This window comes from Chiloscyllium plagiosum, unplaced genomic scaffold (assembly GCF_037043375.1).
Source record: "Chiloscyllium plagiosum isolate Xiang-an unplaced genomic scaffold, Cpla_swu_hap1 HiC_scaffold_11, whole genome shotgun sequence".
NCBI classification, from domain to species: domain Eukaryota; kingdom Metazoa; phylum Chordata; class Chondrichthyes; order Orectolobiformes; family Hemiscylliidae; genus Chiloscyllium; species Chiloscyllium plagiosum.
In genome coordinates, this window is record NW_028270149.1 from 8,568,351 (window position 1) to 8,640,439 (window position 72,089).

A 72,089-nucleotide genomic window follows, 5' to 3' on the forward strand; every position below is an offset into this window, starting at 1 on the left:
TGCTTTCTATAATTCTATGACACCATAAAAAGTACAAAAAGGAACATCAAACTAAAAGAAGAAGAGAGCAACAAAATCAAATTGGAGAAAGTGGGGTCTGCAGATGTTGGAGATCAGAGTTGAGAGTGGGGTGCTGGAAAAGCACAGCAGGTCAGGCAGCATCTGAGGAGCAGGGGAATTGACATTTTGGCCCAATCCAAATGAAGAGCTTTTGCCTGAAATGTCAATTCGCTTGCTCCTCAGATGTTGCCTGAGCTGCTGTGCTTTTCCAGCAGCCCATGTTTAACAAAATCAAATATTCAAGTGAGTAAGATTGACAAATGAAATTATACAAGGGACATGATTGCACAATGTGGTCTGATAAAAGCAATAAATTTGGGACCCATTGGCAGAGAACGCAATATGTTTCTGGTAAGAAGGATGTGGCTTAGCCTAGGATGCAGTGAAGAAATAAGTATTTTTGGTTACAGTCTGAATTGCATGGATGGACTGATGAATCTATTCATCAAAGGTTCCATTTGTTCACTCAAGGTGCATTGGTCAATAATTGCCAGCATGGATTTATAAAAAACAAGTCATGTTTGATAAATGTATTCGAGTTCTTCTAGAATATATCAGAAGATGACAAACATGCAGTAAGTATTGTGCCAATAAATTCTTAAAATAAGCTGCCATGTAGCTGTCTTGTTCATAAATTTAAGTTTTATGAATTCCAAAGGAAAGTGGCAACATGTACAAGAAGTTATCAAAAGAATTGGAAGTAAAGATAGGTTAATTGATGGATATAAAAACATAACATTTTCCACACACCTTCTCACAACATTCTGTATTAGAGCCAACCACTTCATGATATACAGACATGTAAACCACAGATCTCTTTTATATGATTAGCACTAACATTCGCTCCTTGAAACTGTTGAGCATTGGATTGTGTGCTTCTCCATACCAGGCATCCTGCTCATCATCGATATCTATCCCACCACCATCGCTAGCTATACTTTCAGCTGCCAATATCCTAAGAGCTGGAACTTCCTTCCTAAATTAAAATTAACTTCTATATATTACAAACCTGTTTAGACAAAAAGATACTCTTACATGAATTCCCTTTGAATACAGTCAAAACTCTCAATTACTTAAACCTTTACAAAAATCAAATACTTATATTTATAATTCTGCTTAAGTACAACTAAGCCTTTACTAAACTCTTTCAATTTCTGTCAAACTGTGAACTCAATGTTCCAAACGATGCTAATAAAAGCTAAATCTGGAACAAGAATTGCTGGAAAGGTTCAGCAGGTCTGGCACATCCGTGGAGAGAAATCAGAATTAATGTTATGGACCAAGCGACCCTACCTCAGACCCTTTCTGATTTTCAGCATTGGCAGTTCTTTCAGCTTTTATAAAACTAGAACAATTGTACTGAGGGTCATGTCAACAAATAGCCATTGAAATTGCTCAACCATTTTTTTCTTTCAACTCAAAAAATTGGCAAGCTTTTTGTTTTCAATTTTTAAAGAAGAAAGTATCTGAAACAACTTGACAACTCAATCGTTCAATAGACTTTATAAACCATTACGCGTAGCTATGTCTACACTCATAAATCATAAACCACAGAACGGGGAGACCACATTCAAGCAAAAAAATAGATTTATTTAAACTCAGCACTGGGGGGAGAAATGACCCTGCTGAGTTCAGAATTCTCTTTGGTATGAGCAGCATCTACCCTGTTCCCCATTGGAGAAATAAGATTGGTCAGAAATAAGGATGGGAGTTTGACACCCAGGTCATGCCGACCATCTTTAAAGGTTCCTGAAGTATCCATAGCTCCTCAAAAATTGAGGTCAGAATTTCATATTTATTACAATCCTTGATTGGGAGACATTTATAATTCAGAAAGAGCTGTGTTTGTTTCCCACGTTTGTGACACGGGTGTTTGGGTATTGATAGATCAAGGTGTTCCCTCGTCATTCCACAGACCTCAATTGGAAGGTGTGGCACACTAGATACAAATTACAAGGGCATTTGAGTCAGATGCTGGGGCATTTCAAGTGTCAGCTGTGATTGTTGATAGCACTGTCACCTGCAGTACTGTTTGAAACCTTTAAGTTCAATTCCCTTTAGTGAACTTTAACACAAAAGTTGACACTCCATTGAAGGACTGTGAATTTCTTTTACTTCACTCACAGAATGCAGACATTGCTGGCTAGGCCAGAATTTATTGCTCACCACTAATTGTCCAGTTAAGAGTAAACCACGTTGCTGTGGGTCTGGAGTCACATGTAGACCAGACCAGATATGATTTCCTTCCCAAAAGGACATTAATGAGCTAAATGAGTTTGTCCTGACAGTTGGCAATGGCTTTGTGGTCATCAATAGACTCTTAATTCTAAACTTTTTATTGAATTCAAATTCCACCATCTATTGTGGCAAGATTTAAATCTGGGTCCCCGGATCTGGGTCTCTCTATGAATAGTCTAATGATAACATGACGAGGCCATCACCTCAGTTTATTAAATCAAGGTCATGTTGGCCCTTTTACGCAAATGTAAATGATCCCATGGTTTGATTTTGAAGAAAAGCAGGAGATTTACTATGGGCATCCTATCCTATACTTATCCATCAATCAGCCAATAAGAAAAAAGCTTACCTTTGACATTGCTGCTCATTGGTTTGAGTTGTGTGCAAATTGTACATTCAGCACCATGCTTTATCAACTCTGACTCTCCAGCGTATGCAGTCCTCACTTTCTCCTAGACATCTCACTTCCACAGCCTACATGTTCACAATCCTCTCCTCTTCCCAGTCTGAAATGATCCCTTTTCTTGATGCTCTTGGCTAGGAGGAAACGCCCCTCACCATTCTTTCCAGCCCTCTAAGAAGTTCATGCATTTCAAGGGACCCTCTCTCATCCGCCTCAACTTCAGTGTATACAGGTCCAGTCAATCCAACCTCTCCTCATAAGACAAACCTGTCAGTTCAGAAATCAATCTGGTGAAATCTCTCTGTCCTCCCTCCATGGTAAAAGTTGTGTAGGTAAAATCGAGGAATTATTTCCTGAAGATATTAGTCTGAAACCCAGGGTTTTTCAGGCAGTGGCCTTGGTGTTCACTAATGATTAAAACCTCTATGTTAACACTAGTCCTCACATCACTAAAGTCCTAGGTTCAATTCCAGCCTCGGGTGACCATCTGTGTGGAGTTTGCACGTTCTCTCTGTCTCTGTGTGGTTTTCCTCACAGAATCCAAAAGATGTGCAGATTAGATGGATTGGCCATGCTATATTGTCCAGTGACATGCAGGCTAGGTGGATTAGCCTGGGGAAAATGCAGGTTACGGGGATGGGGATGGGGTGGGCTGCTCTTCGGAGGGTTGGTATGAACTCAATGGGCTGCTGTAGGGATTCTACAATACCGGCGCAATGAGGGGTCAAAATGTCGTCTGGATTTAATTTGACCAAGCAAACCAAACTCACTGAGCATGAAATGCTACTTTTGAATTTTGAGAAGGTCAATTGAAAAGCCAGTGACATGAGAACATTACCAATAAGGTGGGGGAAATGGAATACCTTTAAATCCTAATGCAAGAAGGAACTTTGTAAATCCCCAGAGCCAATAGGAGGACAAAGTCAAATTAGCTAATGGATCAGGTGAAAGTACAAATCAGAGTCAAGCAAAAATACTTTCACACACTTAAAGGAAATGGCTCTCAGGAGAACAGGCAGAGTTATTGATTGCAGCTAAAAGAAATGGAAGTTATTATCACAACAGCTAAAAGGTCATCGAGTGGCATATTGGAACAACAGCAAAGTACTTCTTTTAACAGGAGTCAGAAAGCCATGAAAAATTACACATAAGAGTGTTCCTCCAGCTTAAAAAGGTGGATTTGTAAAATGTATCCCACGCTCTTACTCAGAAAAAGGATGGATGACAGGAAGTCAGTGAGGAAGAAAAGCTAATGATCGGAATAATAAGTAGAGTTAGCTAGGCTGAACGCAGCCCATGTGCTGACAGGTCCTGGGGTGTGAGGTGGGTAAAGGACATAGGAGAAGATATTTAGGCTCTAAAGTTATTGAGCTCAATATTGAATTCAGAAGACTGGAAAAATGAGGTACTACTTTCCTAGTTTGTGCTGAGCTTTACTGGAGCACTGCAACAGACCTGAGACAGTGACGTTGGCCTGGGAACACGGCAGTGGGGAGGCAGCAGGGAGCTCACAGTCATTTTAGGAGACAGAAGCAGTCACCCAATCTGCATTTTGTTTCCCCAGTGCAGAGTAGACCACATAGGGAGCGGAGAATTCAGTAGACCAAACTGAGAGACGAATACGTAAATCGTTGCTTCACCTGGAAGGTATGTCTGGGGCCTTGGAAAATGAAGAGGGAGGAGGGAAACTGGCAAGATTTGCATCTTCTTTGATTGCAGGGGAAGGTGTTGTTGGGGTTTGGGGAGACATTGAGACTGAAACAGGGTGACCTTTTTCAGGGTGCATCGCTGACAAGGGAGGCGAGGGGAATATATGTCTGGTGATGGCATCACACTGAAGGTGACAGAAATGGCAGCTTATGATTCAAGGTGATGATGTGGATATTTGGACAGCCGGTGCAGAGAGATGGGTGAACGAATTTGTTATGTAGTGTAACAATTCTGTGAATTCTGATATTGTGATATTCCGCCTTTGGCTTTTCGCATTCTCTCTCTCTCTCTCTCTCTCTCTCTCTCTCACACCCAGTTGGTGCTCCCCACAATCTTTTCCAATGCTTATGAGACCTGGTCTGAGGTTGTGTTGTCCTGCCAGTTAATAAGACTGGCTGTGGTTGGAAAACTGATTTACCAGTAGGTGGTCTGCAGTTTAGAAAAAAGTAAGACAGTTGGGAAAGCCTTATATAATCTGGGCTTCTTGACTCCAAAACAACTTCACAGTGCACATGGGAAGATAAAGACACCAACGATCCTGATTGGAAGATAATCTTGTTAGACAACCCTCAGTTATCTAATTCGTGCATGATGTGGTGAGTTTTGAAACTGCTGAATCATCCCTGAAACCCCTATCCTAATGCTTAGGACAATTCCTACCCTCAGTAAAATTTACTGCACAGAGATCCATCAGCCCACCTTGTCTACAATTGCTGAATATGAGATCTCCTGAACAATTCCACTTTTCAGCTCTTATCTTGGACCTTGTTGATTGCAACAACTCACGTTCATCTTATTATTTTCTCATATTCCCCATTATCTAGCCTCTCTTCTTCCTTGCCTGACTATGAACAATCCATTTGTCTACCTCCTTGTTCTTTCTCCCTCTCTCTGGGCTCCATCTCCAGCTCTATCTGTTCAATCCTTTCCCCCCTCCATTCTCCATCATTAGCGTAGTTATCATCTTTTCCTCAATGCTGTCAGTTCTGAAGAAGGATTGGACCCGAAATCTTAACTCTGTTTTCTCTTCAAAAGATGCTGCCCGACCTTCTGTGATTCTCCAGCTATCTCAGTTTTATGTTAATTATTTTTGAATTGTTATGTGTGTTTATGTGTATAAACTACACTTTTCAGCAGTGATTCTCAAATCCCAATGTTCTCTGATTGTAATGAATAGTCAACAACCTTTTATTTCTTCTGCAAATTAATTTAAATCTTTCCACTCTGAAGCTATTGACTTTTGGTTCTAATGGAAATGCATCCTCTCTATCTACTCTGTCAGGATCTCTTCATTTTATCCATCTCAAAAAAAAGATTCCTAAGGCTTCCTTTCTTTCTAAGAAACCATGTCTAGCATTTCCTCATCACAAAAATTCTTTATTTTTGGCAATCTCCACATAATTTTTTTATTCATACATGGGATATGAATTCTCCTGGCTGGCCAACCTTTATTGTCCATCTCTAGTTGCCCTCGGGAAGGTAGGGGTGAGCTACCTTCTTGAACCGCTGCAGTCCGTGTACTGTGGGTAGACCCACAATGCTCTTAGGCAGGAAATTCCAGGAATTTGGCCCAGACAACACTGAAGGAATGGCGATATATTTCCAAGTCAAGATGATGAGTGGCTTGAAGTGGAGCTTGCATAGAGTGGTGTTCACATGTATCTGCTGCCCCTGTTCTTTTAGATGGTAGTGATCATAGGTTTGAAAGGAACTATCTAAGGATCTTATCTGAATTTGTCTCTACCAGAACTGTGTAGTGTTCTTTCCTACTGATGTTGTCATGGACAGATGCAACTGTGGCAGGCAGATTCATGAGGACAAGGTTGATTATATTTTTCTCTATTATTGGTTCCCTCACCACCTGCCGCAGACCCAGTCTAGCAGCTATGTCCTGTTGGACCCGACCAGCTTGATCAGTAGTGCTGCTGCTGAGCTGGTCTTGGTGGTGGACATTGAAATCCCTCACCCAGAGTACATTCTATGCCTTTGCCATCCTCAATGCTTCCTTTCAAATGTTGTTCAACATAGAGGAGTACTGAGCCAGCCCAGGTGGATGGGTGGTGGAGGAGCATTAAGGAAAAGAATTTCTTGTTCCACTTTGATCTGATGATTAAGACTTCATGTGGTTGGTTCAACATCGAGGATTTCCAGTGCAACTTTCACCTTCATGTAGACCTCTGTGCTACCATCACTGCTGGGTGCTGGCACTCTTGTCTGGGGCATTATCTGCAGTGAGCAATGATTGTACCAGGCTGTTGCTTAACTAGACTGCGAGATTGCTTTACCAAGTTTTGCGCTGGCCTTCAGGACTAAATAAGGAGGACTCGGTAGAATTGAGTCTGGAGTTATATCTAGGTCAGATCAGGTAAGGTTGGCAGATTTCCTTCTATAAAGGGCATTAGTGAGCCAGATGGATTTTACAATTGTTAGTCCATGGTCACAATGAGACCAGCTTTAATTTCAGACTTATTCACTAAATTCAAATTCCACCAACTACCATGGTTTGATTTTAACTCAAATCCCCTCACAATTAGTCCAGAACTCTGAATTACTAAACTAGTGACATTCCCACAAAACCAACCCTGTCATGAAAGGTATAAAAAAAATGAGGTATTTTTGTCCTAGTAAAGCTAAGACATGGAGCAAACATAATTGTAGTCTTTAAAATAAAATATTAAAAGGATTACATTTGATTTGTGTGGACATGTTAATTGAGTTCAGTCAGCTCGGTACCAGGAAATAAGCTTAATAGGGAATAGGTCGGGAATTGGATGATGTATCAATTTGAATTTGTTTGAGTACCTTCAAGGTTCAGAAAAGGATCTCCCTCAAAATATTTCATAATACAAATGTGTAAACGTACAAATATACAAATATGGTCCCCCAAGCTAGCTCTGAGACTCAGTAAAATCATAGCTATCCGATGATATCACATTCCCAACTACTCCTGATAACCTTTTACTCCTTTGTGTATCAAGAACCCAACCACTTCTTAATTAAAAGCATCCAAAATTTTTGTGTCTACTTCCTTTGGAGGAAGAGTTCCAACGACCCAAGATTGTCTGTGAGAAAGTTTCTCATCATCTTTGTCTTAAATGGGTGACCATCATTTTTAAATCATGACGACCCCGCCATCCCATTTTAGCCTCTGCCACATTAAGAAATGACCCTTTCAATATCTCCCCTGTCAGGATCCTTCACGATGTTATGTTTCAGTCAAGGTTACTTCTTATTCTTCTGTGCTCTAGCAGATACAAGGCTGCACTTCCAACTTTTGTTGATGAGACAGCCTTCTCAGTAGAAAGTGAGGACTGCAGATGCTGGAGATCTGAGTTGAGAGTATGGTGCTGGAAAAGCACAGCAGGTCAGGCAGCATCCGAGGAGCAGGAAGACCGACTTTTCTGGATTCCTGGTGAAGGGCGTATGCGTGAAATGTCGAAGGACAACTTTCTCAGCTCAGATGTTAGTCAAATAACCTTGCCCTGAGCTACTTCTAATGTTTACCATCCCCCACTGAAAAAGACATGTATTGTCCTTGTTATTCTAGATGTGGCATATCTAGTGCCCTTTGAACTGAAGCATAACCTTCCCACTTTTGTATTCAATTTCCTTTGTCATTGATGTAACACTGTACGAGACTTCCTGGTTACTCACTATTTCTGTATACTAACTTCTTGCGATTCATACACCAGGGTTCCGAAAACCCACTGCATCTCAGAGCCCTGTCATCTCTCATCTTTAGATAACATGTTTCCATTTCAGTCTTCATTCTAAAATGGGCAATTTCACATTTTCTCATGTTACACTCCACCTGCTATGTCCATTCACCCATGTGTAACTTGTTGGAGAAGCTCAGCAGGTCTGGCAGCATCTGCGAAGGGAAAACAGAGAGAAAATCCCAAAAAGATGTCTCTCGATTAACACGGTTATGTCTTCACAGATGCTGCCAGACCTGCTGAGTTTCTCCAGAAATCACTGTTTTTGTTTGTTTCGATCTCTTGCACCCTCAGTTCACTGTTCTATTATATCTTTTTGTAATTTCCATATGTCTTCGAGAACTAGTGGGCATAGCCTCAAAGTAAGGAGGAGTAAATTCAAGACTGAGTTGAGGAGAAACTTCTTCATCCACAGAGTTGTGAATCTTCAGAGTTCCCTATCTAGGGAAGCAGTTGAGGCAATCTCGTTGAATATTTTTAAGGCAGAGATAGATAGATTTTTGAGCAGTAAACAAATTAAGGGTTAGGGTGAGCGGGTGGGTAAGTGGATCTGAGTCCATGAAATAATCAGCCATGATCCTATTGAATGGCAGAGCAGGCTCGATGGGCCAGATGGCCTACTCCTGGTCCTAGTTCTTATGTCCTTCTACACAACTTACTTTTGTCATCTATCATTGCATTGCCAGCAAATTTAGCAACCATTCTTTCCTTTCTTCAGCTGAGTCAATGATATGTTGAGTCATGCAAAATGTTGAGGTCTCCGAATTGATTCCTCTGACTCTCCGCTCATTATGTCTTGCCAACCAGCTAACTGACATTTTTATTTCTCTGTTCTCTTTAATCTCTCCGGACATTGAGTGGCTCCATAGTACAATAGAGATAGTGGCATTTAGAGTGATCTTAAATTACCATGGCAATATGGTATAGGTTTGCTGGGTTAGCTACATTTTATAAGTCTCTTGTTTCATATGTTTGTAACAGCCAAATGGAAAACTAATGCAACTTTAATAATTGTATAATTATTATAATTTAACAGCTGTAATTTGAGGTGGCTGTGGACATTGAATTTTCAGTTTAATTCATTTCAGATAATGATATCATCTGTGCAATAAATGACACCATTTTATCAAATTTTAGATTTTCAGTTAAGTTTGCTGTAGTATTCATTAATAGGTTTTAGAGAGTTTTGGTCACCTGTTAAATTGATGGACTGAATGTGTTGTATAATGAGCTGTGATGTTATTAAAGGTTATTTCAGTGTTTCTACAGCTGCATTTTTGAATTCCAGATAAATACCAATCGTCAGATTTAAAGTAGCTAGAATATGAACAAAAATGAAAATAAAATACCGCAGTTCCTAAAGATCTGAGGCCGAAACAGAAAACATTAGGAACGCTCAATGGATTGGGCAGGACCTGGGAATGTAGCGAGACTGAGTTATTAGAGTAAAGTTTCAGTTGAGTCACAGATGACATGGGGATCCTGAGCATGGCCATGTTAATTGGCCACCCATGGGTGCAATCTTCCAGGAGGCAGCCTCCTGAAAGTTTGACTGCGCATTCAGTGAGTCTCAGGTTCCTGAGGTGGGACATCCATCTAAAGCACTCTGAGCCCTAGCCAGATGGTCACTCCACCAAGAGAGATGAGCGCTGATGGGACTGGTTGATGAGTACAAGAGTGCTTTCAAATGAGCGTTCTCTTGGATGCTGTGTGTAGGTGAAAAGGTCACAGTTAGTAGATGTTAAGAGAGTGACGACTCAACTTCATCCTTTCATGCCAGCACCTCCTTTCATTGGAACATAGAGCCTTTGGCTTCCATGACCTCCATCCTGTCCCAGCGGTTGGAGGGTTAAGACCTTTACGGAGCTACCAAGCTCCTCTCTCACTGGGAGCCCACTCTGATGGTCAGACTGTGCTCACTGTTGGAAATAATATGTCCCACCCTGGGGTGAAGCCCTAATTGGCTGCTTACCTGCAAGGAGTGGGCTGTTGATCTATCTTCATCCCATGTTGAGAAAACACTCCACGGGGGGGAAAAGCCTGTTAAAAAAAACCCCGAAGATTCCATGGACAAGATGATCCAGAACATTCACTTGTAGGATGCAAGACAATTTTGAGGTGTATGAGTCATTCTTCAGTTTTGTTGGCTTACCTTCCCACCTGGGAACGTTTTTGGGATTCCTGTCACTTTTTTGGACAAAATGAGGTAAGTATTTACACTCAAGAACAAGCCCATCAACAGCCAGTTCAATGGTGTTCTCTCTATGTTGACTTCAAATGGATTTGGATTTACATTTCAGGCCACGAAGGGCATGAGGTTTTGTTCAAACATTTCTGGTGCAGGTATGAAGAGGAGGATTCGGCAGACTTTCTAGGCAAGTCCTTTTATGAAAATATACTTGTGAGATGTAAGTGTTGTCAATTTGCCCAGAATTTATTACCCATTCCTAATTGCTCCTTGATCTGAGTGATGTACTCGGGCTATTCCAGGGGGCAGTAAAGAGTCAACCACTTTCGAATTCTGACAGTGAGGAAGCAGGCCATTCAGCCCATTGAGTCCACACCAACCCTCTGAAGAACATCCCATCCAGACCCACCCCCAAAGCCCTGCATTTCCAAGAGCTAACCATCTGATCTGCACATCTCTAGACATTATGAGCAATTTAGCATGGTCAATCCACCTTACCTGTACATCTTTGGGCTGTGGGAGGAAACCGGAGAACCCGGAGGAAACCGACAGAGATACAAGGAGAATGTGCAGACTCCCAACAAATAGTCACCCGAGGATAGAATTGGACCCAGGTCCCTGGCACTGTTCTAACCACTGAACTACCATGCCATCACATTGCAATAAGTATGGAGTCGTACGTAGATGAGACCAGGGAAAGACAGCCAATTTCTATCCCAAGAGAAGCATTCGTGAAACAGATTGGTTTTTGTGACAACTGACAATGGTTATACACTTGCATTCACATATGAATTCAACTACAGATGCTTTGATCTGAACTGAATTCAACTAGAATTGACTATCTGCCATGGTGGGATTTAAACCTATTTTCCCAGCGGGTTCTGGATTACCAGTTCAGCGACATTACTACTCTGGCACTGCCTACTTCCTTTCATCCAGCTACAAATAAATCAAATTTGTCAAAAATACAGAAAACATCTACTGGGACTTCCCTATCCAGGATTAATGAAAGAGATCCTGCCCTAGGATCTGGGACAATAGACTCCAAAAATAAGTAAGCTGACATTAAAAACATGAACAAATTACAGTGTCAAAAGCCCACAGTTCATAACAAATAAAAAAGATACACTGCAATAAGTGCAGGAAATAAAACCAGTTTTATCTGGAAACAATAGTGACTGCAAAATTGTGGAAGTGACAAGGTTCATCACCCCAGCTGGATGACCAATTAAAGCTGGTTAACAAACCCTAAAGGGTAAAGCTATACAGGTAGCTTGTCATCCACAGCGGTAAAATGGCATCTACTGATCAATTAGTTAGGCAGGAGACTGGGGGAACACAGCAAGCCAGGCAGCATCAGGAGGGACAGGCAGGAGACTGGGGGAACACAGCAAGCCAGGCAGAATCAGGAGGGACAGGCAGGAGGCTGGGAGAACACAGCAAGCCAGGCAGCATCAGGAGGGACAGGCAGGAGGCTGGGGGAACACAGCAAGCCAGGCAGCATCAGGAGGGACAGGCAGGAGACTGGGGGAACACAGCAAGCCAGGCAGCATCAGGAGATGGAGAAGTCGACGTGTCGGGTGTAACCCTTGTTCAGGACTGGCAGTGGGTAGGGGAGGAGCTGCAGATAAACAGAGTGGCGGGGGGGGGGGGTGGGGCAGGGTGGTGAAATGGGGATAGGTGAAGACAGGCAGAGGGTTCGACCTGGTTGGTCAATGGAAGGAATGAATCCGGTTGATGGCAGGGAGCAATGGAGGGGGGGGGGGGGGGGGGAGGGGGGGGAGAGGGGCTGGGAAGTGGGTGGAAGCTTATTTGAAATTGGAGAACTCAATATTGAGTCCTCTGGGCTATATGCTGCCCAGGCGGAAGATAATGTGTTGTTCCTCCAATTGGAGCTGTGGTTTATTTTGGCAATGGAGGAGGCCAACAGTGGTCATGTCAGGAAGGAAGTGGTTGGGGGAATTGAAATGGGCTGTGACTGGGAGGTCTAGTCAGGCCCTGCAGGCCCGGTTGAGATGCTTAGCGAGCCGTTCTCTAAGTTTACGTTCAGTCTCGAATCAACTGATCAAGAGCATTCAGTCATAGACAAAGCTGTACAGCACAGAAACAGACCCTTTGGTCCAACTCATCCATACCGACCAGGTATCCAAAACTAATCTAGTCCCATTTGTCAACACTTGACCTATATCCCTCAAAACCCTTCCTATTCATGTACCCATCTAGATTGTATTTTAAATGCTATAATTGTACCAGCCACCTCAACCACTTCTTCTGGTAGCTCATTCCATACATGCACCGCTCTCTGTGTGAAAAAGTTGCCCCTTAGGTCCCTTTCCCCTCTCATCTAAAACCTATGCCATCTAGTTTTGGAATCCCCTACCCTGGGGGAAAAAAACTTGTGCATTTACCCTTTTCCATGCCCCTCATGATTTTATAATCCAGGGACTGGAAAATGTGGTGGTGCATTGAGTGCCACCAAACCTCATTTACAGTCACACCATTGCTGCCACTCTGCAGCTCTCACTGTAGTCCCCACCTATTGCCCCAATATGTCGCCATCGTCCGAGTTGTATTGGTAATACTCCCACTCTCCAGATGCACTTCTGATTGGATGTGTTGGCCCAGCTGGTAATTATTATCCATCCATAATCACTCTTCAGAAGGTGGTGGGCCATCTTGAATGGCTCTATCTGCCAAGGACTTGCTCACCACTTCAGCTGGCAATTTCAGTGCTCTGATCACACATAGGCCAGACTAGACTAAGACGGCAGATTTCTTTCCCTAAAGGGCATTAATGAACCAGATAGACTTCTCACAACAATGAATTATTTTCATCAGACTCAGAGTCATACAGCATGGAAACAGACCCTTCGGTCCAACCAGTCCATGCTGAGCATAATCCCAAACGAAACTAGTCCCAGTCAATAGATGTGGAGCTGGAAAAGCATAGCAGGTCAGACAGCATCAGAGTAGCAGGAAAGCCAACATTTCAAGCTGACACCCTTCATCAGGACTAAACTAGTCCTACCTGCCTTCCTGGCCCATATCCCTTCAAACCTTTCCTATTCCTGATGAAGGACTTTTGCCCAAAACGTCAACTCTCCTGCTCCTTGGATGCTGCCTGACCTGCTGTGCTTTTCCAGCACCACTCTTTCAATTCCTCAGAAAGTTCATTCCACACACAATCCACCCTCTGTGCAACATCCTGTACAACCTCAATATGACGCCCCAACTCCGATACTCAAAACACTGAGCAATAAAGGCAAGTGTGTTAATTGCCTTTTTAGTCACCCTGTCCATATGTGACACAAACTTCAAGGAATAATTACCTGCACCCCTAGGTCCCTCTGTTCTACAACACTACCCAAGGCCCTACCATTAATTGTATAAGCCCTACCAAAATGCAATACCTCACATTTATCCAGATTGAACTCCATCTGCTAATCCTCAGCACATTGACCCACTTAATCAAAATCCCTTTGTAATCTTACATAGCCTTCTTCACTTTCTACAATACCACCAATTTTGGTGTGACTATGCTCTCTATATTCCCATTCAAATCATTTATATGGGTGATAAACAAAACACGGCACAGAATCAATTCCTGTGGAACGCTGCTGGTCACAGGACTCCAGTACAAAAATCAACCCTCCACCTTTTTTTTTTTTTTAACCCCCACACTACCACCTAAGTGCGGTAGTGCTTATTTTATCCCCAGCACCCATGGTGTGTGTGTGCAGGTGTGAGACACAGTGAAAGACACAAAGTGCGCCAATCTTTATTCAATTTCCACCACCAGGAAGATAGGAAAACACCCGGGTGGCCAGTGACAAGCACTGCCCTTCACATCAAAGGACAGTGCTGTGTGATCAAACAGTGACGGGGAGGGTAGGGACTAAATCAAAATAGAGTTGGAGGGAGAAATGATGCACTCCACTCCCTGCGGCGCCCACCTCTCCCTGAACAACTCCAGGGTGTTGGTGGACACCGCGTGCTCCTTCTCCAAGGACACCCGGGCTCTAACATAACCGCGGAAGAGGGACAGGCAGTCGGCCCTAACGACCCCCTCCACGGCCCGCTGCCTGGACCTGTTGATGGCCAGTTTGGCCAGGCCCAGGAGCAGAACCACGAGGAGATCTTCAGACCTGCCCTCCTTCCTCCGTACCGGGTGCCCAAAGATCAGGAGCGTGGGACTGAAGTGCAGCCAGAAACAGAGGAGAAGGTTTTTCAGAAAATCAAAAAGGGAGTGCAAACGCCCACCCTCCACCTTTATTCTCTGTCTCCTGCCATTAAGCCAATTATATATCCAATTGGTAAGCTCATCCATTAATCCCATGTGACCTAACTTTACTGTTGCGAGGCCTGGAGTACAGCCCCAACATTGTTACCACACCCTTCCTATTTTTGAGCACTGCCTATATTGCCTCGTTGCTTGAGTCCTCCATAGTGCCTCCCTTCAACAAAGGATTCTGGGTAATCCAAGATGGAGGACCAGAAAAATTTCTGGCTGTAACAGCTGCTCCTTCTTTGAGGTATTTTAGGTGCTGGAGATGATTTCCTCGAATTCTAGGAGCAGAAATTACTGTTTTATATGCTGTTGGGTTGTTTTGAAACTTTGGGGAAAAAAAAGTCAAAACAGCAACAATTTTGAAAGGGAGAAGAACAGACAAAGGAAGCACATGGTGAGGTCAGTGCAGGAGAAGAGAGCTGTGATATCCTCTCACATCAGTAATGCAAATCCTCCACCCCTTTTACCTCCCTCTCTATCCCATCTGAAACATCTGTATACTGGGATATTTAATTGCCAATCTTGCCCCTTCCTCAACTAAGTCTCAGTAATCATACTTTTAGGTACTAATCCAAGCCTTATGTTCATCTTATCTTACCTACAACACTTCTCGCATAAAAACAAATGCACCTCAGACCACCTGTCCCTTTATGTTCCTCATCTGCTTCCTGCCTACTCTTTCCCTTAGTCACACTGACTTCATTATCTAGTTCCTTCCAGGCTTCATTTATTACCTCCTTATTGTCCACTAACTTCCTCATTTGATCCCATCCCCCCGCAACGTTAGTTTAAACCCTACCCAACAGCATTAGCAAAAGCACCCCCCCCCCAAGACATTGGTTCCAGTCCCACCCAGGTGGAGCCCATCCAAATTATAATAGTGCCACCTCCCCCAGAACCGGTCCCAACATACAAACATCTGAACCCCTCCCTCCTGCACCATCTGTCAAGCCACACATTCATCCTGCCTGTTCTTTCATTTCTACTCTGACTAGCGTGTGGGTCTGGTAGCAATCCTGAGATTACTACCTCTAAGGTCCTACTTTTCAACTTGGCTCCTAACTCACTAAATTCTGCTTGTAGGACCTCATCCCATTTATTCCCAATATCATTGGTGCGAATATGCACCACAACAACTGGCTGTTTACCGTCCACCTTCAGAATATCCTGCAGCCGGTCTGAGACATCCCTGACCCGTGCACCTGGGAGGCAACACACCATTCTGGAGTCTTGTTTTCTATCACAGAACCACCTATCTACTCCCTTATAGTTGAATCCCCTGTGACTATAGCCCTTCCACTCTTTTCCTGCCCTTCTGTACCTCAGGGCCAGCCACGGTGCCACAAACCTGGTTATTGCTGCCTCCCCCTGGTGAGCCATCTCCCACAACAGTATCCAAAACGATGTCCAAAAGGGGACACCTGCACTACCTCCCTGCACTTTCTCTGCCTTTCGGTCAAACATTCCCTTTCTCCCTCAGCAATCCTAATCTGTGGTATGAAAAATTCCCTAAACGTGCTATTCACGACCTCCCCAGCACCGTGAATGCTCCAAAGTGAGTCTATCCACAGCTCCAGAGCTGTCATGCGGTTTAATAAGAGCTGCAGCTGGACATACTTCCTGTATGTAAAGGAGTCAGGGACATCAGCTCCATCCATGAGCTGCCACATTGAGCAAGAGAAGCATAACATGGGTCTGAGATCTCCTGCCATTTTTAATTTTAAGCTTAACTTAGTCCAACTATAATATCAAATAATAGATAAATGAAATAAATTTGTTTCTAACCAATCACACTACTTACCTGCACATAATAAAAAAGGAAAAGCAAATCCTTTTTGTTTTGGTTAGAGGAGGAGGATGGGTGGGAGATACTACACGTGTACTGCCTCTGGTTCAGCCGCTGCCCAAATATGTCAGTTCACTGACCTTACCAGAGTGCAATTCAACCGCTCCCACTCAGCACCTCGCTCTCACTGCTCCCATTGCTGCTGCGAAATGGAGACTGCTAATTCTACAAGGTCAGTATTAAATAGCAAATTTACCTTCCCTGCAGCCATCTGCTCCTCCCTCTCAACACTCCCACAGCTGCTGCAAAATAATTACCATACCAGTGTACTCACCAAATGACAGCTTTAATTACTTCCATACATTCTGAGGTGCTTTACATCCGAAGAAATACTAGAATTAGTCACACAGTCTCACAGACAGCAATGAACTACATGGCATTGTAGTTGAAAAATGTGGTGCTGGAAAAACACAGCAGGCCAGGCAGCATCCGAGGAGCAGGAGAATCGACATTTCGGGCATAAGCCCTTCTTCAGGAATGAAGAAGGGCTTATGCCCGAAACGTCAATTCTCCTGCTCCTCGGATGCTGCCTGGCCTGCTGTGTTTTTCCAGCACCACATTTTTCAACTCTGGTCTCCAGCATCTGCAGTCCTCACTTTCTCCTACATGGTGTTGTATCAAGACTAAATCACTAACTCTGTCTCTGTACAATAAAGGGGGAGGACCTCAGATAAGTGTCATAATGTGGAATACAGAGCATGTTGGAAAGGTGAATCTTGCTACCTGCCCCAGTTGAATGACTAATTTGTATCTAATTGGTTCTGAGATTTATATTTTGTTGATGCTAATAACATTTCGATTAAATTTGAATTTGAATTAACTCCGACAACCTTACGTTAATCACCCCATTACTGGGAAGACTTATTTGAAATGAAAGCCTTGGGACTTAGTAACTGAATTTGCATGTGCTCAATGTGGCTGTTCAGCAGTAAACAGAAAGTTGTTGATCTATAAAATTGGGCAAGCCTTGTCTTCATTTGAAGAGCCTGAGGCAAACAAGAAGGTTCATTCGAACATACCAAAGCAAGTTATTATTTAGAAATCATCCACAGCAGAGGGAAATTAATCCCAGATGGTGGGCCAGACATCCACCTGCAACAACAACGCAAAATGGCACTTCTGTTATACAGTTAGAAACCACACAACACTAGGTTATAGTCCAATAGATTTATTTGGAAGTACAAGCTGTCAGAGCATTGCTCCGTTTTCAGGTAGCTAATGAAGAAGAACCATAGGATATAAATTCCGTGTCCTATGATTCTGCCCCACCAGCTACTTGATGAAGGAGCAGTGTTCCAAAAGCTTGTAATTCTAAATAAATCTATTGGACGATAGTCTGGTGCTGTGTGATTTTAACTTTGTCCACCCCAGTCCAACACCAGCACCTCCACATCATGACTTCTGCTGTAGGCATTGCTCATGGATATGTACAGCAAGACAGCGTGATCTCTGGTGAAATGGACATGGCATGGTCACCCTCTCACAATGCATCTTGTCCTGTCACACGAGGGAACTCCTGTTCATTTGCCAGGACCCATCTTCTGCAAGGAAAAGGGTTTTTTTCAGATGAAGTAGAATGGAGAGTGAGAGGGAGAGTCAATTGTTCCCTGCTACGTTCTCCGTGGCCATTTTCGACTGATCAGAGACAACTTGCCAACCAATCGGCGTTGTTTTTAATGCAGTATAAATTGCTGTTCCCATTGAAATATGGTATTCTTGCATCTGTCTTAATGAGTGCAAAATAAAAAGCTTAAGCACCTTATATCCATTTACAACAACATCCCAGAGGGGATATTAAATTACATTTGAATTCACCTTTCATTACAATAGGAACATTCAACCTTTTTGTAAGTTAATTGATGTGAAGTGATGTGGGTCAAAAGTGCTGGAAAAGCACAGTCAGTCAGGCACCATCTGAGGAGCAGGAGAATCGATGTTTCGGGTATAAGTTCTTCAGTGCTTTGGGACTTGCTGAGATTGTGAAAGGTGTTATAGGAATATAAATCTGTCCCTTTTGTTCCTTTAACACAGGTAGATGTATAATAATACTTCATAGTTTGTGGAAGTCTTCAACATTAAAGGAATCAAAATGCTACAATGAGTAATGATGGAAACTTTTTGCCAAAGCAGTGGATTTTAATAATGGCTTTAAAGGAGGAAATGGAGTCAGAGAAATAGAAGGATTTAGGAATAAAGTCACAGAATGTATGTGATGGCATGGACTTGGCTAACTAATAGAAGACAGAAAATTGGGTTAAAGAAGGTAATTTCAGGAAGGCATCCTGTAATCAGTGGCATGGCACAGGGATCGGTGCTGGGACTAAAATTACTTGCAATATATGTTGATGACTTGGATGACAGAAGTGAATGTACTATAACCAAAATAGTTGGGAAAGCAAGTGATGAGGATTACACAAAAGTTCTACAAAGAGGTATAAGCAGGTTAAATGAGTTGGCAGTTCAAATATCATGTGAGGGAGCTCTGAGATTATGCACTGTGGAAGTGCAGAAGGAAGAGTGCAGAATAAGGGGCTGCACATTTCAGACAAAAATGAAGAGTAATTTCTTCTTTCAGTGGTGATTCTGTGGAATTCTTTACCACAGAGTGCTGTTGATGCTGTGTCATTAAGTATGTTCAAATCTGAGATTGTTAATCAGAAAGGGAATAAAGAATTACAGGGAAAAGGCAGGAAAGTGGAGTTTGAGGATTATCAGATCAGACGTAATCTCATGGCACAATGGAACAGACTTGATTAACTGAATGGTATGCTTCTAAACTAAACTCAAATGTTCCTATGGCCAACAGTGAGGAGAAGGTAGAATACAATATGGCTGGATGAAAGTAGAGAGGCCAGGAGCTCTAAGGCCATCTATAGTTTGTGTGAACAGGATTATTTTTCTTTTATTCATTCATGTAATGTGGATGTTGATACCTGATAAACCTCACTGAAGTTTTGAAGAGGTGACTAAGATGGTGGACAGGTGGTGAAAATCTATAAGCTGACTAAGATAGTGGACAGATGAATGTCTATTGACGATGTTTCTGTGGATTTTGAGGCTTTTGATAAAATCCCATATAAGAAACTGTTAACTCAGATAGAAACTCATGGGATTGAAGGCAAATTACTCTCCTGGCTGGGAAATTGCTGAAGTATCAGACGACAGAAAGTAAGGGATTGGGTAAGTACTCAGATTGACAGAATGTGACTAGTGATGTTCCACAAGGATCTGTGTAAGGCCCTCAATTATTCATATTATTTATTAATGACTTAGATTATGGCACAGAAAGTCATATATCCAAATTTGCTGATGACACAAAGTCAGGTGGCCTTGTGTACAGTTAAATGATAGCATAAAATTACAAAGGGATTTTGATAGACTAAATGAATGGGCAAAACTGTGGCATGTGGAGTTCATGTAAGCAAGTGTGGATTATGCATCTTGGACTGAAAAAGGAAATACTAGGGTACTTTCCAGATGGTACAACATTAAGTGCCACGCATGCTTGAAGAGACTTAGGGTTCAGGTGCATAGATCTTTAACATGTCTCAAACAGGTGCAGAAAATAATCAAAAAAATGAATGGAATGCTGATCTTGAAATCTAGAGGACTGGAATACAAGGATGCAGAAGTTATGCTGTAATTATACAGAACTGAAAATGTGTTGCTGGAAAAGCGCAGCAGGTCAGGCAGCATCCAGGGAACAGGAGTTTCGACGTTTCGGGCATAAGCCCTTCTTCAGGAGAGGTTTGGAACTCCCTTCTACAAACAGGAGTGGATCCTGGATCCGTTGTTAAGTTTAAATCTGAGATGAATAAATGTTCAACAAATGTATTGAGGGATATGAGCAAAAGGCAGGTATATGAAGTTAGGTCACCAATCAGCCATGATCTCATTGAATGACAGCGGAACAGACTCAAGGAGCTGAATGACCGAATCCAGTTCCTATGTTGCCCTTGAGAAGGTGATAGTGAACTACCATCTTGAACCACTGCAGTTCCTGTGCTGTAGGTAGAGCCACAATACTGTTGGAGAGTGAGTTACAGAATTTTGGCTCCGCGGTAGTGAACGAACAGTGATATGTTTCCAGGGCAGGATGATGAGTGGCTTGGAGGGAACCTTTCATGTAGTCATGATCCAAAATATCTGCTGCCCTTGTCCTTCTACGTGGAAGTGGTTGTGAGTTTGGAGGGTGTTGTCTGAGGATCTTTGGTGAATTTCTGCAGTGCATCCTGTAAGGAGGACACACTGCTGCTACTGAGAACTGGTGCTGGAGGGAGTGGATGCTTGAGAATGTAATGTTTTGTCAAGGATCTAGTTGTTTCAGCTAGTTCACATGGACAAGGTGATATTGCCTCTGCCTTGATGCTTGTTACTGTGTCAGACAGTTGAAGGTTCAAGTCCTACTCCAGGATGTCAATGCAAAAATTAAGGGCAGTGCGGTACCGAGGGATACTGCCTTTTCAATGAGGCAGTTAAACTAAAGCTATGCCTGCCCTACTACACCAAGGAACATGAGAGCACTTATCCTTAGTATCTTGGCTCATGTATATCGTTCCATCAGCATCACAAGAAAGCCGATAATCTGATCATTACAGTAATAAGATGAAGTTTGAATTAATCAAAGGGAACATTAACATGTTTGTTAAACAAGGAACAGTAAGACAGGACATCTTCCACAGTGTGACAGGCTTTGTGTGATTGATGTCACTGGGATCTAGCTCCTTCTGCACATGCTCAGTCGCCATTCTAACAGAAAATGTATCATTAACCCTTTACTGCACAACTGCCATATTGTTGTCTGTGAAAGTCTGCTGTACACAAATTGGCTGCTAAGCTTCTGACATTACAACAAATGTCCACACTTCATTGGCACTCTATTGCCTGGAAAGTGGTCTGGATGGTCTGATGCCCTTGATAGGTACCAAATAAATGCAATTCTTACTTTCTGCTCACCATTTTCAAGAGGAGTTTGTTAATAATTAATGAGATTAAGTACGGAATTGGGCCATTTAAAAATTTAACAGGTACTTAACTCTGAAATTAAAAGCTCGACATAATGAGATTATGCCAATAGTGTTTAATAAGACTTCAGTAACTGTACAGTTACACCATAGAAACCATGTTGTAACAAGACTATTTATAAAATCTGCAGCAACCCATTTTCAATTCATTTAGTTTTACAAAATGTTCATTCCTCTTAGTTAACTTTAGAACAAATTTCCCAAAAGACAAATCCAAATCATTATCTAAATCACAAAACAATGCGACCACATTTTTCAGAAGTATGGTTTTTAAAGAAAAAATATGATAAAGTCAAAACTTGCAATCAAAACATTGCAAAAAAAAAAACAACCCTCTCTGTGATATTTGAGCTGCTGTTTCAGTCTCCTCAGATTCCAGTATTATACATACCTAGTGCCTTTAACACATGAGGAGCATTCTAAAGTGTTTCACAGAGAGGATTCTTAAACAAAATTTGACATTTGACCTTCCTTTGTTCACACCCTGAAAAGTTTTGAACTGAACTTTCAGAGCTTGGTCACAATCCCAATGTCACTCTTGATTCAGGGGCAGGCGCACGGAAGTCACTCACAACCTTCCCAGAGGTGGCCAATTTCAAAGCCCTTTCAGAGAACATCCAATTAAGGGCAAGACTGGCAAATAAGATTCCCAGTATCAGCAGCAGCAAGGACATCAATTTGACAGACTTACCCCCTGCAGCCTGGGAAAACAGGCACAGTTGAAACTAGCAAAGTGGATACGCTTACTAACAATTCCCAGTTTTGATTTGAAGCAGTCTGTGGTAAGCAGGGCTATCAGTGACAAGGAGAATTAACTCTGCAGGACTGGGATTCAAAACAGAGCTACAACTTTGGGATACAGAACCCTTGGTTCTGATGGCTCCTGAACCTGCCATCCTGGTGACACTGGCTCTGCAGAGCTGCTGGGCTCCACATATAGCGGGAGTACTGCTCTGATAGCAGGAAATCCCATCACCAGCAGGAAATGACCCCATATTAACATTAGCAGCATAATGAAGTTCCCTACCAAATTGCAGTGATATCCCAACTTTCATTCCATCTTCAGTTCGAATGCATTGGCAAGTCTGGTTTTATGTTCCAGGTTTCTGTCCTTTCTCTGCTGTTCACAGTTTAGCTTATTTAGTGTTGCATTATGTCTGCAAGGAACTTCAAGTCAAATTATCATGCACATTCAGACAGCTCTCTGCTGTGATGGTACTGTGATTTGATTTAATTTCTATTGTCACAGTGACTGAGACATAGTGTAAAGTATTGTTTTACATGCTAATCAGAGAAATCATACCTTAAATAAGTACATCAGGGTAATAGAACAGCATGCAGAATATAGTGTCACAGCGACAGAGAAGGTGCAGAGAAAGATCAATTCTAATATCTGAGAGGTCTGTTCATTAGTCTGATAACAGTGGGGAAGAAGCTGTTCTTGAATCTGTTGGTACATGTTTTCAAACTCGTACATCTACCGCCTGATGGAATAGGTGGAAGAGAGTATAATTGGGCTGGGAGGGGTCTTTGATTATTTTGACTACTGCCCCAAGGCAGCAGGAAGTGTAGATGGAGTAAATGGATGGGAGGCTGATTTGTGTGATGGACTGGACTGTGTTGATAACTCTCTGTAATATCTTGTGGTCTTGGGCAGAGCTGTTGCTATACCGAGCTGTGATTCATCTGGAAATTATGCTTTCTATGTTGCATCAATAAAAATTAGTAAGAGTCATTGTGGTCATGCTGAATTTCCTTAGCCTCCCGACGAAGTAGAGGTGTTGGTGTGCTTTCTTGACTGTAGCATCAACATGGATAGATAAGAACAGATTGTTGGTGATGTTTATTCCTAGGAACCTGAAGGTCTTGACCACCTCCACCTCCGCCTTAGTACCATTGATACAGAGAGAGGCATGTCCTCCACTCTGCTTTCTGAACTTGATGACCAGCTTCATCGTTTTGCTGACATTGAGGAAGAGATGGTTGTTTTTACAGCATGCTGCTGATCTCTATATCTCTGTCCTGTTCTCTGTGTTGTCGTCATTTGAGATCCAACCCACTACGGCAGTGTCATCAGCAGATTTGTAAATGGAGTTCGAGCTGAATTTGGCCACATGGTCATGAACATATCAAGAGTATAGTAAGGGACTGAGTAGACAGCCTTGTGGAGCACTGGTGTTGAGGATTATTCTGGTGGAGGTGTTGTTACCTATCCTTACGGATTGAAGTCTTCGGGTCAGGAAGTCAAAGATCTAGTTGCTGAACGGGGAGCAGGGTTCTAGGTCTGTGAGTTTGGAAATGGGATTAGTTGAAATGATGGTGTTGAAGATGGATCTGAGTGCACAATCAGGGAGTCCATCCAGGCCAGTTGCTTTCTGTGGCCTTTAAGAGAGATGTGTTCTGCGCTATTTCTCTTGCTGAGGGGTGATGCCACAGTGGTGCTGGAATGTCTCCTTCAGACAGGCAGTTGGGGAAACAGCTTTTAAGTTTTTCCTTGCTGCTTGTTTTAAAAATAAGACAAAAGAATCATGAGTGGACAGGATCAGGTCTCACACACGCCTAGGAACGTTTTTAGTTTTGCTTTTAGATAGTGGAAGATTTCAGTTGGCTGCGGAAGCTAAAAAGCTTGAGTTGTCTGTTGTTAGAACGTTAAACAGCAAGACTTCTTCTTAAAAATCAAAAGGAGCAGGTTGTTTCTTTCTTCTGGACTGGAGAGAGACAGCATGTGAGAACCAGAACCAATTTGCTAAATTGCTTTGGTAAGGGTGTGCTGCCTATATTGGAACAATTGATGGTTAGTGGTTAATTCCTATATTATTTTGTTAAATAAAATTAAAGTTGCGCCTGTTCTTCTTTTTGTTTGTACTCTAACTTTGTTGTGAGAATAAAATATGTTTTGCTAAAAGCCTAGTGGTGAATTAATTGAATTACATTTGGAACACAGTACCTTACCTTTGCCTTTAAATAAATACAAAAGTTAGGCTGTGGGCTATCTCCTCATAACACGAGAAAAGTCCAATACCTTCTTCACTAACGTTTGCTGGTGAAATACACAGTGGGAATTGACAAAAGCGGGGAAATCAGGACCATTTCTACAAAATGCAACAAAGCCAACATTTGCATGAAATATCGCTAGTGCTCATTCACTTGTGATGAACACTATTCTCTTGATTAGAATGTTCTTTTTAAATCTGAACACTTTATTTTTATTATTTCTGCTTTGTTTATTAAATCTTTGAATAAATCGTAAGTGGCCAGAGTGACTGCATCTTTAATTAGTTCATCATTATTTCTTCATGTTTTGCAGTGTGCTCCAAAATGCAGCATTGAAGATCACAAACACATTGTAAGTGAGTTGGAGATATCACATGAGGATGCAATGAGTCTGGTATCTGGTTGATCACAATGTCCATAGAATGGAGGATTAGGAGTGGGGTGTGGGCAATCCTTGCAAAATGCCCTGAGATATTCATATCAGCTGTCTCAGGTGGAGCCTAGAGTAGCAAACAGGTTGCCAGCTGACTTTCATGTTGTTGTGTAGTTTCTATGGGAAAAATTGGAAATGTCACAAAGCTAGTCCCTTTTTTTTCTAAAAGCTGTTCCTTGGCTCAAGGAGACTCTGTCCTTCATTCTTTTCTGAGGGGCAATAAACCAGGCTGGGCTCCGATCAGTCTGGTTTGGTACAGAGATGAAAAGGATTTTGAGAGGCCTTTTGTTTATATGTAAACAGATGAGACTTCAGGCCAAAGTGGTCAAGTTTTAGAAGTGACCTGCATAATGAAAATGGAGTGATCAGCTCTCTAGCTGAGCAGTTCAGTTCAGTCCTGAATGGACGAGGAGTTTAACAGTGAGCTGGGTGTAAACTCTCTCTCTCTCTTTCTGTTCTTCAACTTCAACCTGTAAGCATGTATTCCATTTACACTGGTTATTAAAATGAGCTTGCTTTTTGGGACTGTTATGTATATTCGGAACAGCATAATTAAGTCTCGTTGGATAGACTGAGTTTTGTAGGGGTTATTTATTCTGTTCTTTGTGTTTCATTGTGTAATTTTGTGAATAATTTTTTTGTCTGTTTTAAAATCTAGTAGTCAACCTCGCAAACTTACTGCGTAATTTTCACTGTACACTTACCAAAACAAATTGTGAAGTTAAGGTCTGGGGCTGCCTGTTTAGGAATGTTTTGAGTAGTCTGGCCTAGTCCATAACATAAACTGTTCTACAATGAGCTGAGATTCTGTAATAATGATATGCTAATGCATACTAATGATGCAATTAGCCCCTTGCTACTGACTGCTGAGATTCTTATCTCACAATTCAAAATTTAGTTAGAGAATCAGAGTTCTTTCTTCATGATGTCAAGAATCTCATTTCTGCTGATCTCACCCTATTTTCCCATTTGACTGTAAATGGACCCCTCAAAATATTTGACTTCTTCAAATATATTTTATTCATAAAGAAATTTCCTCTGTCTTTAGGATGACACATGTTAAATTACAGCATCCGAGGAGCAGGAAAATCAATGTTTCGGGCAAAAGGACAGAACCCCCCAGTCCTCACCTTCCACCCTACCAACCTTCGCATAAACTGCATCATCCGCCGACATTTCCGCCACCTCCAAACGGACCCCACCACCAGGGATATATTTCCCTTCCCACCCCTTTCCACAAAGACCGCTCCCTCTGTGACTATCTGGTCAGGTCCATGCCCCCCAACAAACCACCCTGCCCTCCTGGCACCTTCCCCTGCCACCGCAGGAATTGCAAAACCTGTGCCCATGCCTCCTCCCTCACCACCATCCCCAAGACCCCAAAGGAGCCTTCCACATCCATCAAGGTTTCACCTGCACATCCACCAATGTCATTTATTGTATCCGTTGCCCCTGATGTGGTCTCCTCTACATTGGGGAGACTGGACGTCTTCTCGCAGAGCGCTTTAGAGAACATCTCCGGGACACCTGCACCAATCAACCCCACCGCCCTGTGACCCAAGATTTCAACTCCCCCTTCCACTCTGCCAAGGAAATGCTGATCCTGGGCCTCCTCCACCACCACTCCTTCACCACCCGATGCCTAGAGGAAGAACGCCTCATCTTCCGCCTTGGAACACTTTAACCTCAAGGCATCAATGTGGACTTCACCAGTTTCCTCATTTCCCATCCCCCAACTTTACCCCAGTTCCAACCTTCCAGCTCAGCATTGTCCTCATGACCTGTCCTACCTGCCAATCTCCCTTCCCACCTATCTGCTTTACTCTCCTCTCTGACCTATCACCTTCATCCCCACCCCATCCACCTATTGTACTCTTTGCTACCTTCTCCCAGCCTCACCCCCTCCCATTTATCTCTCCACCCTAGATGCTCCCTGCCTTCATTCCTGATGAAGGGCTTTTGCCTGAAACATTGATTTTCCTGCTCCTCGGATGCTGCCTGATCTGCTGTGCTCTTCCAGCACCACTCTGATCTAAACTCTGGTTTCCAGCATCTGCAGTCCTTACTTTTGCCATGTTAAATTACAGCATGCCCATCTGCAAGTACAAAAGCTCTGTATTGTCTGAAATCTTCGATATAAAAGACTGTTGCCTAGTTGATCTTCAATTAGATTTCTGAATATTGACCATCAAGATGTTAAAGACTATTCATTTGAGACAGCTACGCTTCCAATGTCATCAACATGACGTTTACCAGATGAGGCAATGCATATGTCATTCCTTATAATAGAATAAACTAGATGTGGACAATATGGCATTGAAGGATCTAACAGATGTTTATTGAAGCTCACTGATAAATGCAAAAGTTACATTCACAAGCAGATCAGGGTCTGGGCTACCATTAAGGTATTCAGTTACAAAAAGTATCAGGCTTCCATCAGCTGTGCTTCAAATGGTCCAAGTGAGCTGGGATTTCTATACCCTCAGGTCACATGCTATGATGGAATGATGATATCATAACACCATAAGACCATAAGATATGGGAACAGGATTGGACCATTCAATAAATTGTGTCCACTCCACCATTCCATCGTGGCTGATATGTTTCTCAACCCTATTCACCTGCCTTCTTCTCATAACCCTTGATCCCCTTACTAATCCAGAACCTAGCCATAACCTATGCACTCAGTGACTTGGCCTCCACAGACTTCTGTGGCAACGGGTTCCATAGATTCACTACCCTCCGGCTGAAGAAATTCCGCATCTCAGTTCTAAAGGGATATCCCTTCAATCTGAGGCTGTGCCCTCAGGTCCTAGATTCATCTTTTAGTGGAAACGTCTTCTTTACTTCAACTCTGCCCCGGTCTCTCAGTCTTCCGTAAGTTTCAGTGAGATCTCCCTCATCCTTCTAAACTCGATTGAGTACAAACTCAGAGTCCTGAACCGCTTCTCATATGACAAGCCCCTCATCCCCGGGATCACTCTTGTTAACCTCTTTTGGACCCACTCCAATGTCAGAACATCCTTGTTTAGATACAGCGCCCAAAACTGTGTATTCCAAATGTAGTCTGATGAAAGCCTAATATAGCCTCAGCAGTACATCTCTGCTTTTGTATTCTTGCTCACTTGAAACAAATGCCAACATTGCATTTGCCTTCTTAACTGAACCTACATTTAATGGAAAATAAAGAGCATGAAAACATGGGAAGGGTTAAAGTATGAAGACCACTGGCGATCTGTTACAAGCGGTCTGTGGAAAGTTAAACTAGTCAAAAGGTCACTGTGGCGGAATGGGGCCACTGTGGCAGGATGGGATAAGAATTGTGGAATGCTGCTACACCGATTAGCAGAGTCAGACTGGGGCTGAATAGTTACTATGGCAGGCTGAGATAACAACAATTAGTAAAGTCAGCTTCGTCTGCTAAATACCATCGTGGCAGTTTGGGACAGGTCAGAACAATAAATATTTAGGACATGACAATAAATATCTAATCAATAGTTAGCAGGGTCAGCCTGGGAGAGAAAATCATTGTGGTAGATGGGGTACTAAAATATTTAAACATGACATTAGAATAATATTAAGTAGACCCTAGGACAGAAGGCCATTGTGGCAGACATGGTAGCAAAATATCTAATTGTGACATTAGAATACTATCAAGTAAAATGTTGGGGAAAAAAAACATAGTGGCAGAAGTAGATAGAAAACAGGAACTAACATTATTGGTTCATGATATATCTGGAGAGACATAGTTCTGACTAACACAGTTGGGTATGCGAACAAAAGCATGATTTAAAAAAAGGTAGAAAGAGCCACGGACTCTGAGGTTCGGGGGCAATCAAGAATTCGCCTTCTCGTCGTCACAGTTTTCTGTTTGCAAATAAAAGACCTACTTCTTGAAGAACTCTCCACATCTCCTGGTGATTCTCTACATTTTCTCCACGACAATGTTAACCTGAAGAACATTTCTTTAAAGGCATAATGCATACTGTCAATGAGACATAATACGTCTCTTTCATTTCATCCATAAATCTTGCCGTGATAATCAGATGTTTGGTCACTTGTCCTCATATATCATCAACAGGGCATGAATTATTATTCTGATTATTCACATCCCCCCCTCCCCCCCAGGATATTTTTTGCTGTGTTAAACATACTGAATAAATGAAAGTTGTTGCATTTCATGAAGTTATTATTAAACTGCAAATGTTTTGTTGCTCTGTTTAAGCTGATGACAGAATTAACCGAGGAGCTGCCTGAAACAAATTCAAAACTCATGGTTTAATCCACTTATCCCAGTGCGTTTCTGATTTTCAACACTGAATGACTGGAGGGGCCATTGCTGGAATGATAACAAAGCTGCCTGAATCTTTCAGCCATGAACTTTGTGTCTTGAGGCAAAAAAATAATAGCAGCATGCTTCTTCTCAAATAACACTGGAAAGTCACTTGTAAAATTAGTCTTCTGTATGTAATGGGTTTCAAAGACAGAGCAAGCAGTGTGTGCAACAGCATGGCAAGTTCTACTGTTTTGTGCATAATTGACACAACTGACAGCTAGAATTCAAAATTTCCACATTAACGCATCTGGCATTAAATGTGGTTACTTATTGCAGTTAAGCCACTTTTAAACTTCATGCTTCACCCATCTCTCACTTGAAATCCCAGACCTGTGTTCCTGACAATTCTGTATTGCTGTCCCATTGCTGTAATGGATTAAACGAAAACCCATCATCACCTTCTCAAGGGCAACTCATGAATGTCAGTATAAGTTCCCTTTTTGCAAACTCATGAATGAATTGGGGAACAGAATTTTTTTTAACCACTCATAGAGAGGTCAGCCTTTATTACAACATTTGTGTTAGCTTCAACAAAAATGAAATCCAAAACTTACTCAATGTATAATCCCTTATAATGCATGGATATGAATCAAAACAAGGGATATGGAGATAGTTCTGGAAAGCGGATTTGAGGAGATGATCAGCTCCAGTCTAAATGATTGGCAGAGCAGATTAGATGGGCTTCATGGTCCCTTCCTACTCAATATTGTAATTTCCAATTTCTTCGGTCAGATGCGATATGCCTCAATCATGATGCACAAGGCATCATCTTTGTGTGAGACAAGCTGAACGTAGCATCAGATTTCTTCAGTCTTGTTAGTTGATGGCACGGTGGTGCAATGGTTAGCGCTGTTGCCTCACAGCACCAGGGGCCTTGGTTTGATTCCAACCTTAGGCAAATGTCCATGTGGAGTTTGCACATTCTCCCTGTGTCTGTGTGGGTTTGCTCTGGGTTTCCCCCCACAGTCCAAAGATGTGCTGGTTAGGTGAATTGACCATGCTAAATTATCCACAGTGTTCAGGATGTGTAGGTTAGGTACATTAGTCAGGGGAGCAGGAAAATTGACGTTTCGGGCAAAAGCCCAAAACATCGATTTTCCTGCTCCTCGGATGCTGCCTGACCTGCTCTGCTTTTCCAGCACCACTCTGATCTAAACTCTGGTTTCCAGCATCTGCAGTCCTCACTTTTGCCTAGGGGTAAATATAGGGTAGGGGAATAGGTCTGGGTGGATTACTCTTTGGAAGGGTGAAGGGCCTGTTTCCACACTGTAGGGAATCTTAAAAAAAATGTTTTCCTAGCTTGGAACTTGTAGGTTTTTTCTACAATAACTAATCACTACATTACCACTTCAAATTTGATGACTAGTTCAGGATTGAGTGCAACTGTAGATTTAGATGGAAATCCTGCAGATGCTCTGTGACTGCACAAAATTAGTTTAATAATTTGAACAGAAATAGAAATTGCTGGACAAGCTCAGCAGATCTGGCAGCATCTCTGGAGCGAGATCAGAGTTAATGTTTCTGAGGAAGGCTTAACTCTGATTTCTCTCCACAGATGCTACCAGACCCATTGAACTTTTCCAGCAATTTCTGATTTTGTTTCGAATTTACAGCATCCGCAGGTTCGTTTAGTTTTTAATTTTGAAATTGGTTTCTATGAATTATCGTGCTACTTTAACTTCTACCTTGACTCCATGCGTGTACCTCAACATTTATTTGTCGCTGTATTTTTTTCAAAAATGTAAATTGATTTCAGCACTGCTTACTGCCTGTTTAGCTGTCGGTTAGAATTTTTAAATGTGATTGGTTGCTTGGGTTTGTGGGTGACATAACCGAAGCTCCACAATGGTAATCTTCAATAGATTTAACTCCAATTGACTGAGCAACGTGGGAGGTAAATCTCTCACCACAGATGTCAGTAGAACTCCCAAGTTTCTTCAAGGTCAGCTGGATGTCTGACAATTATATGGAGGATCATGTCTTTGCAAATAATAGAGTAGCTCTTGATCTTGTACAATAATGCAAGGTGGTATTACATATCGTAATATGTTTACAGCTCGGCCATTTAAAGTCAACAGAAATAACAATGAAATGTAAAAGGAATTGTTGATTTGCTGTCATCTGTTTTGGTCTGTCGTATGACATTGACATCAATAAAGTACAAATTATTTTCAGTGCAAATTTTGTGTTTTTAATCTTTTGGACTTCCATGGAAGCTAGCCCACCCACCTTGCTCCGGATTTAATGAATAATCATTGCAGGGTTTCACTGAGTCTGTTCCTTTGCTGATCTTTGAGAACATTTTATTCTAAAGTTCAATAGCACCATTTGGTTGTAATACAGGAACTGACAAACAAAACATGGAGTGTTTGTTTAACTTACGAAGAATCAGATTCCTCTTGCCCAGTGCAACTCATCAATGATTCTGAACAATTTGTAAAAAAAGTAATTTTTGATTAATTTAAACAGATTGACGAAGCAAATCCTGGATTCTTACAGGTAGCATTGGATAAACAATCAACATTTCTTACGACATTGAGAATTCCAATTAGGAGATTTTATTTCAACAGATTATCATTTGTGATTGGCTTGTTGGCAAGGATCTTTCAACAGACATAGTCTATTATTTAACAAGGTCTTCACTGAGTCACATGTAGAACACACATTGATTCATGGGGAAGCAATTAAAAAACACGATCACAAAGTGTATGCAACCCTAAAACAATCGCATACAGGAGGGTGCAGGTTTAAAAGTTCTTAAGGAATCTATTTGGTTCTTGGGACGCATTGTCAACAGTGAGAGTCTATTGATGGATCCTCACTCAAGCTATTACTAATGACTAAACCTTAGGAGATCTCTCCAGTCCAAATTCAGTTGAGGACACCTAAAGATTCTTAAGGGTATTTTAAACACGATGATTAGATTTTGGAGTGTGCACTAAAAAGGGGAGAAGATATAGCTTTAAACTAAAGAAACTGTGCAGTTTTCAAAAACAACCATCCAGAACTTTGTGAGTTAATTTACAGTGTGCTCCTGGGAATATGGCTACAACCCTGTATGTGAACAGTAATAGTGAAGCTTCCAGTCACACAAAGGGAAATCAAGTAAATCTCTTTCTCTCTCTCTCCTGTGGACAAATAACCACCCACTGTGGCTGTTCTTATTCAGCATTTTCCTGTAAACTTCTCTCTCTGCAAATCCTTTGGCCAAAAAAGGGGAGAAGCACTGTCAGAGACACTGAAAAAGCAATCAATCAAACAATGAAAGATTGAGAATCAGGGTATTCACCATTTCATATCATTAACAATGCACCGACAGAAAGCAAAAAGAAATCAACTCAAAGATATCTCTGAACTGGACTGGTGTCTGAACTGTGCCACTCTAATTCCAAATTTTCTTTCCTCACCGGTAATACCTGTGTCTTACCCTCGCCCCTTTGTGACTGGGAGTATGTGTAATGATGATGTTGCTTTCAAGAGGTTATTTTATCCTGTTTCGTTTTGAAGAAAGGTTGCAAGGGAGAGGTAATGAGCAGTCTCTGAGAAAGTAAACTATTTATAAGGCTTTGAGGTTTTTTAAAGTTGGAGCAACAGAAGCAGCCTGAGTGTGGTCAGCCCTCAGTGATTAGGCTTTCTAATGTTTTTATTAGTTTTAAGTTTAGCTTTAAGCAGAGTCTAGATTAGAGTGGTGCTGGAAAAGCACAGCAGTTCAGGCAGCATCCGAGGAGCAGTATATCTGAAGTATTCCTGATGAAGGGCTTTTGCCCGAAATGTCAATTTTACTGCTCCTCAGATGCTGCCTGAACTGCTGTGCTTTTCCAGCACCACTCTAATCTAGACTCTGGTTTCCAGCATCTGTAGTCATTGTTTTTACCTTTTATTCAGCTTTAAGCAGAAGATATTGGGCTCTCAAAAGAGTTGGAGCTTCAGTGAATGTCTCCTAGCTTCTACATTCCCTGAATTTTCTCTTGATGTTTTCTCCTCCTGTATTGGAGAACTGGATATGAGAATTTGTGTCTGAATTTACCTTTTTGCCAAGGGGTGTGTTAATAGGATGTTACTGTAATAGGTACTGTATCTATTATTTGGATAAGCTTTCTAATAGTTAAGTTATTCCAAAATCCTCTTTCTATTGTTTGTATTTTAAGAATAGTGTTTAAATAAATTGGGTTTTGCTTAACGTCATGTGGTTGGACCAGTTGCATCACATCTGCAACATGGCACTTTACATCTACCGTAAAATAAGGAAAGGTCAGGGTTCAGGCTTAACTTCTTAAAATATTTTGACAGGGTCTGCTCTGATCCATAACAATGTATATGGGAATTTTCAACAAGGGGTAAATTTTAACACATCAAGTTCTAAGCTAGCAGGTAAAAACAATGACTGCAGCTGCTGGAAACCAGATTCTAGATTAGAGTGGTGCTGGAAAAGCACAGCAGTTCAGGCAGCATCCGATAAGCAGCAAAATCGACGTTTCGGGCAAAAGCCCTTCATCAGGAATAAAGGTAGAGAGCCTGAAGCGTGGAGAGATAAATGAGAGGAGGGTGGGGGTGGGGAGAAAGTGGCATAGAGTACAATAGGTGAGTGGGGGAGGGGATGAAGGTGATAGGTCAGGGAGGAGGGTGGAGTGGATAGACGGAAAAGGAGATAGGCAGGTAGGACAAGTCATGGGAACAGTGCTGAGCTGGAAGTTTGGAACTGGGGTGAGGTGGGGGAAGGGGAAATGAGGAAACTGTTGAAGTCCACATTCATGCCCTGGGGTTGAAGTGTTCCAAGGCAGAAGATGAGGCGTTCTTCCTCCAGGCGTCGGGTGGTGAGGGAGCGGCAGTGAAGGAGACCCAGGACCTCCATGTCCTCGGCAGATTGTGAGGGGGAGTTGAAATGTTGGGCCACAGGGCGGTGTGGTTGATTGGTGCGGGTGTCCCAGAGATGTTCCCTAAAGCGATCTGCTAGGAGGCGCCCAGTCTCCCCAATGTAGAGGAGACCACATCGGGAGCAACGGATACAATAAATGGTATTAGTGGATGTGCAGGTAAAACTTTGATGGATGTGGAAGGCTCCTTTGGGGCCTTGGATGGAGGTGAGGGAGGAGGTGTGGGCGCAGGTTTTACAGTTCCTGCGGTGGCAGGGGAAGGTGCCAGGAAGGGAGGGTGAATTGTAGGGGGGTGTGGACCTGACCAGGTAGTCACGGAGGGAACGGTCTTTGCGGAAGGTGGAAAGGGGTGCGGAGAGAAATATATCCCTGGTGGTGGGACCTGTTTGGAGGTGGCGGAAATGTCGGCGGATGATTTGGTTTATGCGAAGGTTGTTAAGGTGGAAGGTGAGCATCAGGGGCGTTCTGTCCTTGTTACGTTTGGAGGGTGGGGTCTGAGGGCGGAGGTGCGGGATGTGGACGAGATGCGTTGGAGGGCATCTTTAACCACGTGGGAAGGGAAATTGCGGTCTCTAAAGAAGGAGGCCATCTGGTGTGTTCTGTGGTGGAACTTGTCCTCCTGGGAGCAGATACGGTGGAGGCGGAGGAATTGGGAATACGGAATGACATTTTTGCAGGAGGTAGGGTGGGAAGAGGTGTAATCCAGGTAGGTGTGGGAGTCGGTGGGTTTGTAATTCCATGGTGAAGATGAGGTGTTGGAGGCTAGGGCCATGTTTCTTTTCAGCCATCAGATAAAGTCATTTGCTTCCAGTAACAACTGATTTTCTTGTTCACAATAAAAACCTGGTGCACAAATTATTTTAACCAGAATCAGACAATTCCATAAAATTGAACAATTGGTAGTTTAACCAAATTTGCCAAGTTTGATTTCCCACAGACTGCTCCAATGGGTTGTGACAGTTATAAACCAATTGGTAAAAACTCTACATCACTTGACAAGTACTAGCAAACCCCTGAGAAAATTCTTCAAGAGGACACATGCATGGTGTTAGATCATGCATCAAGAGAGTGTTGTCCAAATGGTCAAGGTGTTGGCATCGACAGATTATTTGCAAACCACAATCTATCCTTTCCAACCATCAATGCAGTTGATGCTCCAGCTATAGCCATAGGAACAATCCTGTTTGACCATTTGGTGAAAGCATAAATTTTGTGTTTGCCACCTAATCTGTTGGCACATGCTGTCATTGTAACATTGACACAGTGAGGGGCAAACAGTCATACACCCATCTATTTGACATCCAGTGCTCTGAGATGTGACAAGATGAATTTTGTTCTCTCTGCGCGGAGCAGCAAATCAAACCAATGGGTCTGAAAACCTTCTCTGCACCAGGAAGTGAGTGGGTGCTCAGTAAGTAAAGCAAAAGCCAGAAGGCGCAAGAGATGTGTGCCTGACCATGTGTGTAATGTGAACCAGTACAAGTATGCAAAGCATAAATATGAAGTTCTGAAGGACTGGAGTGATATGTGACTTGATCTGAAAGGTGCTTTGGTGATGGCCACTTGCATCAATGAAGGGTGGAAGAGGACCATGTCCATGGAGCACGCAAGGCAATTTGATGAAGACAGAAATGTCTGAAGACCCTGAGAAGCAAGAAGCAAATTGCCTTTGGCAGCTTGGGTGTCAATACCAATTAGTTTCATCGAACATAGAGCATAGAAAAGTACAGCACAATACAGGCCTCTTGGCCCACAATGTTGTGCTGAGGATTAATCCTAATGTAAAATAAAATAACCTAAGCTACATGCCCCTCAATTCACTGATGTCCATGTGCATGTCTAGTAGTTGCTTAAATGTCCCCAATGTCTCTGCTTCCACCAGCACCGCTGGCAACGTATTCCATGTATTCACAACTCTCTGCGTAAAGAACCTTCCTCTGACGTTTCCTCTACACCTTCCTCCTTACGCCTTAAAACTATGACCCCTCATGGCAGTCAATCCTGCCCGAGAGAAAAGTCTCTAGCTATCAATTCTATCCATGTCTCTCATTACCTTGTACACCTCAATCAGGTCTCCTCTCTTCCTCCTTCTCTCCAGACAGAATAGTCTGAGTTTAGTCAACCTTTCTTCATAAGGCAAGCCCTCCAGTCCAGGCAGCATCCTGGTAAACCTTCTTTGCACCCTCTCCAAAGCCTCTATATCTTTCCTATAATAGAGCGACCAGAACTGGACACAATATGCCAAGTGTGGTCTCACCAGGGACTTGTACAGCTGTAGCAAAAAAAAATTCTTTCCAAAACCTTTTAAACTCGATCCCCGGTTAATGAAAGCCAAAACACCATATGCTTTCTTAACAACCCTATTCACTTGGGCTGCAACTTTGAGGGATCTATGCACTTGAACACCAAGATCCTGCTGTTCCTTCACATTGCCAAGAATCCTGTCTTTAATCCTATATTCACCATTTGAGTTCGACCTTCCAAAATGCATCACTTCACATTTATCCAGGTTGAACTCCATCTGCCATTTCTCGGCTCAACTCTGCATCCTGTTAGTGTCGCACTGTAGCCTGCAACAGCCCTCAATACTATCAGCAGCACATCCAACCTTGGTGCCATCAGCAAATTCACCAATCCACCCCTCAACCTCCACATAAGAATCATTTATAAAAATACAAAGAGCAGAGGCCCAAGTACAGAGTGGGACCCCACTCACCACTAACCTCCAGGCAGAATACTTTCCATCGACAAGCAATCTCTGCCTTCTGTCAGCCAACCAATTCTGAATCCAGATAGCCAAATCTCCCTGTATCCCATACTTCCTGACTTTATGAATGGGCCGACCATGGGGAACCTTATCAAATGCCTTGCTGAAGTCCATATACACCACATCCACTGCTCGACCTTCGTCGACCTGTCTTGACACCTCCTCAAAGAACTCAATAAGATTTGTGAGGCATGACCTGCCCCTCACAAAGCCATGCTGACTGCCTTTAATCATGTTATGCTTTTCCAAATAGTCATAAATCCTATCCCTGAGAATTCTTTCCAAAACCTTGCTGACCACAGATGTAAGACTGACTGGTCTGTAATTGCCAGGGATTTCCCTATTCCCCTTATTGAAAAGAGGAACATCATCGCCTCCCTCTAATCCACCAGTATGACTCCCATGGAGAATTAGGAAGCAAAGAAAGAGGGGGGAATTGGGGTCTGCACAGAGAAGAGGCAAAATTAGCTAATGATAAGATGCAAATGTATGGAAATAGGTGGTTCCCAATCATTAGTGAGATTCTGAACTTGCCGTTCAAATCCTACGGGGAAAACTAGAAATACTTTTTCTTGAGAATGAGAGCGTCCTTTTATTCCTCTTGCCTTATTTTCCCTTCATTTTCACCATTGGCCACTCCGTTGAAAGGTGCATAACATGTTGCCCAATGTCTATCGCATGTATGAGACCTGGAAGCAGTTGCTCACGTGCAATGAAGTTTTTGTCTTGTTGACCACATAAACCTCTTTCAATTAGGCCACCAAGTGGTTTTCTTTCACCATACTAAACCAAGCAGACCCTGTAGATTCTAACACTTACAGGTGATGGTGGCAACCGTCACCATGAGCAGCAGCTCACACAGTGTTGTGAGCTGGCCATTCGCACAGAACAATGTTGAGGCCGTCTTCATGCATTTTTTTTTTCTCATTTGTCAACCCGCTGCAGTTTGCATTTGACATTTATGGATTGGGTTCACAACCGGGACCATGTCCTTCTCGTTAATCGATATTGCGATGATGCTGCCCCTTTAACAAGGTCATGTTGCCCTTGGTTTTTTCTAAAGAGCGGTCGTAAAGACAGATGTTCTGATATGTCTGGAAATATCTACCTTAATCAATGGCAGGGGAGTGGCTAGTTCTCCCAGTTCATGGTTTTTTTCTCTAGATTGGTTTAGTTTTAGCAGGCAGTCAGAAAACTGCTGGGGACCTGGAGAAGCAGCTACAGTCAAAAGAGCTCCCATGTTTCAACAGAGGTCTTGCCTGGACTTTCTCTTTCAAATCTCTCCTGCCTGTAAGAACTTGCGTTTGAATTTACCTTTTGCCAAGAGGTGTGTTTATGGGATGTTGCAGGAATTGAAACTGCTTTGTCAAGTTGAAATAGAATCCATTGAGTGATCAAATAAGTTAATTTATTCTAAATTATATTTTCTTTTGTTCGTGTTTCATCTGCAATGTGTAAATAAATTCTGTTTTGTTTAAAACTGAGTGGTTAGACCAGCTGCTTCACTCCTGGAATATCCACTTCACATCTGTCTAAAAAAAGTGTTAGGGTCTGGGCCAACTTCTTAAAACATTTTGATGGGGTCTGGCCTGCTCCATGACAAAATGAAAAGATAAAGATAAATGGGCAAAATATTCTTCCTGCCATTGGAATTTGTTGGATTCCCTGGAAATTGAAATGTCATACATCATCTTTTGATAATGCTGCTCATTGAACTCACCACAATCTTCTCAAGGGCAACTGGGGATGTACAATAAATCCCAGCCTAGCCATCATAGGATCATAGGAACAGGAGTAGGCCATTCAGCCCTTCCAGTCCCTGCCAACATTTAATGACGTTGGCCAATCTGTAGCCTAACTCCATATACCTGCTCTTGGCTCATATTCCTTAATGTGTTTGCTGAATAATGTATTTGTCCCAGCTTTAAAACTAACACCAGCTGCAGCAATGCCTGCTGTTTGTGTGAGAGTTTCAGACATCTACCACCCTTTGAGTGTTGAAGTGCTTCCTAACACCAATCCTGAATGGACTGGCTCTAACTCTTAGACAATGCCCCTAGTTCAAGAATCCCCAACCAATGGAAATAGTTTGTTTTTATCTACCCTGACTGGTTCTGTTAACATCTTGAAGACATTTGATCAAATCACATCTTAACCTTCTAAATTCTATATCAGTTGAGATGCTGTTGGGTGACATGAATTCATTTGGATCATTAACACCTTCATATTCCATTTGTTGTGAATGGCCTGTTGCTGTATTGTAAATTCAATGTTTAATAGATACAGTTATTTCTTTTGCTGATTGACATTGAAAAGACCAAAAGAGTACAATGCTGACACCTCTACAGAATGCTTTCCTTGCATTGCTATAATATTAAAAAAGTAAAGTTGAATGCAAAATGAGCATGGAAGGGGAGATAACAGCAACAATTGATTCTCATGATATCAAGGATAATGATAAAGAAAAATACTTCAGTGATAAAAGACATTAAAAAAAAAGATTTGTTGAGATGCCTGAAGGCAAGGACTCGAGGGGAATGAATGTCTATTTCTGTAACCGAGGACAACTTCAATCATGTTTAGTGATTATTCATTCGATCACAGGCCAGAGGTCCCTCCATCAATGTGACACAGGAAGCTAACATCTTCATTTTCTCACTAAAGCATAATGAGCATCCATTAAAGGGTTTAATTATTGTAAACGTCTGAACTCACGACACGAGATAATCCAACAGATCACTAGGCTGAATGAACTTATTTAAGGTCAAAAAATTCAAGTTTAACGTCAATCATACGAGTTTTTCATAATGCGTTATGATGAGCTCTACATTAACAATGTGCTGTTTGTGACAAATGGAGGGAGCATTAAAAGGCTCCTTAGTACAGAGTAATGGAAATAAAATGTTTCCTATATTAGAACAAATCAAGCACTGTTTCCTTTTTGTACAGATGTCTTTTTGATCCACCTTAATTTCTAATCACAAATGAGGCTCTTCTTTGAGATATGTGAAAACTGAATCCTTAGCATCTTAATATTTCATCTTATTAACAAAGGATTGACAATCTGTACAGTCTGGTAATTTCATTCTTAATCCTTCTGTATCCCTTCAGTATCAAGCAAAAATAAAAGACAGCCTAGTATTTATAGAGCACATTTCACAGCCTCGTTTGATGGCCTGCAGCACTTTTTACTCAGTGAAATACTTTATGAATTGTAATCACAATTGTAAGGTATAAAATTCTTCAGAATATCAACAATACATACAAGGCACCTCATGTATGTGTGAAAATTAAGGGACCAATGCAAATACAGATAATCCTAACTTGAAGGTTAATTCTTTGAAAAATGTTCTTTATCTATTTCATGTCCTAAGGATATCCAAAGCTGCTTTGTAATGAATGGGTTACTTTGAGAATTAGCACTGAAATTGTGCACGTAGGTATGTCCATATGTTATCACCAGAAACATACGGGTGAATGAATGACTAGATAAGGTGCTTTGTTCTTGTTGGGTAAGGGGGAGCTATTGGTCCAAACTCCATGGGACATACCTACTCTCATAGAATCCCTACAGGGTGGAAGCAGGTCATTTGGCCCATTGAATCCACACCAATCCCACTGAAGAGCATCCCATTCAGAACCACCCTGTCCCTATAACCCTGCATTCCCCATGGCTAACCCACCTAGCCGGCACATCCCTGGACACCATGAGCAGTTTAGCATGGCCAATTCGCCTAATCTACATATTATTTGGACCAGAGCAAGCACTGAAAGGAAAATCATGCAGACACAGGAAGAACGTGCAAACTCTATACAGACAGAAGCCCAAAGGTGGAATTGAACCCAGGTCTCTGGTGCTATGAGGCAACAGTGCTAACCACTGAGCCACCAAATCAAGAAATCTTTCACATAAATCTGAGCATGTACGAAATGTTGTTTGGTTGGCATCTCTTCTGAAAACTGGAATGTTCATACAAGCAGATGAGTTAGAAGCAGGAGTAGGCAATTTGTGCAAACAAATCTGCTCAATAATTCAATATAATATCAATGAGATCTATTAATGCAGTCAATAAGATTGGGGCTCATCTGAATGAGTTTTGAATACCACATTCTCATCTAATGCTGAGAAACCTTGATTCTTTATTGCATAAGAATCTATTTCCTCTGCCTTAAAAACAGTCAATGGAACCTGATGGCCTGGAGGAAACCCGAGCAGGCATGGGGAGAATGTACAAACTTTGCACAGACAGTCACCTGTGGGTGGAATTAAGCCTGGATCCCTGGCACTGTGAGGCAGCAATGCTAACCACTGAGCCACGGTGCCACTCCAAGATTTTAAAATGTGGTATAACATGACAAAGGACTTATGCCCGAAACATCGACTCTGCTCCTCGAATGCTGCCTGACCTGCTGTGTTTTTCCAGCGTCACAGTTTTTGACTCTGACTCTCCAGCATCTGCAGTCCTCACTTTCTCCTGACTGAAATGTCAGTCTGACTTTAAAGCCCAGACACCATAACTTCCCAATGCAAGGGACATGGATGCTCCAATTGAGATGAGCTAACTGTTCAGAGGCTGAGAATAATTGTTTCACTTTTGTAAGCTCCTGCAAAAGTAGATACAAGATGGAGACTTGAGTATCAGTATCCTGTCTCAAGCAACATCCCTCATGTCAAAGATTGTGGTTAATCGACTATGTCGACTAGATCATGTCAAGTGCATGTCTAACTGAAGACTTCCAAAACAAACTAATCCAAATTCTGTCATGATAAGTGGTTACCAAGAGGACAGAGGAAATGTTTCAAGGATGTCCTTACAGCTTCCCTGAAGAAATGTGACATTATCACCAACTAATATGAATCGCTTGCCTATGACTGCCTGAACTAGAGAAGAGGCACTGCCATCCATTTTCAGCATCTCCATCAGGCTCAAGAAGGGACCAAGTATTAATAGCAGAAAGAACATGCAAAAATCCATGCTTTTCAAACCCCAGCTGTGGCAGGCTGTGCAAGTGAAGCATCAAACTGTTCAGTCACCTCAGGAACCATAACTGCAGAGAGGAAGTTAAAAATCACACATCACCAGGTTATAGTCTAATAGGTTTATTTGGAAGCACTAGCTTTCGGAGTGCTGCTCCTTCATCAGGTTGTGGAGAATAAGATTGTAAGACACAGAATTTAAAGCAACAGTTTTACAGTGTGATGCAACTGAAATTATATTTTGAAAAAGACCTGGATTGTTTGTCATCAAAGTCTGTCATCTTTTAGAATGAACATGTTGGTTTCAATTCTTTCATAAGTAAATCAAAAAACTCTTCTTTAAAAGTTGCATTTTCAAGTGAACTTTAACAATTGGTGCCATGCTGGTCCAGATAAGATTTTAAAGGTGTGAGCTTCCCTGTGAGGCTGTCTGTGCCACAATGGTCAGACTGATTCTAATCTAAAAAATTGAATTACAGAACCTTACATGGATTCATGCAGTTTTTGAGCAAAGTAAAATGTAATTCTGCAAGCACAAATTCACCTCACAAACTTCTATGTGTATGTGTGTGCCTGCGTGTGTGTGTGTGTGAGGGAGTCGGTTATAAGTACCTGTGAGCGAGTACATGTATGTGAGTGTAAAGGGGTATAAGTCTGCAAGAGAGTGTGTGTGTGAATATATGTGTGAGCGTATGAGAGAGGGCCTGCGTGAGTGTGTGTGTCTGCAGGAGAGTGTGTGTGTAGGCATGTTTGTGTGTGTGTGTCTGCGTGTATTGTGTGTGTGTCTGTATGTGTGTGTGTGTCTGTGTGTATGTGTCAGTGTGTTTGTGTCAGTCTGTCTGTGTGTGTATAGTGCAATGGCATCACCTGTAGTGTGACATGAACCCAAGGTCCCGGTTGAGGCCATCCCCATGAGTACCGAACTTAGCTATAGGCCTCTGCTTGGCCACTTTTCCTTGTAGATTGTCCCGAAGTCTGAATTGGAGGATGGTCACCTGCAGGTCCAAGGTCGAATGTCCCGGACTGCTGAAGTGTTCTCCCATGGGAACACTCCTGTCTGTTGATTGTTGTGTGGTGTCCATTCAACCATTGCGGTAGCCTCTGCTTGGCCTCGCCAACGTACTATACCTCAGGGCATCCTTGAATGCAGCGTATGAGGTAGACAACGTTGGCTGAGTTGCATGAGTATCTGCCAAGTACATGGTGGGAGGTGTCCCCTCGTGTAATAGTGGTATCCGTGTTGACACTCTGACACGTCTTGCAGTGTCCACCATGACAAGATTGTATGGTATTGTCCTAAACGCCGGGCAGTTTGCTACAAACAATGATTTTTTTGAGATTTGGTGGTTGTTTAAAGGTGAGCAGTGGAGGTGTGGGGAAGGTCTTGGTGAGGTGCTCATCCTCATTGATAATGTCTTGCAGGCTGTGAAGACCATGGCGTAGTTTCTCGGCTTCTGGCAAATACTGGACAACAAAGGGTATCCCGCACTCCGAAAGCTAGTGCTTCCAAATAAACCTGTTGAACTATAACCTGGTGTTGTGTGATTTTTAACTTTGTACACCCCAGTCCAACACCGGCATCTCCAAATTATGCAGAGAGGAAATGAGTCATCTCAGTCCTGAGGGGCTATGAAGACAGGAAAATAATTTTCCAATGCCATTGCTGATTCTGGAAAAACTTGGAGCCCAAGGCAGGGTTGACATAATCCACCGTTCCTTCATCTTCCTCCTTTCTTTTCCTTCACTCCTTTTCATTGACACATCCTCCTCTCTGTCCCTTCTAATTTTGCCCACTTCCTCTTATGCCTTAGCTCAACTAACTTCTTTGCCTTTTGTTGTCCCATCATTGTCCTCCCCTCTTGCTCCCAGTTATCCTCCTTGTCTTCCTTTCACTTCCTTTCCTATTTCTCCGCCTTTATCTTTCCATCGAAGTCTCTGCCCTTCCTCCGGGTCGTCCCTTTTCCTCCACATAACTCTGGATCTGCTGACTTCTCTTCCTCCTCTCCTCTTACCCTCACACTCTGCTCCTCCGTATTCCTTTTCCTCCTCCCCTTTTGCTCTTCTTTTCAATGTCTTTCCCATTGTCCATTGCACCATTGCAAACTTTATGTCGATCTTCATGACGGCTGGGTTGAAGTATGGGAGAAGGATGAGGTCTGAAGAAGGATCACTGGACTCAAAATGTTAACTCGGATTTCTCTCCACAAATGCTAACAGACCTGTTGAATTTTTCCAGCAAGTTCTGTTTTTGTTGCAATTGTCCAGGGCCTTGGTAAGACCAGCAGGTCAGGCAGCATCCAAGGAGCAGGAGAATCGAGGTTTCGGGCATAAGCCTTTCTTCAGCCCTTCCTGAAGAAGGGCTTATGTCCGAAACGTCGATTCTCCTGCTCCTTGGATGCTGCTTGACCTGCTGCGCTTTTCCAGCAACACATTTTCAGCTCTGATCTCCAACATCTGCAGTCCTTACTTTCTTCTTGGTAAGACCACCCTGTGTGTACTGTGTGCTGTTTTGATCTCCTTACCTAAGGAAGGATGCTCTAGTATGGAGGGAATGCAACAAATGTTTACTAGACTGATTAGAGTCATAGAGTCATAGAGATGCACAGCATAGAAACAGACTCTTCGGTCCAGCCCATCCATGCCAACCAGATATCCCAACCCAATCTAATCCCACCTGCCAGCACTCAGCACATATCCCTCCAAACCCTTCCTATTCATATACCCATCCAACTGCCTCTTAAATGTTGCAATTGTACCAGCCTCCACCACATCCTCTGGCAGCTCATTCCATACATGTACCACCCTCTGCATGAAAATGTTGACCTTTAAGTCTCTTTTATGTCGTTCCCCTCTCACCCTAAACCTTTGCCCGCTAGTTCTAGACTCCCCAACCCAGGGAAAAGACTTTGTCTATTTATCCTGTCCATGCCCCTCATAATTTTGTAAACCTCTATAAGGTCACCCCTCAGCCGTCAACATTCCAGGGAAAACAGCCCCAGCCTGTTCAGCCTCTCCCTATAGCTCAAATCCTCCAATGCTGGCAACATTCTTGTAAATCTTTTCTGAACCCTTTCAAGTTTCACAACATCTTTCCGATAGGATGGAGACCAGAACTGCACACAATATTCCAACAGTGGCCTAACCAATGCCCTGTACAGCCGCATCCTGATCTCCCAACTCCTGTACTCAATACTCTGACCAATAAAAGAAAGCAAACCAAATGCCTTCTTCACTATCCTATCTACTTGCGACTCCACTTTCAAAGAGCTATGAACCTGCACTCCAAGGTCTCTTTATTCTGCAACACTCCCTATAAGTGTATAAGTCCTGTTGAGATTTGCTTTCCCAAAATGCAGCACCTCCCATTTATTTGAAATAAACTCCATCTGCCACTTCTCAGCCCATTGGGCCATCTGATCAAGATCCCATTGTAATCTGAGGTAACCTTCTTCGCTGTCCACTACAGCTCCAATTTTGGTGTCATCTACAAACTTACTAACTGTACCTCTTATGCTTGCATCTAAATCATTTGTATAAATGACAAAAAGTAGAGGGCCCAGCACCGATCCTTGTGGCATTGCACTGGTCACAGGCCTCCAGTCTGAAAAACAACCCTCCACCATCAACCTCTGTCCTCTACCTTTGAGCCAGTTCTGTATCTAAATGGCTTGTTCTCCCTGTATTCCGTGAGATCTAACCTTGCTAATCAGTCTCCCATGGGGAACCTTGTTGAGCAATGTATGAGGAGAGGATGAATCAGTTAGGTTTACACGCCCTGGTGTTCAGAAGAATGAGGGGACAATCTCATAGAAACCTGTAAGATTCTAAGAAGGCTAGACAGGATAGATACAGGAAGGATATTCCTGATGGTGGGAAAAGACAAAACCAGGTGTCACAGTCAAACGATATGAGATAAAGCACTTAAGGACCGGGAAGAGGAAATATTTCTTTACTCAGACAGTGGTGAGCCTTTGGAAGTTGTTACCATTGAAAGTAGTCAAGGTCAAAATATTGTATGATTTCAACAAAGAGTTGGATATAGCACTTGGGTTTAGAGGGTTCAAAAGGTATGGGAGAAAAGCAGAACAATCTGTTAAGCTGGATAGTCAGGCATGATCATATTGACTGGTGGAGCAGGCTCAAAGGGCCAAAGGGCCTATTCCTACTCCCATTCTCTGTGTTTTGCTGTCCTCTTGTGCCAGGTTAAAATCTTCGAGGTGTCCTCTTGTGCCACCTACTCCTACTCATCCCATCCACCTCCAATTCTCTCACTTCCTGCTCTCCTCCTTACCCTCCCTTCCCAATCATTTTGCTGCTCTTCCTCTTTCCTTTACAATCACCACCCTCTCTCCTTTCCCATCGTCCTTTGCCAAACCATCATCAATGGGATCAACAGGCAGTCAGTTAGAAGGAAAGGTCATTTTTAAGTCTAACCATCTCCACCCTCAGTGAGGCCTATTAGTATGATGACTGGCTGTTGGGGAGACATAAATTACTTAACTACTCACAACTTGCTCACATTCAATGATCTGTATGAAACCCAGGTGTCCTCACAGAGTTAAATAAAGCAGACTACCACTCCATCATTGCATCAAATCTAATATTAACCCAAGTCTAAGCAGGGAAGCTGCTGAGGTTTAATATCTTTGTATGACTTTCATTTGTCCACCCGTCTAACATCAGCATTAATCGCTTTACTTCAATTGCCTCTCATAAAATATTATGCAGTGAAAAGCCATTCAGTGTTTATCTCATCATACTGCTCGATTTATATCTTTAATCTCTGATATGAGGGGTTTCAGACTGAATATCGAGTCAGACCTGCAATAGCCACACTCATGTTTTCCACTGCTTCCTTGATTAATCAAACTGACACATTAATCCCTGAGACTCACATCGCTCTGATTTCAGGTTATCCTTTTTGGGAGTTTCTCCTGGACGAAAGCAAAGGGTTTGATGACAATTTGTAAAGGGAGGCCTAAACACCCATTGTGATATGTCAGATCGAAACAATACTGTGCAGCATGCAATTGGATTGTGAATCCAGGTAAAGAGGACTGATGGGAGACCACTGTACACCAGTGTCATAACTGGCCCGAATTGTCCAGTCAGCAATGGCTCTGTGGGTCATACTTTCCATTCTCAATCTTAAATGTTATGAGTTCCAACCCCACTCCTGGGATATTAACCCAGAAGTCCTTTTGATATTCCTAGTGCTGTATGGAGGGTATGCTACACTATCAGAGGTACTTTTGTTGCATAACTGTGTTTGCTTTTCCTCCTGGCCAGTCAGTGCAGGGTAGAAACAGAGAAAATAGGACCAGGAAATAGACCATTCAGCCCTTCAATCCTGCTCCACCATTCATTCTGATAATGATTGATCATCCAACTCAATAGCCTGTTCCTGTTTCCCCCCCGCCCCCAGCCCCCCCTCCGCCCCCACTATCATTTGATCCCTTTCGCCCCAAGTGTAATGTCTAACTTCCTCTTGAAATCTTACAATGTTTTGGCCTCAGCCATTTTCTATGCCAGGGAATTCCAAAGGCTGACCACTCTCTGGGTGAAGAAATTTCTCTTCATCTCAGCCCTAAGTGGTTTACTCCAAATTCTTCAACTGTGATCTCTAGTATGGACTCCCCAGTAGTCAGGAACATCCTCCTGTATCTACCCCATCATGTCTGGTTAGAATTCCATAGGTTCTTAAGAAATCTCCCCTCATTCTCCTATGTGGACCTACAGGCCCCCTTCAGAAAAGCATAGTTTCATAATATAAACTCCAATCCACATTGGTCAGTCAGAATTTGTTGTTTTTTGAATAAAATTGATTATCTGCCAGACTTCAATGTTGTTAATGATAACTTGTTATCTGCAAATTGGTTTCTACATTTCCAATAATATCACAATGAGTGCACATCAAAAGGTTCCTCATTTACTGTGAAAATGTAGGACTGTTCTATATAATAGAATGGCTCTGTCCTTTTAAGACTCCTTTGGCCCCTTTGTATGGCATCATTGTAGCTGTATCACGAAAGGCCTCTGATACAATCTTGTAAGTAAAAAGTTAGCTGTAATGGCTGGATGGTTGGAGTGCGATCATAAAAGGCAACAACAGTGTGGGCTTAATCTGTCTGCCAGCTGAGGACTTGTCTGGTCACTGTGCTCCAGAGTGTAATCCTGTTGTAAGCCATGATTAACAATCTTCAGGTAATGAGGACACTGCACTAGAAGGGAGACAATAGAGGATTTCTGAATCTAAAACTCCATGACGGACAGCTGCTTTATTACATTGACTATGCAAACAATGTTTTCTTGAACTCATCCATGGCATAAGGGAAGCTTTTTTTGTGTGTGTTTAATGATGAAGACAGTGATGTTTGCCTGCTTCAAAAAAGGGACAAATCAAAAGCACTATTAGCAGAATCAAGGCTGGTTGCTCCTCCTTGTCTTCAGTCATCTTAAAGGAGAATGTTAAAAAGAGAATAATGTGAAAAGAAAAGCATGTCCAAGATTCTATCAGTGCATCTTCAGAAATGTGAATGAAGCCTAATAGAATCGCCTTCATTAAATAAAAACTGAAATTGCTGGAAAAGCTCAGCAGGTCTGGCAGCATCTGTGGAGAGAAATCAGAGTTAACGTTTCAGGTTGACTAACTCTTCCTCAGAACTCAATAACTGCCGTGGTGATTTTGTTTTTATTCACTGGATGTGAGCATCACTGGCTAGGCAAGCATTTATTGTCTGGGGGCAATAAAGATTCAAGCATATTGCAATGGGTCTGCAGTTACATGTAGGCCAAACCAAGTAAGGTTGGCAGGTTCCTTCCTTGAAGGACAAGATTGAACCAGGTGGATTTTTCCCTTGATGGTTTTGTGATTGAAATAACTTCATAGAGGCTAGTATCCCATCACCAAGTCACCATTTATTTATACCTGACACTGGTCCAGCTTCTTCAGAGTCAGATCTCAGAGTGAACAGAACCTCTAACACTCCTGTTTATGTCTGTCAGCCAGGGTTCTCTGATCGGACCAGGTTAATATTCTATGATGTCCACCTGACTGACCTTGTTTCAATCTCTACAGTGATCATCTCCAAAGATCCTCAGACAGCACCTTCTAAACCCATGACCAAGTCCACCAAGGAGGACAGGAACAACAGATACATGGGAACACCATCAACGACAAGTTGCCGTCCAAGCCACTCACCGTCTTTGGAAATATATCACTGTTCCTTCACTGTCGCTGGATCAAAATCCTTCCTAAGGACATTGTTGGACTACCTAGCGCAAATGAACAGCCGCGGTTCAAGATGGCAGCTCACCACCACCTTCTCAAGGACAACTAAGGGTAGGCAGTAAATGTTCTCTCAGCCAGTGACATCCACATTCCACAAGGAAACAAAAAAAAATTAGATTCTTAATTTCAAATTCGACCATACGCCATTGCAAGCTTTGATCCCAGATAGCATAAACATTCCCTGGGTCTGTAGAATAATAGTCCAACATTAATACCATTCAGTCATCACCTCGACCAACAGAAACATAATAATGTAGTGTAACTTGCGTTTCTTTATTTTCTCTATTTTTAGACCTAAGATTTGTACCTAGGCACTTTGCACCCAAGCTGTGGGTTGGTGACATTGTACATTTTTTACTGTACTCCTGTTCTTTTCTAACTTGAGTGCACATGATAATAAACCTCATTCTAATTTTAATTCTAAGAAACAAGCTGCTCAAGCTACTGCTTCCCGAGTCATAGCTGGCAGGAGATATGAGATTATGACCTCTTTCATTGTGAGCTTGGTAGAAAGGATCAGAGTGGAGTATTCAGCCCCTCAAACCCATTCTGTCATGCAATATGATCATTGGATTAGATTCCCTGCAGTGTGGAAACAGGCCCTTCGGCCCAACGAGTCCACACTGCCCCTCTGAAGAGCAACTCACCCAAACCCATTCCCTTACATTCACCCCTGACTGATGCATCTAACACTATGGGCAATTTAGCATGGCCAATTCACCTGACTGGCACATCTTTGGATGTGGGAGGAAACCGGAGCACCCAGAGGAAACCCACGCAGACACGGGGAGAATGTGCAAACTCCCACAGTTGCCCAAGGTGGGAACTGAACCCGGGTCCCTGGCGCTGTGAGGCAGCAGTGCTAACCACTGAGCCACCGTGCTGCCCCGCACAGTACAGTCATGACTTATTAGTATCTGTATCTCAACTCCATCTGCTTGCCTTCGCTCAGAGCCATTAATAAGCTGGTTTCACTGAAGTTGGTTCCTATAGTCTGTTTTCCTAATTGTTCTGGAGTTACTTGTAATTAAGCATGAACCTCCTGTGAACATCTGATTAAAGTAAAAGACACAGTGATATGTTTTGCTGGAATAGCAACCGACAACTAACAATGTAGCCTTGGGAAAAACCCGGAAGGCAGGAGACCCAGCATGACTGTATGCTGTGTTGAAAGCAACAGTAATGCCTTAGGTTTGTATATGCATGATCATCTTGCAGTTGATGGTTAGGAGACAGGCAGATTGATGTTCAACAGATGGATTCAGCAAAGGCATTAAGTGGTGCCCCTCTGTTGCTGCAGACAATATGCTGATTAAAATACATTCACACAGAGATGGTAGGGATGATCAGAACCCATCTGGAGGATTGAGTTTATTTCTGAACACCATTGCTGAGGAAGATACGTGTACTTTGCAGTGAATAATGGCTTCACAGGTATCACAGATTGGGCTTTTATGCCCTTCAGCACAGAAGATTAAGGGGCAATCTCACTAGGGTGATTGCAACGACTGAAGGAGTTGGGATGAATCAAATTAAACTACTTTGTCTGGTGATAGAGTTTAAAATAAGGGTGAGAAACATAGAATAAGTTCTGAAGAAGACGTATAACAGATATGAAAACACCAAAATAAAACAAAGTGTTGAAGATCTGAAACAAAAACAGCTAACTCTGCTTTCTCTCCACAAATGATGCCAGACCTGCTGAGTTTCACCAGCAATTTCTGTTTTTGATTCGAAATGTTACATCTGTTTCTCCCTGCACAGATGCTGCCAAACCCATTATGCTACTCCAGTACATTCTGCAAAATGTTAGTACCTCAAAATTGGAGCGGAGCCATTCGGGGTGATAGCGAAAAGTATTTCCTCACATGAAGGGTATTGAAAATCTTACCGTCTGCTCCCCGGACAAGGACATCAAAGAAGAGGCTTTTTTTAATTCTTCCGTGGGGCATGAGCATCAATGGGTAGGTCAGCTTTTATTGTCCATTGCTAATTGCCCAGAGGGTCATTAGGAATCAAAGAAAGAAAGTAACTAGGAATGGTGTAGGTCATTGGGCTGTTTGTTGACTGATTATCCAACTCGTACTCGAATCCCACTTTCTCCCCACACTCTCTGATATCTACAACCCAAAGATCTGTATCTGAAACCTTCTTGCAAACATTCGATGCTTTGGCCTCAGCCTCTTTCTGTGGCAACAAATTCCACAGAAAGACATCGACTGGATTGAGGCTCCAGCCTCTTCAGGGGTGTGTCAATGTTTTTCTCTGCACAACCTCCTTCTCTAGACAGGTACCTCTCAGAGAGTTCTGACTAGCAGTCTACATCTGTTGGTCTTTTGGCAGTTCAATTTTTCCCGGTCTTATACTCTCAAAGCATCGGATTGCATTATTGGCTTTTAATATTGTCAATGTATTAAATTCAAACTTGATTAGAGTTTGTTTTTTTGGGGGTATAATTTAAACTGATTGGCTTAATTCAAATTTATTTTTGTCTCCAGTCAACCAGCTATCCTAGGTGCTGAACCACATGTTACGTTGTATCTTATTCAGAACACATGATGCTGTCAGGTAATTCTGCAAGCTTTTAACTTTCTTAAAGGCACAGTACACCCACATCTTCATAACATTAGTGAGCCAGATGGGATTTTAAAACAATCAGCAATACTTATACAATCGCCATCAGAAGTTGCACAACGCCAGGTTATAGTCCAACAGGTTTATTTGAAATCACAAGCTTTTGGAGTGCTGCTCCTTCATTGGGTGAATTGATGAAGGAGCAGTGCTCTGAAAGCTTGTGATTTCAAATAAACCTGTTGGGCTCTAACCTGGTGTTGTGTGACTTCTGACTTAGTTCAGCCCAGTCCAACACCAGCACTTCCGCATTATGGCTACACAATCACCATGAAGGTAACTTTGTATTCCAGATTTTTAATGGATTAAAGCTCATGAAAGATCATGGTAGGATTCCTACTCATGTCCTAAGATTATGGGTAGGAATCCTGGACACTGGGAAGGTGTTTCCATTAGGCAACAAGACTAGGACCCGTGGGCACAGCCTTAAAATTAGAGGGAGTCAATTTAGAACTGAAATGAGGAGGTGGATCTGTGAAATTAATTGCCACGGGCACAGTGGAGGCTGGGGCATTAAATATCTTCAAGGCAGAGATTGATAAATTCTTGATCTCGCAAGAAATTAAGGGCTATGGGGAGAGTGCGGGTAAGTGGGTAAGTCCACTTAAATGGCTGAGTGGACTCGATGGGCTGAATGGCCTTACTTTCACTTCTATGTCTTATGGTCTTATAGTCTTATTATTAGCCTGTGGCTCCAGATTACTAGTTCCATGGCATGACAAAAATGTCATCACCAGACCTTGAATAGTTGAGCAGATTCCTGGAGCTGAGTGAATTTCCATTGTTAGAAGAAATGACAGAGAGTTTGAGGTTTATTATATCTTAGTTGCATGAGCTCCTTAAATGTCCCAGTTATAATGAGGTGGCCTCAGAATCTCTTGTCCTTCTCTTTTAGGATCAGTTGCCAAAATATCAGTCGGATTGGCTGCAGTACAGCCTCCTCCATCCAATAAAAAGAAGCAATTGTTTCATTCTGAGTGTGAAATAAATACTTTGTTCATTTTTCTGTCGCAATTGTAAATGGAGCAGATTCTTTTGTGGCTGCCTCATCGACATAATACTTTAGTGCAGAAAGAGATAATTAATGTTTGTGAAGCTGTACTTCTTTTAATTATGAAAACTATATTGCACAATGCAAATTAATTCTCAGCAGGAATATTTCCGTGTTCACGCGGTGACAGGCTTTCCAAGGAATTTAGAGAGAGCGCATCTTCGTTTACTTAAGCAAAGACATTAGTGCTTTTCAACAAGCACTCCGGGACATCAGGGCAACAAATTCTTGCAGCCATCATCCACAATTCATCCCTGTGGTATCTTAGGTTGCGACGTTGGGGTCTATAAAAGAGATCAGCAACTGGCATAAAATAGCAAGGAGTGGTCTTTCTGATGGTTATGTTATTGATTTGAATGCTGGTTTCCCATCACTGAGCTGACATGTCAGCATTCCAGCTCTGAATTAGTTTTAGCAGATTAATTACTTATATGTTCATGAATATAATTACAATGTAATAATGCTAAACATTCGACAAGAAATTAACACGCAGTACATCTCTTACTCTCATGGCAAGCAATCTTATAATTAGTCTGTTGTTTTCAAAACCTCACTTAGTCGTAAATAATTTCAGAGATGAAATAATTTAAAGTTACTGCTAAAATCTCTGAGTACAAAGCACCAATAACAACTAATTGTTTAATGAATAACTTGCACTTTCCTTACACCTTAATGTCACAAAATATTCCAATTTTTGAAAGGATTGTTACCCAACAAAAGCTGCTGTTGTACCATTTACACAGGTACATGAAACAAAAATCAGAAATTGTTGAAAAGGTTCAGCACGTCCGGCAATATCTGTGAAGAGAAATCAGGGAAACCTGAACAATATTTCCAGCAGTTTCTGTTTTTGTTTCTGATTTCCGGTAACAGCGGTTCTTTGATTTTTCTTTATTCAGACGTATTAGAGTTGCTATTGTTATATCTCAAGTCTATGGAAGTGGCATGTGTGAAATGTGATTGACAATGGAGTCAAAGATTACAGGGGACAGGTAGGACAGTGGAGTTAAGGCCACACTCAGGTCCATCATGACCTCATTGAATGGTGGAACAGGGTCAAGGGGCTGAATGGCCTCCTCCTGCTCCTACTATCTTATAATGGGATCTTATCCATTTCCAACTATGACAGATCTCGATGTGTGATGACCTCTGTTCATGATATAAGCCTGTCATCCCCACATGGGAGCCGTGGTATCCAGTATTTGTGACATCTAGCAGTTGTGATGATGCTGTCACTTTATATAGGTTATTTTGTCCTTGGCTTTTTTAAAGGCAGAGGCACTGAGGAGTCTAGGTTAGCAATGGAAAGAGAATGGCCAGTTTTCCCTGTTCTTGATTGTTTATCTGTAGCAGTCACAAGATGTGCGAGTCCACGAGAGTTGCAAGCTTCAGTAAAGGGTTCCTTTACATTCTCTGATTCTCTCTCTGAATGTTGTTCCCTTCTGCTTGTAAGAATCTGTATTTGAATGTACCTTTTTGCCAAGAGGTGTGTGTATAAGATGTTACTGGATTGGAACAATTAATTCATAATCGTCGCAGTATTGGTTTGGTTAAGTTTTCCAAAAGTTCAGTTATTCCAAATTATGCTTTCTTTTGTTTATGTTTCAACCGTGGTGTGTAAATAAATTCTGCTTTGCTAAAAGTTGAGTGGTTTGACCAGCTGCATCACAACTGGAACATCTAACTTTAAAATAGAGTCTCAGCTACCTTCTTAAAATATTTTGAGATGGTCTGGTCTGATCCATAACACAGTGACTACCTCATCCTTAGTGATGATGCAATATCACCTGGACACAAGGAATTCTGCTGCTCTCTTCCAGGAAAAAAAGGTGGCCATGGGACTTTCTCACGTCGACAAGCAGGACTTTCTATGCACACCTGAGAGAGAGGACATCTGAAAGGTCACAGAATCATAAAGCGTGTAAGAGACCTTTTGGCTCATCAAGGAGGAGAAAGTGAGGACTGCAGATGCTGGAGATCAGAGTTGAGAGTGTGGTGCTGGAAAAGCATAGCATTTCAGGCAGCATCCGAGGAGCAGGAGAATCGACCTTTCATTAAGATGAAGGGCATATGCCTGAAACATTGATTCTCCTGCTCCTTGGATGCTGCCTGACCTGCAGTGCTTTTCCAGCACCACACTCTCTACCCTTTGGCCCATCAAGTTGTACCGCCAAAAATACATTATTAGCTACACTTGTCCCAATTTCCCATAATTTGAATGTTATGACACTTCAAGTGCTCATCCAAGTATTTTTCAAAGGTTGTGAGGGTTTCCTGCCTCAACTACACCCCCAGTACATTCCAGACGCTGCCATTCTCTGGGTGAAAAAACTTTTCCTCAAATCCCTCTAATACTCCTGACTTTAATTTCAAAGGTATGCACCTTGTTCTTGACCCATTGACTACAGGGAATCAGCTGCTTCCTTTCTACCCTGTCCATGTCCCTTATAATCTTACCCACCTCTCTCAGATCTCCCTCAACCTTGTTTGCTCCAAAAAAAAAACAACCTGGGTTTATCCAGCCTCTCTTCATCACTGAGGTGCTCAGTCCCTGGCAATACGGTGAATCTCCTCTGAAACCCTTCCAGTGTTGTCACACCACTCCAATCGTGTGGGGAGCAGAACTGCACACAGTGTCATCACTGAGAATTCAGTAGTCATTCACTACTGCAGAGACAGTCCGTGTGGAGTTTTCATTTAAGTTCTAAAGTAGGAATTGACTGTGTTAACCTTTTTTGTCTCAGATTTACAAGAGCTACCTTTTGACTGCCGCTGTGATTAATACAAGGACTAACCCCTTTGCTAAATGAAATGATTGAGTAATATAGCATAAATGATTTCAGCTTTTACCACCAACGCATTCAATCGTCAATTCAAATTATTTCCTTCATGTGTTGAAGATAATGTAGCCTGGCGAGAGCTAATTGATGTGTTATAGACTGCAAATTGATCTGTACACTTAAAATAATAGAGGCCCAGCTATATCAACAAAGCAGTTAACTTCAAAACATTGAAAAGAGAGGGGACAAAAAAGAAAGCAACCATAGGAAAACAGCTCAGGCTTTTTTAAATAAAATGGACAAAGCGTTCAAATTCAATAGAGATGTAAGTCTAGTGAGATCAGATCAGCCGCTGTACTGTCCATCTGCTTTTCCCTTTTCTTTGACATTAAATCTCCCTGCATGGTTGAAGTTTCTTCCTGTCATGCCTGATGCAGTAGAGAAAGGGCAAGTTTTCAGAACCACGAGCACTTTACTGTATTCTGCTGTGGATTGCTGAGGAATGTTCTTCTGAGCCTTGTGATCCTCGCATGATCCCATTAATCTTCTTGTAACCCAACAGTGGACGCGTGCAAAAGCGCTTAAAGAAGAAACGTTGCTGTTGTAAACATGCAATATCCAAACTGTTGAAACAGGCTCAGTTAGTGGAAAATGAACCGAAAATAGAAATCAAACTGTGGTTTCGGGAGGAGCATTTGTGTGGGAGTGCAAGTTGCAGGGAGCTCAGGGATCACAGTTCAGCCTTCCCTAAGCTACGGTGTGAATAAGTCATAAGCCAGCCATGGATTTCTGTATTTCCCGAGTGAATGTCTGTATCTCTGTTCATGTGGTCAGAAGCATTATGATTGTTTCATGGCTTTGCTTCTCCTAGACCTTAATATAGAACTTGCTATTTACTCAGAGTTCTCGCTGAAAGAATAAAATATATGGGCACAATTATCGCTATGTTTTATTTAAAAAATCCAATCATGAAATATGAATGTTGGCCTTTCATTGTGATGCACAATGCTCAAAACTTGTGAAGTTTTTAAAATCTTTCATGGTTAACTCTTTCATCACTGAAATTCGTTTCAGACTTTTGGGTAGGATTGGAATGAAAAAATGATTAAAGTTAAACAAAACAAAGATGTTGCATTTACGTAGCAGCTTTTATGACTTCAAGGTGTATTTTACAGGCAATGAATTATTATTTTGAAGTGAAATGCGGGAAATGCTGCAGCCAACCTGCTCGGAGCAAATTGCCTAATACATCATCACACAATCTGTTTTACTGATGTTGGTTCAGAGGTAAATATTACATCAGCTTCTTACTGTCCAGCTTTCAATAGGTGATTAATATGACAAGACTGTGTGACTCTGATGAGGGCAGTTTGGTCCAATCCTGATTGACTATACTGATCCAGTAAGAGGATAGCTTGTACACTTTGCTCTCAACAAGAAATATCATCAAACTGCTGTTGATCATACAGTCCTCCCTCCATGTTAGTAACTTGGAGACTGCTGCGGAATCTTCTTCTTTAAATGCAACAGTTACTTGCGACCGACATCCTAACACAGGTGAAATCTTTTCACTCTCTCTCTCTTCTGTGCTTGCTGATCAATATACTCAATGTTAAAATTTTCATTTGCCATTTCCAAATCCATCCATGGCCTTACCTCACCGTACAGCACCTCCTTCAATCATAGCACCCTATGAGATCTCTGCTTTCTGGCCTATTATACATCCTCTTTACTGCAACTAGGACCTAAGTCTCTACTTAAACCTTTCTAACTTGATACTTTTCTGTCCTCCCTTGAAACCCTCCGAAACGCTGTGCGGCCAAGCTATTAACCACATCACTCAATATAAATCCTTATCTGGCCTTGTGTCAGTTTACTTTGTAATGTTCCCATGAAGCAGCTTGGGCTGTTAATTATATCAAAAACATTGCAACAATGGAAGCTGAGAGGCAGCAAAAGAACATGCAGTCATTTATTTAAAGTCACAGAGTCATACAGCACAGAAACAGACCCTTCAGTACAACTCATCCACACCGACCAGGTTTCACAAACTAAGCTAGTCCCATTTGCCAGCACTTGGCCCTTATCCCTCTAAACCTTTCCTACTCATGGATCTATCCAAATGTTTTGTCAATGCTGTGATTGTACCAGACTCTACTACTTCCTCTGGCAGCTTGTTCCATTCATGCACCACCCTCTGTGTGAAAAGGTTGCCCCTCAGGTCCCTTTTAAATTTTTCCCCTCTCACCTTAAACGTACGGCCTCTAGCTTTGGACTCCCCCTACCCTAGGGAAAAGACTTGGGTTATTTCCCTTTTCTCTGCCCCTCACAGAGTCATACAGTCAGAGAGTCATGCAGCACAGAAACGGACCTTTCGGTATAACCAGTCCATGCCAAACACAAACTAAACTAGTCCCAGCTGCCTGCTCCTAGCCCATATCCCTCCAAACCTTTCTTATTCATGTACATATCCAAATGTCTTTTAAAGGTTGTACTTGTACTCACATCTACCCTTTCCTCAGGAAGTTCATTTCACATTTGCACCACCCTCTGTGTAATCCACTTGCCCCTCATGTCTTTTTAAAATCTCTCTCCTCTCACCTTAAAAATGTGCTCCCTGGTCTTGAGATGCCCCCATCCTAAGGAAAAGACAACTGCCATCTATCAATATCCCTCATTACTGTATATACTCATGTAAAAGTCAACATTTATGGGGTCGACTATTACGTCAATATTTCTTTTGAGGGGCTGAAATTCAAGCTACAGTCCAAAATACTATATCATTAGCAGAAGCTCAATTGATCTCTAAATGAATTAAGAAATGTGAGAGGTAATTTCGGTTTAAGCTTTAAGATGTGCCTGGACCACAGACTGGTCTATAATAAAAGACAAAACTTTTGTTTCTTTTCTAGAACATTTTATATACTCAAAAGTAGAATAGTTTAAATTGTGCAGAATGCTGACAATTTGTGAGCAGAGTAAAAACAAACAGGCTAGTTTAAATTGTGCAGAATGCTGACAATTTGTGAGCAGAGTAAAAGCAAACAGGCCCTTGATTGATGAAACCATTGACACAGGCGGGAAGGATGAGTCCTTGACTGATAAGACTCCAGGATGGGGGAACGACTCGAGAGACATCTGTTTCAGATTAAAGCCTTTGACTGATAAGACTACAGGGTGAGAAAAACAACAACTTTGGAGACTCTGGAGCCTTTTGTTGCAGACTTTGTGATAAGAATAATGATGTTTTTAAGAATGTGAACCTCATGGCTTGTTGGAGCCAAGGAGAGGAGGGACTTGTGCTGTATATAATGGGAGACTTTGTAAGCCTCAGCGCGCCTTTTTCTTCAAGGGTGCCCGACTCTGCAGACTTGACTTGTTAATAAAACTTTGTTTTCCTGAATTTGTCTAGAGCGATTATTGAGAAGCGATTTTCGTTTCTAACAACTTGGGGGCTCGTCATCCGGGATCAACACTCCGGCCGCAAGGGGAGTTGAGGAAGGATATCGGAGAAGGTGCACCCTGCCGAGTTCGGCAGTCCCTGATTCCTTGCTTGTCGCCCCGCGCGGCTTGAGCGAGTGATATCCGGGAGGCTCAGGAAAACAAAGGAGCGGTGTACCCGAGGCAGTGGGGACGGTTAACGATCGAGTAATTTCGGTGCACCGAACCCAGGTAAGAAAAAACTTGCGGGGACCGTGTTTCCGGAGGACTGGGGACCTACGGGGTGCCTGTGGATTTTTTTTCTACAGAGACGTGGGACTCAGGAATCTAGAGACCGGGGCTCGCCTGTGAGGGATTTTGCAGAGACCGTGTTTGAGGAGGAACGTGTACCTACGGGGTGCCTGTGATTTGTGTCACAGAGACGTAGGACACAGGAATCCAAAGACCGGGGGTGCCTGCAAAGGAACCTGGGCGATCACGGGACTGAAGGTCCGGGAATTGGCTACATTGTGATAGATTATCACGGGAAAAATACGAAGTCCTCGGAAATGGGAAATAAGGGATCTAAGGCGATTAAGGGAAAGGTAGGCTTAAACAGGGACAATGACACATACCCCGGGGTACCTGACGAAAGTCCGTTAGGGAGAATGCTAAATAATTGGGATCAGGGTGGAAGAAAGGGAAAATCTAAAAGGAAGATGGTAAAATACTGTCAAAAGTGGTCCCAGAAACCTATTCAGGGCGACTCAGTGTGGTGGCCTAGATTCGGTACTGACGAAGACTGGGTCCGGCAAGCCCTCATTTTATATGTCAATTCAAAACCTGATGTTAATCTGGAAGAAAGTGATTATGCCCTTTGTTGGCTGCCGGTTACGATATCTTGCCAAATGCAGGTGACTAATAAAGACTCGAAAGGGCAGAAAGAATGGGACCCTTTAGATCACTTACCGCCACCCTACGTGACCCCGTCTGCCCCACAAAATGTTCCTTCGGGTGACGACGATTCAGGGGAAGGGGAAGAAAATGGGGAGGAATCACAAACTACCTCAGGGGTACAGACCAGATCTCAAGCTGAAAAGGGTCACAGACAAAACCCTGTCTCGATTGCAAGAATGAATCCACTCCGGGAAGTGCCCATGGGGGGCGAGGAAGGAAGAACGGGATATGTGAACGTTCCCTTGACGAGTACTGAAGTACGGAATTTCAGGGGGGAGATGAAGGGTCTACTAGAGGACCCCATGGGACTTGCTGAACAATTGGATCAGTTCCTGGGTCCGAATACTTACACGTGGGAAGAGATGTGTTCCATCATGAAAACATTGTTCTCTAGCCAGGAGCGTCAGATGATACGACAAGCTGCGTTCTTGGTCTGGGAGAGAGAGGGGGGAGAAGGAGGGGAACAGAAGTTTCCCCTCACCGACCCCGAGTGGGATAAGAACACGGAGGGAGGACAGCGCAACATGAGAGACATGCGGGAATATTGGATAAAAGGAATAAGACACGTAGCCCCGAAGGGGCACAATTTTACCAAGGCCTTTGGTAATCATCAAAACCCGGAGGAAACCCCTACGAACTTCCTAGACAGGATTAGGAAGAATTTGCAGCAGTTTGCTGGGGTGGACCCTGAGACGGACGTGGGGCAACAACTCATACGGGTAGAGTTTGTATCAAAAGCCTGGCCGGACATACGAAAGAAGTTAGAGAAAATGGATGATTGGGATAGTAAATCTTTAAGTGAACTACTACGGGAGGCGCAAAAGGTGTTTGTGAGAAGGGACGATGAGAAGCAAAGGAAGGCGACAAAGATAATGATGCAAACGGTGCAACAAATGACAGCTGGAAGAAAGGAAAAGGGAGAGCCGTGGCAGAAACAGGAAAGGGGAGAGTCGTGGCAAGAGCAGAGGAAAAGAGAACCATGGCCGGAACAAAGGAAGGGTGGAGGAACGCGAGACCGCGACAGGGAAACGAAGAGGACACTCAGATGTTACTATTGTAATGAAGAGGGACATTTTAAACGGGAGTGCTCCCGCTACAAGCGGGAGGTGAGGTCGTACGCCCTGATGGAGGAAGATTAGGGAGGTCGGGGGTTCCTACCCTTGGGGCAAAAGGACTATCGACAGGAACCGTTGAGGGAAGGGCTCGCTAAACAACCCGTCTTCACCCAGGGGGAGATTGATAAAATGGATCAATTGGGTGCCCGGCTAGATACTAACGGGAAGTGGACGGTTCCTGATGGGAGACAAGTACTGAACAAACAGATCACCGGGGGTATTCTGCACCGATTACACCATCAGACCCACTGGGGGGTGCAAGCCATGTGTGATACAATCCTGAGAGACTATGTATGCAGGGGGATGTACACATTAGCCCAACAAGAGGTAGTCGGATGCCCCACTTGCCGGCGTATTAATCGGAAGGCCATGCGTTCTATGCCAGCCGGTGGTCAGCCCCTAGCGATTAGGCCATTTCAGAGGATCCAAGTCGACTTTACAGAATTACCCCCAGTACAGAGATGGAAATATCTGCTAGTAATAGTAGACCATTTCACTCACTGGGTAGAGGCTTTCCCAACTGCCAAAGACGATGCACCAACCGTGGCCCGACTGTTGTTAGAGAACATAATCCCGAGATATGGCATAATGGAATCTATCGACTCCGACTGCGGGACGCATTTTATTTCTAAGCTACACCATTTGATCTGTACTACCCTGGGTATCCAATGGAAATTCCACACACCCTGGCATCCTCAGAGTTCGGGTCGAGTTGAGAGAATGAATGGCACACTCAAGACCCAATTGACTAAGCTGATGTTAGAAACTAAGTTACCCTGGCCAAAGTGCCTGCCCATTGCCCTATTGAGGATACGTACGGCACCTCGCCGAGATGTCGGGGTTTCCCCCTATGAAATGCTGTTCGGATTACCGTATTGGAGTAAGTTTGATGGATGTCCCACTCTACAAGGGGGGGATGTATTTATCCGAACCTATTTACTGGCCTTATCCCGTTCTTTTGCAGAACTCCGGAGGAAAGGTCTCCTGGCTCAGACTCCGCCGCTTGACTTCCTCCTGCATAAGGTGGAGCCCGGAGATTGGATACTTGTTAAGACCTGGAAGGCCGAAAAGCTCCAGCCGCGGTGGGAAGGACCGTTCCTGGTTCTGTTAACAACTGAAGCAGCTGTTCGGACGAAAGAAAAAGGGTGGGTCCACGCATCAAGGATAAAGGGGCCTGTTCCGCCTGAAGAAGAAAGCACCTGGACATGCGAGCAAGGGGACAAGCCGTTGTCGGTAAAACTGAAAAGACAGCAATAATGAACTCTACTTGGACTGTATTGGTGGGGATATTGATCAGTTTACTCCTGTATGTGGGGGAGGGTGAGGGGAGATGTGACAAATGTCGAACTACAGTAAGACTTGGGATTCGAATCTATTCGGGATCATTTGTGTCCCATTCCTATGTGGACGATAGGTGTTACGATGTGAGTGCACGCCATGAATGTTGGGAGGATGGGAGACCCTATTATCAGGTATATAATAAAGGATACGGTGGCAAAATCCATGGATGCCCTATAAATGATCGCTGGGTGTGTATTAGCAAAACTGGGAGGTGGGACCTATCCTCCGTGTTGCTCAGGGAGCAGGTTGACAGAGTCAAGGAGACCAAGATACAGATCACTGATCGGGGGTTGGAGAAAGAGCAAGACCGTCAGGGAACGGTCGTGCTCCCTAAAGTGCCATCTGTATACGAAGAGGTAGAAGGAAAGATTGAACTCCCTGATGTTACACAAAACCTGTTTATTGATCTCACCTCTAGAATAGCCACTGTTTTAAATGTTAGCAATTGCTGGGTCTGTGGGGGGCCGCATATGCCGGAACAATGGTCGTGGACTGGTCAAAGCTTAGACATAGGGGAATTGCTGCAAACCACTTGGACTCATGACAACGACAGAAAAAGCCAGGGGTGGAGACTGTCAAACAGCCCTGAGGGCCAGTTCTGTATTGAAGGCAAGGGGACCGTGAAGGTAGGGATTAGCCCCTGTCAGAATATATTGGATGCAACCACGCAAGTATGGTGGCCTGAGAATATTGCTTGGTACATTGCACACCGAGATCATCAAAATTGCATTCGGTTCCGTTCTGATTCCTCCTCTTACGAGCTAAGTGCTGACCCTTCCGATGGCATGAAAAGAGTGTGGAGCGGTGGTTGTCAGGGGAATCAATGCTGGAATAATCCTGTCCAGACTCTGCCACGGGGTCAACAATCCGAATACTGGAATTGCAGTGGTCCTGGTCCTTATGAGGGCGTCCCTGGGGTAAAGGAGTTGTGGGATGACGTTGTGAGGCAGGGAGGGCCTGCTCCAGATGGCCTATTTTGGATATGCGGTAATCAGGCATATTCCAAACTGCCCATGGGATGGGCTGGAGTATGCTTCCTGGGTCTAATAAGACCTGAATTCTTCCTATTACCCCGAGAGGAAGGCGATGATTTGGGAGTTAAACTCTTTGACTCCCTGCGTAGGTCGCCAAGGGATATCCAAGTCGGTGATTGGGGGGATGATTGGCCACCGGCCCGGATTATTGAATACTACGGGCCGGCTACGTGGGCACAGGACGGATCATGGGGATATCGTACTCCTATCTATATGCTAAATCGAATTATCAGGCTCCAAGCAGTCGTAGAGGTCATTACTAACCGGACTGCCCTGGCCCTAGAGTTGTTGGCTCAGCAGCAGGATCAGATGAGGGCTGCTATATATCAAAACCGACTTGCCTTGGATTATCTGTTGGCCTCGGAGGGGGGGGTGTGCGGGAAATTTAACCTGACAAACTGCTGTCTAGAAATTGACGATAATGGTAAAGTGGTTTTGAAAATTTCCGATGAAATTCGGAGATTGGCCCATGTGCCAGTACAATCTTGGCATCCTCTTAGTGGCATCGGATGGTGGGATGGTCTCCTAGGTGGTAGCTGGTGGCGCACGGCGTTGCTGGTGGTTGGGGGAGGCATGATTCTTCTTCTCGTATTACCCTGCCTAACTCCCTGTATTCAGTTTTTAATTCAGAAAAATATTTCCCGACTCCAGGCAGTGGTGGTTCCACAACATGGGACGCGGGAACTTAAAGTGATGTTGCTGCGAAAGACCAAGGATTTCCCGGGCCCTTGAGGGAGGGGGGGCTTATCTTGGTCAGGCACATCTTAAAGAAAGAAAAGGGTGGAATTGTGAGAGGTAATTTCGGTTTAAACTTTAAGATGTGCCTGGACCACAGACTGGTCTATAATAAAAGACAAAACTTTTGTTTCTTTTCTAGAACATTTTATATACTCAAAAGTAGAATAGTTTAAATTGTGCAGAATGCTGACAATTTGTGAGCAGAGTAAAAACAAACAGGCTAGTTTAAATTGTGCAGAATGCTGACAATTTGTGAGCAGAGTAAAAGCAAACAGGCCCTTGATTGATGAAACCATTGACACAGGCGGGAAGGATGAGTCCTTGACTGATAAGACTCCAGGATGGGGGAACGACTCGAGAGACATCTGTTTCAGATTAAAGCCTTTGACTGATAAGACTACAGGGTGAGAAAAACAACAACTTTGGAGACTCTGGAGCCTTTTGTTGCAGACTTTGTGATAAGAATAATGATGTTTTTAAGAATGTGAACCTCATGGCTTGTTGGAGCCAAGGAGAGGAGGGACTTGTGCTGTATATAATGGGAGACTTTGTAAGCCTCAGCGCGCCTTTTTCTTCAAGGGTGCCCGACTCTGCAGACTTGACTTGTTAATAAAACTTTGTTTTCCTGAATTTGTCTAGAGCGATTATTGAGAAGCGATTTTCATTTCTAACAAGAAAGAAATGCTATTCTGATATATGTGAAGAACTAGGGTTGAATTCTACACAAGATATATAGAAAATTCCAGATGTATTGGCCAAAACTAGGGGTTTGACTTTTGCATTAGATCGACTTTTACTCAGTACTTCTATCAGGTCACCTCACAACCTCCCATGCTCCAGTGAAAAAAGTTCCAGCCTATCCAGCCTCTCTTTATAACTTGGTGTTCCACAGGGAACAGTGTTGGGTCCAATGTTGCTTGTCAATTTTATGCAAACGATTTGGTTGAGAATTTGGAAGGCATGGTGAGTCAGTTTGCGAATGATACCAAAATTGGACAGTGAAGAAGGCTATCAATGATTGCAAAGGGACCTTGATCAATTGAGCCAATGGCCTGAGGATTGGCAGATGGAGTTTAACTTTGATAAATGCAAGGTATTGCAGTTTACAATAACAAACAAGGGCAGGATTTATTTGGTTAATGGTAGAGCTCTGAGTAGTGTTGTCAAACAGAGAGACCTAGGGGTTCAGGCACATAGTTCTCTGAAAGTTGTGTCACAGGGTGGTTAAGAAAGCATTGGTATGCTTGCCTTCATTGTTCAGACTACTAAGTATAGGAGTTGGGCCATCGTGTTGAAGTTGTACAGGATGTGGGTGAGGCCACTTTTGGAGTACCGTGTTCTTCTCTGGTCGCCCTGCTATAGGAAGGATATTACTAAATTGGAGAGGGTGAAGGAAAGATTAACCAGGATATTGCCAGGAGTGGAGGGTTTGAATTATAAGGAGAGGCTGGACAGGCTGGGACTTTATTCCACTGGAGCATAGGAGGCTGAGGGGTGACCACATGAAGGTTTATAAAATCATGAGGGACATAGATAAGGTGAATACCAAAGGTCTCTTCTCTGGGGTGGGGGAATGCAAAACTAGGGGGCATATTTCTAAGGTGAGAGGAAAAAGGTCTAAAAGGGACCTGAAGGGCAACATTTTCACATGGAGGTTGGCTCATCTGCAGAATGAACTGCCAGAGGAAGTGGTAGATGCAGATACAGTTACAACATTTAAAATACATTTGGACAGATATGAAAATAGAAAAGTTTTGGATGGATATGGGCCAAATGCAGGCAAATGGAACTAGTTTAGTTTGGAAAACTTGGTCAGCATGGATGAGTTTGACCGAAGGGTCTGATTCCTTGCTGTATTATGACTTGATGACTCAAACCCACTAGTCCCAGTGACATCCTTCTAAATCTTTTTCTTTTCATTTCTTTTCTTAGCAGCATATCATCAAGCATCAAACCATGACCTCAATGTACATTTTAATAATTCAAGTATTGATGGGGATGAGTTTTCAACAATGGGATAGCACTCCCACCTCTAAGTTAGAAAGACCCAGGCTCAAGTCAAAATTGTATTGGAATCAGAGGTTCAGCTGGAAATCCTGGATTTATATTCGAAGGGATTCCAGCATCCGGTAGCTGTGGGATTTGGGGATACAGGTTCCTTAATCCCGCTAAACAACACCCACCCTATCAGGGTGAAAAAAAGAGCATTAACATTTCAGCCTGGCAGACTTGTTCATCAACATGAGAACCTAGCCCCCACCATTTCACACTAGTCTCCAAGGCAAGACCAAGATAAATTAAGTCGAAAACAAAGTATAGAGAATTAATAAATGGGAAATAAATCAGCGTGATGCATTAATAATTCTCAAACATTTCACCAAAATAGTAAAACACAAAGCCATAAAGTGATTAGTTTCTGTGCACACATCTTGTTTTCTTTAAGTGGGAGAAATAATTATTTTCATTGCAAAATACTGACAACATTCCAGCAATAGTACTGAAGACTTGTGCTCCAGTACTTGCCGCTCCCCTAGCCAAGCTGTTCCAGTGCAACTAAAACACTGGCATCATCTCAACAATGTGGAAAATTGTTCATGCACGTCCTCTACATAAAAAAGCAGGACAACTCCAGTCCCAGCCAATTACTGCCCCACCAGTCTACTCTCGATCATCAGTAAAGCGATGGAAGGTGTCATCAATGGTGCTATCAAGCAGTTCCTGCTCAGTGATGCTCAGCTTGGGTTCTGCCAGGGTCACTCAGCTCCTGACCTCATTACAGCCTTGGTTTAAACATGGACAAAAGAGCTCAATGCCAGAGGTGGGGTGAGAATGACAGTCCTTGATATCAATTTTACATTAAACTGAGTGTGGTATTTAGGACCCCTAGCAAAACTGGAATCAATGGGTAGCGGGGGCAAACTCTCCAATAGTTTGAGACATACCTGACACATGGGAAGATGGTTGTGATTGTTGGAGGTCCGTCATCTCAGCTCCAGGAGTTCATCAGCGTAGTGTCCTCAGCCCAACCATCTTCTGCTGCATCATCAATGAGCATTTCTCCATTACAAGGTCAAAAGTGGGATGGTCACTGAGGATTGTACAATGTTCAGCACCATGTGACTCCTCAGATACTGAAGCATTCCATGTTCAAATGCAACAAGATCTGGACAATATCCAGGCTTGGGCTGACAAGTGGCAAGTAACATTCACGGCATACAAATGCCAGACAATGACTATCGCCAACAAAAGACTATCTAACCACCATCCTTTCCTTGACATTCATTATTATCACCGAATCCCCCACTGTCAACATATTTTGAGTTACTATTGACCAGAAACTCAACTGGCCTCACCATATAAACACATTGGGTACAAGAGCAGGTCAGATGCTACAAATACTGCAGCAAGTACATCACCTCCTGACTCCCCAGAGACTCCACCTTCTACAAGGCACATGTCAGGAGTTGCTGAAATACTTCCCAGTTGCTTGGATGGATGCATGTCCAACAACACTTCAAATTCCCACATCACACATTCTGCCTCAGAGAAAATCTTCCCTTATTGCTAGCAAACCAGCTGTCTGAGACCTCATAAAGAATGCATAAAACTCATGTTATTCCTTTTTCTTGCTTGTAATTCCTGTGTTTTAGCTTTTTCCCTTGTTCCATTATATCATGATTGACAGCTTAGCAAATAACTAGAGTGGCACATTGTTCATGTAGAAAGTCCTTTAAGTTCAGACTGAGAACCAGCTGAGATTCATAAACTACAAACCATGCACCTGATGAAGAGGACCTTGCTGTTCAAAGTAGGAAGTTGTCAGCTAAAATACTGAGCTAGAAATGCACATCGAGTAACTTCCTGTAGAAGTAGAGACCTCGGAGTGCAGATTCATGGTTCCTTGAAAGAGGAGTCTCAGGTAGATAAGGTAGTGAAGAAGGCATTTGGTATGCTTGTCTTTATTGGTCAGTGCTTTGAATATAGGAGTTGACGGGGGAGGTCATGTTGCAATTATACAAGACATTGCTCAGGTCAATTTTGGAATACTGTGTGCAATTCTGACCTCCCTGCCACAGGAAAGATTTTGCTAAACTTGAAAGGGTGCAGAACAGATTTACAAGCATGTTGCTGAGGTTAGAGGGTTTGAGCTATAGGGAGAGGCTGAATAGGCTGGGGCTGTTTTCGCTGGAGCATCAGATGCTGAGGAGAGACCTTATAGAAGTTTATAAAATCATGAGGGGCATGGATAGGATGAATAGCCAAAGCCGCTTTTTTCCAGGGTATGGGAGGGTATAGGTTTAAGGTGAGAGGGAAAAGATATAAAAGGGACATAAGAGGCAACTTTTTCACACAGAGACTGGAGCATGTATGGGATGAGCTGGAGGCTGGTACAATTACAACATTTAAAAGGCATCTGGATGAGACATGAATAGGAAGGAACATGGGCCAAATACTGGTAAATGGGACTAGATTAATTTAGGATATCTGGTTAGCATGGATGAATTGGATCAAAGGGTCTGTTTCTGTGCTGTAGAAATCTAACACATTCCCATCAAATATTTGACATCTTTATTGTTTCCAGTTTCCCATTATTTAGTGTAAAGTGAATTTCTAATCTAGATTGAGTTTGGTAAACCTCTGTTTCTCTCAAGAAGCTGGACATCATCCAGGCAACTCAGTGCACTTCATTAGCACCACATCCATAAACATCCACTCCCTCTACCACTGATACTCAGTTGCAGCAATGTATACTATCTGCAAGATGCACTGTGGAAACTCACCCTAAATCCTCAGACAGCAAATACCACACCCATGATCACTTCCATCTGGAAGGACAAGGGCAGCAGATACATCGGAACATCACCACCTGAAAGTGCCCCCCTAAGCCAGTCACCATCCTAACTTGGAACTGTATCACTGTTTCCTCACTGTAATTGGGTCAAAATCTTGGAACTCACTCCCGAAAGGCATTTTTGGTCAACCTACAGCACATGGACTGCAACAGTTCATGCAGGCAGCTCACCCTCACCTTCTCAAGGTCAACTAGGGATGGGCAATAAATGCTGGCCCAGCCAGGGATGCCCATGTCCCGTGAATGAATAATAAAAAATTAAAATGCAAAGAAAATGTAAATTGCAGTTTGAATACAAAATGGCAGCTGTTACTTTAATGCTCCCAAACTGTTAAGCAATGAAAATTTTCTTTCTTTTTAATGGACTTCAAAATCTTCTTCCTCCTCCTAATGCACTGCACTCAGCCATGAATGTATAGGAAGATACACTGGACTTGAAAGATTAACTCTGTTTTCGCTCCTCAGATGCTGCCTGACCTACTGAGTTTCTCTGGCATTTTCGGTTTGTGTTTAATTGGATCCTGTATGCTCAGAATCTTTAATGCGTCTCAGTGGATAACTGGATATACTGTTGTAGGGTGCTCCCACTTTATTTTGTGCAAGCATTTATAATCAGCCTTTAAAACAGCAAACATCCCAAAGCTGACTTGGATCTGGGAGAAACTGCTGTCTCTAAATCTTCACATTAAATTTGAGTAGGTTTACAAAGTGACCGGCTATCCAGGGAGAGAGGAGATGTACTGAAAGGCTGTAGGCTTGAGGAGGGAGTGAGGCACAGAGAGATTCAAGAATAAGGATTAAGAACTTTAAACTTGAGATAACTTTTGGCTGAGTGATATTATCACTGCTAATCCAGAGACCCAGAAAATGTTTGGGGACTCAGGTTCAAATCTTGTCAAGGCAGGTGGTGAAATTTGAATTCAACTAAAAGGAAATATGGAATTAAGAGTCTCATGATGACCATAAATCCATTGTCGATTGTCAGGAAAAACCCATTGGTTCAATAATGTCTTTGAGGGAAAGAAACTGCCATCCTTACCTGGTCTAGCCTCCATGTGACTCCAGACCCACAGCAATGTGGTTGACCATTAATAATTAGGGATGGGCAATAAATGCTGCCCAGCCGCAATGCCCGCATCCCTTGAATGAATAAAAATAAACAATGAAATCAGTCAACACAGAGGGAATGAGTGAATGGGAAAAAGACCAAGTGCAGGCAGCAGACCTTTGGATGAATTCACGTTGACTGAGGGTTGAAGGTGGGACATCGCAGACCTGTCATGTTTCTCCAGCACTTTTTGTTTTATGTCATAGAATTTCATAGAATCCCTACAGTGTGGAAACAGGCCATTTGGCCCAACAGGTCCACGCCGATCCTCTGAAAAGTAACCCACCCAGACCTATTCTCCTACATTAACCCCTGACTAATGCAACTACGCATCCCTAAAAACTACAGACAATTTAGCATGGCCAATTCACCTAACCTGCACATCTTTGGATTGTGGGAGGAAACCAGAGCACCTGGAAGAAGCCAGTGCAGACACGGGGAGAATGTGAAAACTCCACACAGTCAGTTACCCGATGCAGGAATCGAGCCCATCCCCCTGGTGCTATGAGGCAGCAGTGCTAACCACTATGCCATATATATGTGTCATGGACCAGGCCAGATCTCCTCAAAACATTTCAAGAAAGTAGTCTAGATCCTAACTTTGCCAGTTGTTTTAAGCAGGTGTAATGTGAATATCCCAGGAGAGTGCAGTTGGTCAAACCATGTAGTTTTAAACAAAACAGAAACAAAATTACTGAATGAAACAGAAACAAAAGCGAACAGAATACAGAATAATTTAACTTATCCAAAAACCCAATGAATTTTCCTAACTTAATAATGCTATTCCCAATATGTGCAGCAATCCTCATTAACAGCCTTTGGCACAAAAGATAAAATAAAATCCAAAATCTTCAGGAGAGAAGTCCGAGAGAGAGGATCAGATGCCCCAGCTTCTCTTGGGTCCAGCAGCTTCACAACTTCACTGCTTGCTAACCAAACCAGAGTAAAGCTGAGCTGGGAGAACTGGTCACTTCCCTTTCATTTCCAGGTGTTATTTTTTAAAACTTGAAAGCCCTCTTCCTGAGGCAGTGTCTATTAGCTATAATCAAACTGGCCCTAAAATCCTTCCAACTTACACTTTTCATAGTCTGTGTCTTTTATGTCCTCTCTGGATAAAAGAAAGCCAAGGACAACATAACCAGGTTAAAGGAGCAGCTTTGTTATGGAGTAGTCAGATGTGGAGGACAGAAATACATGAATGGGAGTTCAGCTGCCAATGAGCTAAAACAATATACAAAGTTTCAACACACATCTTGATCACATTTATTGTATTTATTGATTAGTATACATGTAAGCTCATGCTAGAAAGCTACTCTCTTGCCACATTTTGACACAGCTAGTGGTACAATTGGTGAAGAGTAACTTTGCTGTTTTAAGTGCTGACCAGCACTATACAGAATGTTATAGACAACAGGTAAAGGTCAGGAATCCGTATCATTTTTTGTTGAAAGGAGTAAGGCACTGAGATATGTAAAGCTCTTTTTAATTGCTGTGGCTGAAATGAAAAGGGGAATAATTGTTAATCAGCTACTTAAGCTAAGGAGAATATCAGGATTACTGTTAAAACAAAAGGACAGCAGATGTTGGAAATCAGAAACAAAACCAGAAATAGCTGGAGAAACATCTCCCCATGCCTGAGGTGTGGTGGCCCTCAGGTTAAACTATCACCCGTCACCTCTCTCTAATGAGAGAGCAGTCCTAAGGTCTGCTAAGACTATTGTGCATTTCCCTTGACCTTCTATTAAAGCAGTACTCTTGAAATATAGCCTAGCAATGCAATAACTTATTCTGTATATCTCACTCCTGCAGCTAGTCTATTGATGGTAAAATTTCAAATAAAGTCAGAAATTAAATTTTAAGATTAGATTTAAAATTACTTTTCATTTGTTAAACATGGCTAACCCACCCAGCCAACA